General features: G+C 35.8%; 1 long non-coding RNA gene across 1 annotated transcript; it reads right to left on the bottom strand.

The window, feature by feature from the left end:
* Positions 1–17,248: 17,248 nt before the first annotated feature.
* Positions 17,249–40,539, bottom strand: LOC126956676 (uncharacterized). The gene is made up of 4 exons (XR_007726451.1): positions 40,128–40,539; positions 35,647–35,985; positions 33,869–34,022; positions 17,249–17,397 (listed from the first exon to the last, which is right to left on the bottom strand). It is a non-coding gene; the product is annotated as an uncharacterized LOC126956676 (long non-coding RNA).
* Between the last annotated feature and the right edge of the window lie 31,550 nt (positions 40,540–72,089).

The raw sequence follows: 72,089 nt of genomic DNA, 5'->3' as shown, positions 1-72,089 counted from the left end.
TTCATGTAGCGAGCACTAACATCCAAGTAGAATTATTAATATATGAAATAAGTGCCACAGGAAAAATGTATGCTTTCAGTTTTTTGAAAAGTCTTTAAAGAATAACAGTACTATTAATTTCCTATAAAAATGATATGTTAGGCTGGGCATGGTGGCTCACGCCTGTAATCCCAGCACTTTGGGAGGCCGAGTTGGGCGGATCATCTGAGATTGGCAGTCGAGACCACCCTGACCAACATGGAGAAACCCCATCTCTACTAAAAATGCAAAATTAACTGTGTGTAGTGGCGCAGGCCTATAATCCCAGCTACTCAGGAGGCTGAGGCAGGAGAATTGCTTGAACCTGGGAATCGGAGGTTGCAGTGATCCAAGATTGTGCCATTTCTCTCCAGTCTGGGTAACAAGAGCAAAACTCTGTCTCAAAAAAAAAAAAAAAAAAAAGTTATTGTAATTTGCATCAATTTACAGATTATATTATTCTAACTCCAACCAATGTCACGACCTCTCTATGTCTCCAAATATTGCCCATTCTTCTCTTTTCTCATGCATCCAGTTGCCTCTTTTTCAGGTCCCTGCTTCCCAAGAAATTGTTCTTGCATCCTAACACTTCCAAATGCACACAAGACAAAATGTTTTTTTCCTAGAAAAATAAAGTCCAGGCTCCTTAAATTTGCACTTGTAAATTGCCATATGTTTCCCTATACCTTTCCAACATTAAGTCTCATTATTTTTCTATACAAATTTTTACCGTAAATTGATGAATCTATTATTCAGCTACACAAATGTAAATTGCTCCCTTAAAATTTGATTGCCTAACAATTTTCATTAAAAAAAAAAACTTAAGTTCAGGGGTACATGTGGAGGTTTGTTATATAGGCAAGCTTGTTTCACAGCTGTTTGTCGTGCAGATTATTTCGTCACGCAGGTATGAACCCTGGTACCCATTACGTTATTTTTCCTGATCCTCTCCCTCCTCCCACCCTTCACCCTCCACCCTCTGATAGGCACAAGTGTGTGTTGTTCCCTTCTATGTGTCCATGTGTTCTCACCATTTAGCTCCCACTTATAAGTGAGAACCTGCGGTTTTTGATTTCTTTTATCTTTTGAAATGACGGTGGCATAAAATAACACAGGTAAGTACACACCACCAACTAATCAAACAAGAGCAACATCACGCTTCTTTTTTTTTTTTTTTTTTTTTTTTTTTTTTTGACAGAATTTTGCTTTGTCACCCAGGCTGGAGTGCAGTGGCAGGATCTCAGCTCACTGCAACCTCCACCCCACCGGGTTCAAGCCATTCTCGTGCCTCAGCCTCTCAAGTAGCTGGGACCACAGGCATGTGCCATCATGCTGGGCTCATTTTTGTATTTTGGTAGAGATGGGGTTTTGCCATGTTGGCCAGGCTGGTCTCCAACTCCTGTCCTCAAGTGATCTGCCTGCGTTGGCCTCCAGGATTATAGGCATGAACCACTGTGCCCGGCTGCCTGTCTTATTCGTGAAACATAATCTAGACACATACATGGACAGGGGTTGAAAATTGAAGCATACAGTTAATACCGGATATTGAGAAGCATAAAAGTGTACAGCACAAAGGTGTTTTCTTGCCATGTCAGTCAGCCAAATAAGGTCATTGTGTTTGCTGCCTCTTGATCCTCATGGAGACATTAATTCAGATCCAAACTGGCTCTTCCCTGGGATGAATAAATTTTGACACCTAAATATACTTAGTATTCCAAGATCAGAGAAAAACATCTTCCATTGAATCCACTGATTCACTGCAAGGACAAGTGACTAGAACTCTGGCTGTAAGACTGATCCCCCTTAACTAGAGGTCATGGAAGGGAATGGCTTGATTACACCTGTCTTACTTCAAATAAGTAAATGCAAACTTGCCAACATAGAACCTACCAAATATTACAAAGCATGAGAGCTAGGAAGCATAAATACAAAACACTTTTGAAAAAGACTGCTTTTGAAAATAGACTTTAGAAATCACTGAATTTTGAGATGTAAAACATTAGGAAAGTTGTCTTAATACAAAAATAGCCAAAAAATACAACTTTAGATGAAAATGCAGATTTTTAGGCTGAGAGAAAAACACAAAACATGAAATAGGGTCATATCACAAGCAAACAATAATAAAGTAGAGTTTTATGTTGTATTTGAATAATTAAAAAATAGAAATAATGAAGAAGATGGTATATAAGGAGCACAGAACATAGAAAATCAGAAGATAACTTTTGGGGAAGTTTGAGAACACATATAAGGGAAGAAATCATTGCAAATACAGATCTAATTATAACTTTCTTAGATCACATTTTACATAAAGATAGTCAGTATGAAAGTGCCCAAACCATGATTCTAATCAAAATAAGTAAAACTGAGCCCATCTTAAACATATTCTGGGGATTTTTCCATATCATATTTCAAAAACGTATTTAAAATTACTTGTGAACAACATTTTTATGAAAACAAGTCAAAATGCTCGGATATATACATTTTTTTTTGTCACAACACCAACATGTAAGAACTATGGCACGGTGGTCAAAAAATTGAGACAAAAATCTGTGGTATGAAAGCAAGCTCTGTAGAGCATGTGTAGAAGCAAACAAAACTTTCTTCTCTGCTTTAAAGAAGTCCATATAACATACCATTCACATATCCTACCCCTCAAAAAAATATTGAAGTCTACCGCTGGGCAAATGAAAGTAGAAAGTCGAGAATGAGGAAGTAGCCTTATAAGGGAGTCAAAACAAATATTGAAGCTAGTTAAACATCTTGCTTGATCTAAATAGTAATAACTGTGAATTGATGGTACCCAACTGACTGAAAATATTTTACACAATTCTCAAATTATTTTGTAAGAATAGTAATAGTAAAGATAAGAATATGTGACCAGAATCTCTCAAGTCACATAAATAATTGTTTTAAATGGTGGAAAATTTAAATATAAAACTCTGATAATTCTATCCCCTTATCAGGGGGTACACAACCAATACTTTTTTTGTCCTTGACATTGATAAATTCTAGCACCTAATAAACTTGTATATTTTATTACATCAGCATCTGAATATATCGTTTATTAAACTCTTCAATAACTCTTTAGAGGAGCCATCTGCTTTCTCCCTATCAGGAGCCAGGGAAAAAGCAGGTGGCTCCTCTAAGGAGTTACTGAAGAGTTTAATGAAAGGATATTCATAATGACTTGGGCAGAATTAATTGAACCATCAAAAGATGGTGTGGCACCAAGGATGAGTAGCAGCAGGAAACTGTTATCACCCCTAAGCCGGAAGGGGCCAGGAACAGAATTGGTTGGCCAATATCCTTGAGTCCTGTAGAAGAGGGTACCTGACAGCAGATACGAAGGAACTTCACCAAGAAGTTCCCCAGTTTCTCTCCTGCCTCCCATTGGCCAAACTAAAGTGGAACCAGGAGCAAGATGGTCCAGGGGATGCAATCTCAAAGTGCAGCCACTTGAGGCAGAGTTCAGGGTAAAGTAGGGTAGACAGGAGATCCATGGGGACATTGACACAAATAGAATACAACACAATGAGGACTTTAAAAGTCAGTTGAAAGTCTAATAATCCTCAGTATCAGTATAAAGATATTCAAAATATTTAAAAGATGCAAAAGGGAGTGGGCATTTTTTTCTAAATACATTTTATAGTGTGTATTTGAGGTTTATAACATGGGATACAAATAGATAGTAAAATGGCTACTACAGTGAACAAATGAACATATCCATAATTTCACCAAGTTTGGTGTGTATGACAAGAGCAGCTAAAATCTACATATTTCCTACTTTGTATTCTTTGAACTATATTTCCACATTTCCTGTCTCCCACCACTGTTTTATTCTCTGTGTATATTTGTCCTTTTAAAAAAAGATTCCATATGTAAGTGAAATCATGCAATAGTTTTCTGTGTTTGACACATTTCACTTAGCACAATGTTCTTCACATCTACCCATATTGTGGCAAGTGGCAGAATGTCCTTTTCTATGGCTGAATGAGAGGCTATTTCTGTTTAGGGGAACGAGTTTGGTTTGCTCTCAGTATTAAGATAAAATGATGCAAAATTGGTTTTTTGAGATACATTGTTTTTGCTGGTCATCCTAACATGTGCCGATTAGTCAATACGCATCACAAGTGACTCATGAAAGGGACGGGAACAAAGATCTGTACTACAAAATGTTCTATAACTGATATTGAGTTCATAAAAAAACTTAGAATTTAATTATTCTGTTAACATTTTGTGCCTAGACAAGGGATTTTGGACTCCCATTTGGAAACCAACTGGTGAAATCATAATGCAAACAGGTTTGGGATGTTGACGTGGTTTGGGTCTATGTCCCTGCCCAAATTTCACGTCAAATTGTAATCTCCAATGTTGGAGGTAGGGCCTGGTTGCAAGTGATCGGATCATGGGGATGATTTTCCCTTAGGTGCCGTTCTTGTGGTAGTGAGTTATCACGAGATCTGTTTGACTAAAAGTGTATAACCCCTTCACCCCCTCCTTTTCGTCCTGCTCCAGCCATGTAAGACCTGCTGGCTTCCCCTAAATTTTCCGCCATGATCGAAAGTTTCCTGAGGACTCCCCAGTCATGTTTCTTATATAGCCTGTGAAACCATGAGCCAATTAAACTTCTTTTCTTTATAAATTCTTTATAAATTTTTAAATACCCAGTCTCAGGCATTTATAGCAGTGCAAGAACAGACAAATATAGATAACTAGGCTTTGATTTACACTATCGTCTGCTCTGGGGCAACTTTGAGCTAGTGATTAGGAGAGGGCATTTACACTTTTAGGTAAGAACGTACTAGGGATGTTGCATGGGTATATTAGTAAACTGGAATAAAAGAAGGTGATAGTAAAGGATATAAACTCTATCACATTAAAAACAAAGAGGCAGCAGAATTTCCAGGTCATCTTGTCATGCTTAAAAACAAAGCAATATAACAGCTGGATAAATATGTATAATAACCAAGACTCCAAATTTTTATGTTTGTAAGAATTAATAGAAATGGTAGAGAAAAAAGCAAGATTCCTCTACCTTCCCCAAAAGAGAAAGGACATAAATTCAATTTGCAGGAGAAACACTACCAAATAATAAACTTAGAAAATTATTCAAATGTGGTAGTAATAGAAAATGAAAACCAAAACGGATGAGATTTTTCTCTAATATTTGAAGTCATTAAAAATAGATTTTTTCCTTCAATATTTCTAAAGGTGACAAGAGCTGCAAATACCTCAGTGCTAATGGAGTTATAAGTTTATCATTGCTCGAAAGCAATTTCTCAACAAATGCTTATGAAATTTAACTTCATTTGGTAAGTAATTTTAAATGGTAATTACTGTTTTAGCATACAGCCCTAAGAACAGTAATTACACCAAAGATTTGTGTGCTGAAATGTTCTCCTCTATAAGAGTTAAAAACTAAATACAATTCAGATTCCTAAAAATAGGGTAGATATAAATGATCTTTATATGAGGAAATATGCTGCATCCTTTAAAATGTTGGTTTTGTAAATTTCAGTATAATAGGAAATCATTTGTGACAGTGTTTATATAAATGTAAGACATAAACTTGTATAAACAATATATAATTATATATCCAAACTTGTATAAACAATATATAATTATATATCCGGAGACATATATATAAATGTACACATACACATATATATCTTCATATATGTATTTCGTACATCTTTTTATAATAAAGACTGGAAAGTATATAAAAATATTAATTCTATATTATGTATTTGTTTGGATGGAATAAAATATTGCAAGTACTCTTCTATCATTCTGCAAAATTCAGCCAATATGGCTAGCTAGATTTTTTTCTTCAATATTTTTTGAAAACACATGACTTAAATTCTGTGGTATGTTGAGCAGAATAAGGTGATCTCATATGTTTATTAGAACAGATGCAGTGTGCTCATCCACTTGGTTGCTATAGAAGTTTCCAAATCTGCTATTGTCAAGAATTTGCATGTGTCAGTTTTGTGACACTAAAAAAATAACCGTTAGATATTGTGAATTTAAATTTTTAGGAAGTGTACTGGTATTAATTAAAGACTGTATTTTTTCTTAGACTAAAAACATACATTTCTGAAGATGCAGGCTGCATGACTGAAAACATAACTCAGAAATGTGACATTTGGTTTTAAAAAAAGGAGAGAGAAAAAAAATCTGTGGAATTCAATCAAGTTTGCATATGCTGCTGTCTAGAAAGTGTGGATGCTCAATTGCCAAATATAGATTACGAGATATAAATGGGATTTTTTCCCTTCTGAAAACAATATACTTCTATACATGGTACTTAAGGGAAAAAGATATACAGATCTTCTGCAATTGTTAAGAGTAGGGATTGAATTTTTTTTTTCGGGGAAATATATTTTGATTTACTAAGTTGACTGACTTTCTAAAATATCCAGGAGTTAGGTTAATCTAGTATATTATCAAGTGTATTCCATTGGTTGCTATTAGATGCTCTGTTTAAAAAACAGAGTGGGCATTGTTATTTGTAAGTTTGGGAAATACAGGTCAAACAAATTTTTTTTTTATTGTGTAACTGTGAGACTTCTCAGTGTTTTAAATAAGTAATTGCTAATGTTTTTGAGTGCTTGCTGTGAGTTAGGACACTATGTTAAGTTTTGCACATGCTCTTTACAACAGTCTTATGAGGTTGGTGTTATTATTATCTTATTTTGTGGTAAAGATACTTAGAAAGGTTAAAACTATTTGCCTGCATTTACATAGACATTAACTTCTGAAGGAGGTAGGTGGTCCAAAGCAGACCAAAATCGAAGTCTGAACTCTGAACCACTTGGAAAATATGTCACCTCTTCTTATCAGCTGATACTCACTGATAGTCTCCAATAATACAAGATAGTAAACTGGGTTTCCCAAATTTCCTGGATTATATACCTCAGGGGTCCCCAACCCCCAAGTCATGGACTGGTATTGGTCTGTGGCCTGTTAGGAACCAGGCTACACTGTAGGAGGTGGGGGGCAGGTGAGCGAGCAAAGCTTCATCTGTATTCACGGCTGCTCCGTGTCACTTGCATGACCACCTGAGCTCCGCCTTCTGTTAGATCAGAGTTGGCGTTAGAGTCTCATAGGAGCACAAACCCTATTGTGAACTGTGCATGTGAGGGATCTAGGTTGTGGGTTCCTTATGAGAATCTAATGCCTGATGATCTGTCACTGTCTCCCATCGCCCCCAGACAAGATCATTTAGTTGCAGGAAAATAAGCTCAGGGCTTCCACTGATTCTAGATGACTGAGAGTTGTTATAATTATTTTATTATAAATTACAGTGTAATAGAAATAGAAATAAAGTGTACAACAAAGGCAATGCGCTTGAATCATCCTGAAACCATCCTCCCACTACTAGCCTTTGTAAAAATTGTCTCCCACATAACCAGTCCTTGTTCCCCAAAAGTTTCAGGACTGTTGATCTTCCTTATGTTTTCTTCCAAAGAATCTGAGTCTTTGTGTTTCACAACCCATTCATTTTGTTAGTAGTCCAAGTTTTATTATCTTACCTGCAACATCTAGCTACAAGATTAAACATACTTTCTTTGTTTTTTATAGTTTCTCTTCCAAAATCAGAGAGGGAAGGGGCATGAACGAAGGAAAATCTGAAGATAGGCCATGGGATCATTAGATATAGAAAGAAATATATATTGTATTGATAGCAAATTAATGATGAGTTTGGTTGGCTTTTTAAATCAAGGTGATTCCTTATTACTGGTATTCCTTATTACTGGTATTAAAATATCATTTAAAATATTCTAATAGTTCATTGCTGGGCTAAGCATTTGGGCCCCGAAGCAATTCACAGAAGAAAATAATTTTAAAAAGTTAAACAGAAGTAAAGCCTGAAGAGAACTCTGCTGCTTTTTATTTTCCTGAAAATAATAAAATAACAAGAGGTCCACAGAGTGCTTTCAGTAAACCCCAGCATGGGATACAAAGAAAATGAAGAAAATCTTTCTTGACCCTTTTAAAAGTTCCTACTGCTTCCTTGATCAAGGAGTTAGTATAACTCATTGGGAACAGTGGCCTGGTATAATTTAATACCAATTTTCAATAAATGAAATTTTTTTTCACCTGGACCTGAGAACAGCAAAGTAGATCCAGTTCAACATACATGACCACATAAAAAACATACTAAATTATTTATGTTGTTTTTAGTAGTGGTGTAGCAGAGAATATCTACTTTCAATGCAAACTTCTCCTATATTGAATTATGTATGGTGAATAGCTTAACAAATGTCTATTCAATCTTCAGGAAATTTTTTCCTTTGGTCTAAATTTTATAAGGAGCTAGATTAGGTCTACACTGCAGGCCTAACTCTTGCTTTATAATAAGCATTTGACTTTCATCTAATGGTATTTGTTTGTGTAAGGAGCTGTCATACTAAAACATCCACATTCATGATATATCGGACTTTAATTACAGGGATCATTTTTGGTAGGGTTTTAGGGGCCACCGAAGTGGTCACATGTCAGTATTTTCTCATGTTCTGGCACATATCTGTGATACCTTGGAGACAGGCCAGCCCTAGATAACTAGGTAACTATTAGACAAGTCTTAAAAAGGGAAAGGGAACATTCTTGGGGAAGTAATTCACATGAACATAAGAAAAACTCCTCAAGTTCAGTGAGAATTCCATAGAGAAAAGGGGAACAAAACAAGGGAGATAAAAATTCAGTTTTGGGTCATATTAGGCAAACTTTATAGATGCAAAGACGGTAGCCTGAGATTTTATTTTCTTTAGTATCGTGATGTATGTATGATGATATTATTCATCAAGCTGAGCCTAACCACCTGGAATTTAGAACAGTGTTATTGTATGTGTCCATGCCAGGCAGGGAGTTTGGTTACCTTGGAATCGTTTTGGTTACCCTTTAAAAATGCAAACTGTCTTCCCCCATCCCAAGAAATTTTGATTCAACAGGTTTGGGGACAGTTCAAGAAGCTGAATAATAATAATTATTAAAAATCTCTAGAAAGTCCTGGTACACAGGACCCATTGTGGAACCACCAAGTCAGATCACATAGAACATAAATAAATAAGACACAGTGAAAGATGACAGGCTGAATCACTGAATTAGTAGGTTGATGGATAAGCTTAAGTCTTGAAGTAAAAGTGGGTCAAAGGGGCAGGGTAATATTTCCCCCTGATACTAATCAGTACCTCATTTCACTTTGGTAGAATTTTAGCTAATTTTTACAACAAAAATAAGGATTATATTTCTCAGTCTTCCTGGCATTTAGGTGTGGCCATGTGACTGAATTATGGCTAGCGGAATGTCAGAGAAAATGTCATATCACTTTCTAGCAAACATTTTGTCCCACTCCATCATTCTTCCCTCTCCTCTGGGTGGTTGGACTATGAAGCTGCCAAATTTGAACACCAAGACAGAGGGATAACCTTGGGGATGGTGGCACGGTGACCTGAAAGGAGCCAGGATCCCCAGAGATTTTGTAGACGAGAGCTTTCACACCAGCACTGGCTTAGAAATCCTGGGTATTTAAAGGAATAAAATCCACACTTTGATCTTGACTTTCAAACCATTCCTGAGATCTAAGACTCCTAATTTAAAAATTATCTAACATTATGCATATGAGCCAATGTCAAGGTTACATTGAAGGAAAGGGTAGCCTGGGGTGCCAAGAGCAGGTACAGAATGAGCCAGAAACAGTTCCTTGTGTTGGTTCTATGTAGTTTTGAACATTAAAAAGCAATGCTAGTAATACACATGAAGTTCAGGAAATGTGTTGTTTAAAGACAGGACTGAAAGAGTAACATTTCTAAAGGTTTTGCAAAAATAGCAATAACATTACACCTTGCATTACTATGGCCTAAGACAACCTTGATTGACCCTAATCAATAAGACTAATGAATGTGTGTGTGTATTTAAATTAAAAAAATTAAAGAGTAGCCATATAATGAAAAGTAGAATCTTTATTTTTTACTTGTTTTTAGAGAGGCATATAGCAATAAATGTTATATGTATAACAAGGATTGTGCATTTAGAAGACATGAATAGCTTTACTCAAAATACACGAGAAATGAATGTTAATTTTGCTTGGATATTTTTGATATTATTCTAAAACCTTTATAAAAGAGTCAGTGTAGAAATGAATGCTGACTGAAGGTCAGTGTGTTTTATTAAAATTAAATCCCCGTAAGAATCTAGGATGACGTTTTGCTACTTTGAATTTCAGAGAAAGCATTTCAGGTTTTGGAAATAGATTCTGGCAGTTTATTCCTGTAGCTTAGAATTTAGTTTTCTTTAATCAGCTCGTGTTGGCAATCTGGATAATATTGCTTATCTTTAGTAGTGTTTTTGGTGCATTGACACTTTCTCATGGGCACATTTTTAGAATTAAGGAAAAGACCTTTTCTTTTCACAATACATGTTCATTTTAACAAAAAAATGCAGAGGATCACATAGAACATGAAATATACCATAACATATTTTCCTGAGACACCCTCTTTAAAAATCACTCTCTATTATTTGTTTAACTTCCGTCTATTTTGTTGCTTTTGTTTTTTAAATGCCTATGTTAAATTGCAGGACTGATAAGCCTCATTATAAAAAGGTCAAAATATATTAAATTTTATGTTGTAAAATATGAGATTTTTCTCTATGCCCCACCTCTAATAATACTTCTTTCTCTTCAGGTAAATAGAGTTCACAATGTAGAGTGCATTTTGGCACACTCAGCTAGACAGAGCTTGAGCACACACAGGCCCACAGTGATACTTGCATAACATGCTCAGACATGTTTTTTAAAACATAGAGATAAGTTTCTCTCTGTACATACATGCACACACACAAATAAGTATTTCTGTGGTACAATGTTTTTCACTTAATAACATACAAAATTTCAAATAAGCTACACCCAGGTAAAATTAGTTTGATTAATTAATTCCCAATTAATACTGGTCAGTTTCAGCAACAGAAATCTTCTGAATTCTAAGTGTAGGGTTCTTTTGGAGAATGTGTATATCTTTGAAGTGCAAATGTAAGAGAGATACAGAAAATCTAATGCTGTACTGGAAGGTCCTAAACAGTGTGTAGGGTAAGAAAAAGATATTACAAGGATCCTGATTGTAAAATAAGAGCTAAAATAATCTATTCATAGGTGATATCATCATCTATGTAGAAAATTCTGTGAAATGTATAAACATGCTACTAGAACTAAAAAGCAAGTTTAGCAAGATCATAGAACACAAGATTGACATATAAAAAATCTATATAATAGCAACAAATAATCAGAAATTGAAAATTAAAATACCATTTATAATAGCATCAATAATATTATATACATAGTGGCACATCTAACAAAAGATGTGTCAGACCTGTATACTCAAAACCATAAAACACTACCTACAGAAATAAAAGAAAATGCAAATAAATTGTTAGCTATATCATGTTCCTGGATCAAAAAACTCAATACTGTTAAGATAACAGTTCTTCCCAAAATAATCTATAAATTCAACACAATTCCAATCAAAATTCTCAATTTTTTGGTAGGAATTGATGAACTGATCTTAAAATTTATATGACAATGAGTAAATACTATTGGAAAAGAGGAGCAAATTTGGAAGGCTTTTACACGATCTAATTTTAAGATTTTAAAAAAATCTATGGTAATCAGCAGTGTAATATTAAAAGGCTAATCAATGTACAAGAATGGAGGATCCAGAAGTGACTTATACACATATGATCAATGAATTTTTGGCAAAGACAGAAGCAATTAAGTGGAGAAAGAATGGTCTTTTCAACAAATGGTGCTGGATCATACCCATACCTTGTCTTTTATGCCAAAATTAACTCAAAATGGATCAAAGACTTTAATGTAAATCTTCACACTACAAAAGTTACAGAAGAAAACATGGGAGCATATCCTAATGGCCTAGTTTTGTGAATAAAGATGTACTGGAAAACAGTTGTGACTCTGTTTACGTATTGCCTTTTGCAATGAAATGGTAGAGCTCAATAACAGAGATTGTGTGATCCTCAGAGCCTTTAGTTTTACTAAAAACTAAAATATTTACTAACAGGACCTTTTGTGAAGTTTGCAGACCCCCGCTTAGATTATAAGGAATAGAAAACCCAATGAAAGCTGGCTTCTTCTCTCATATAAATAGACATCCAAGAGGAAAATGGCTTTGGGATTGTCTTAATGCTGCAATGCTGAGTTCTGTGGGCCAACTTTATCTTCAGACAAATAAGATGGCTTCAAGATTTCAAGGCTTCACAGCGCAGATGGTAATATCCAGAGGGAGGATAAAGAAGCTGTTCCTTCCTGTGGTTTTGTCTTTGGTTTGTGGAACCCTTCCTCAGCTAACCTCATGCTCCCTGATCCAGTGACAGTCTTCTTCCCGAATTACTCTCCTTTTAATGAACTCTTTGGCATAAGGCTTACACCTGTGTTCCTGAATCAGCCACAAACAGGGAATGGAATTAACCCTCGGATTACTCAGGGCCATCTTGTGGGTGGGGATTGTTAGGAAGCAAGATGAAGTGATTTACTGATACCCTATGTGTTTTCTCCTGTGAGCCCAGACAGCACTGTTTGTTTAGGATTTACATAATTAAATTTCTTGATCTTTTCCCTTCTCTTTTCTCTCCCCTCCCATCCTCTCCTTTTTCATTGTCTTTTCATTTTTCTGAGATTCCATCGCTAAAAATGCTTGTAATGTTTCATCTTTATAAATATTCTTAGCTATTAATTGGAGATAAACACCTTCATAATAAAAATAAAACATATTTCTACCTAGAGTATTACAAAAATCGTTATTAGAATGTACTTTCAAATTTCAAATGCCTTTTATTATATATTTAAATACTATTTAAAATTTTTAAATCTAGAGGTGTAATGAGTTATATAGATAGATGTTCTAATATCACTCATTTTTTTCATTTCTGGAATATGCCCTTTGTGATTTTGGACTATATCTTTCAACATATTCAGGTTATATTTTATCTAGCAGTTTTTCATCTCTATTTTTAAGGTTTAAATCTATATTTGGGAGTTTCATTGGGTTTTGACATTCATCATATAAACTCTGATATCAAAGCTTCATAAAATGGTTTTGAAACATTTTTTTCTTATTCTATATTGAAATGCTATCAACAGAAGTGGAATATTCTGTTCCAAAATGGTTTGATATGACTGACTCTTAAAACCATCACTCCAGGAACATTTTAAAATTACCTTGATTTATTGGCAAGATAACATTTGTTTTTCTGCTCAATCAACTTTTTGTAATTTTTCTAGTAGAATATTCTAAAATTCTTATTTTGTAGAGCTTGATTTTTCTCATGTTAAGTATATGTTAGTATATGAACTCGATAACACATATGTAAATTATTGTATAAAAACTGTAAAACAACATAAAATAGTTTTTTTTCTTTTAGAGACTAGACAAATTACATACATTTTACAAATACCCAACCCAAAACTGTACACATGCACGCAATGAGCAAAATTAAAATTAGGTCTTAAAAGTTTCATAGTCAACATGAGAACCAAATGTTTTCTTCTGATAAAGGAAAATCATACCAATGTCAATTGCACAATAGAGGGACTAGTATGGAGATCAGATTTCATCTCTATATGCCGTTTTATAAATACCTGTTTTGGCTTGTATGATATTGTAGTCATATGAAGCTTCCTCCTCATTTTAGTCACCTTGATATAGAAATATATATAAACATTTAAATATCAAATCACCTCTTAGGCATGCGTGATCACATTCTAATACTATAGATAAGACCCACTGGCCATTGCTTTGCTTCCTAAAGAATTTTCTAGACTGGTAATTAGCTGCCTAATAGATGATTCCAGGAAAGAACAAAGCCAGTCTAATTATTCAAGAAGTTACTTTTGTACCAGAACTGTTGTAGGTGGACTGTAACTTTTTGTAGAAAGTTTAGGACTTCACTACCAGACATTCCTATTCAAAGATATTTGAAATCAGTTTTTCCCTAAATATCTTTTGATTGCAAAGCTATTTACTATTTAGAATCCTGAAATGTTGATATTTAAAATAAAAAGATAATTTAAATTTAGCAATACCTTCAAGAATAACATACGACCACATTGATTTTTTCTTGCAGACAAGCAGGTGCATTTTGTTAGTTCTTAAAATTAAGATTGCAGAGTTTTTCCCTGGAAACCAATATCTCTGCTATAAATGTGTATGACAATATTATAGTCATAAAATATAATTAAAATTGTGAAGTTTTTCTGGAATGGTGGCTTTTCCTCTGGATATTTAGTATTACTTGAAATAGCATAATCCCCTTTTAAACTATTAAAGTTTAGTTTAAACTCATTTAGCTGAATGAGATATTAGACTATTAAGTATCATTAAGAAAATAAATTAACACTAGCCAGAGACAAATGTTTATAGTTTCTGAGTAATACATAACTTTTAGTAAAAGTGAAAAAATTAATTTTCAAAGCACATTAGACTTCCAAAATTACAGTGACCATTTCAAAATTCAGTGTTATGGATAAGAACACTTGCTTTATGTTGGCCCAGGCAGTTCAGAGTCTCACCTTCCTATGTCTTTAATGCCTGAAGTTCCTTCGTACTTATTGTATAATGCTTATATTTATTTAACTATTTATTTTCTTAGTTAATTATTTTTTCCTGTCTTGGGGAAAACTTGGGAGTGACATATTGTGTTCATTTATGATTGCTTTCAAGTATGTGGCTTCAAAAATCTCTGTCCTCCTTTCCAAAAAGAAATGTATTTCACAGAATTCCTGGGAGTCTTCTCTTATCAAAATCAATGGTCAGATTTCAATATTTCAGCTAAATTGTGGGCAGGTACTTGTTCATTTGATTGGCTTCAAATGAAGTAATTATTGGATCTCATTATGGCCAATTACTTTTGTCCTTGGAGAGGTTTTAAAGGGGTCACAATTGAAGCAGACTCCAAGCTGCAGGTAAAGTCCTTCTTGTCTAGCCATACCATGCATATATCAAAAAGTAGTGGCTCTAGATATGCTTGGGCATATCACATACATGAGCACACACACAAGTAATTTCACTGCCTAAATCTCCTGTGGTGCTACTTGAACACTGTTCAGTGGATCTTTATATAAGCAATCATTAACTAGTAAAGTGATACTTTGGTTTTTAAACATGTTCTTATCCTGTAATGTCTGCCTCATTTCTTATGGCAATAAAGTCATGACTGGCTAGGAAAATGAAATAATTTCTGATTTAGACAATTATGCACAGTTGACCTTTGAACAATGTGAGGGTTAGGGTTGCTGACTCCCTGCACAGTTGAACATTTATAACTTTTGACTCCTTAAAAACTTAACTGCTAATATCCTATTGTTGACTGTAAGCCTTATTGGTAACATCAATAGTTGATTAACACATATTTTGTATGTTATATTATTATATGCTATATTCATATAATAAATATGCTAGAGAAAAGAAACTGTGATTAAGAGAAACATAAGGAAAAGAGAATATATTTACTACTTATTAAGTGGAAGTAGATCATCATAAAGGTCTTCCTCCTGGTTGTCTTCACACTGAGTAGGCTGAGGAGGAAGAGGAAGAGGATGTGTTGATTTTACTGTCTCAGTAGTGACAGAGATGGGAGAAAATCTGCATATAAGCGGAACCCTGCAGTTCAAACCCATGTTGTTCAGTAGTCAACAGTATATGTTCTTCATATATGGTTGTGCAGGTTGTTCACTGCATAAGTGCACTAGGGCAAGGTGGCCAGTGGGAGCTGAAATGAATCCTGGACTCTGCTCTTCAAGCCGTTTGACCTTATTAAAGCTATGTCCTCCGCAGGCAGGGCCACTTTTTTTCTAATTGCCCAGAGGTACAATTGGTTTACTGTAGCAATTGGGTTTGTGAAATTCATATAGTCACAGAAAAATGTGATACTAAAATGTCCTGAGGCTATGTCACTACCATATGTTAAAAATATGCTGAGATTTACCCCTGAAGAACAACCTTAAATTTTTACAATCATACATGTATTACTCTGTTTTTCATCTACACATGTTTTAAAATTTTAAGTAAAATATTCCATCTCTGTGCTTTAAGCTCCATTGCTTAGTTTGATTTCCATAAAAATGTCATAAGTATAAATATTAATAACTAATTGTAAATCAAATAAATGAAAATGATGAACAGTGTGAAATACCCATGAGCCACTCATAAGAAATTATTAGGTTGTAAAATGAAACTGCCATCTTTGTAGTTCATAGTAGTCAAATATTATTGATTTCTTATGGTTCAATCTAATAAATGCTTTGTTAATGAAGCTCTTCCCTCAACATAGTTCCCTGATCTGGCATCCCATCCTACATCTCATGTTCCGTATTCAATTAAAGGTGTAGTTCTAAACACACTTACTTTAAGGACCCCTTATCGGTTGGTATATTACTCTGTTTTTCATTTATTACTGCATTTATTTTTCCCTTATTCAATATTTGTTTGTTGAATATCTGCTCTTTAGCAGTCAAACACATACAAATGGTTTATAGGTTCATTGTTCTTAAGAAATGTTGGGGTTTCTTTTCTTAGAATGTCATCGTTGGCCCTAACACTTCTGTTCTAGCCTATGGAATTTTGAATGTAGGGGCTTGGTGCATGTGTGGAAAATACTTAGTTTGGAATATTAAAGTGAAGAGCTGTAAGAAAGAGGAGGTGTCTTAGGGCTGATATAACAAAGTACCCTAGACCGAGTGGCTTCAGTAACACATCAAAATCAAGTGGGGAGGCTTAAAATTAAATCTTCAAACATCTGACTTTTCTGGCTTTAGGCTCTAGCACTGGTATTTTTTATAAAGCTCCCAGGTTGTGCTAATGTACAGTGCAGGTGTACACAACTTCTTTGGAGCAAAGTCAACATAGGCTGGAGATCATCAGCTTTCACTCAGTAAAGATGGTAAATATTGAGGTCAGCTAGGAGGGCTTCCTTTTATCAGATGAAAATGGTTGATGAGACTCTGTTGTTGAAACAGTGGTAAAGGTTACTGTGCTGTGATTGGAACAAGGTTATTATGAAGAAAACCTGAGAAAGGTCCAAACATAAGAGAAGGCATATAGCAAAAGGTAAAATCAAATAAATTTAAACAATTATGGATATGCATCCTTAGAGGGATAGAAAGGAATCTGTTTGACTATCACTTATTTTTAATTTGAAAATTTATTTATAAGTTTTAAGAATAGTTATGTTTTTATGGAGCAAGTGATTTAATTATTAGTTTAGTGATTTAATACTTAGCCTGTTATCAGGATTTGTTGTTGCAGTTGCATTTGCTAGTTTTGGGCTTGTTGGTAGGTCATTCACCTCTTTGGATCTCATCTTCTTAATCTGTAATATGGGAGAACACTACTTGAGCTGTTTCTATCACAATAAAGAAACACTACTTTAAACTAAAAGACGTGTGCAAAAAAGAAGTAGATACTTGTTGACAATGCTAACTTTTTTTTTTTTTTGCAAGTAGGTGTGTAGAGAATGCTATTGTTTTCCAAAGTTCCTGGGATTTTTGAGATGCATATGGCATCCTATATTCCTGTTCTATTAATAGATGTGCCCTCTTAGTGACTGTTTGACCTAATCATATTTGTAACTTTTAAAATATTTCCCTTTCCCCTTCTAGTTTTGAAAATAGGCTCAACATCTATTGAAATTCATTAGCTATGCAAAAGAGACTTCATGTTATTATGACAAAATAATTTATTAGGAGTCACAAGATTTTGGTTAGTGTCTTAATTTTGCTGGGTTCTTGTAGGAGGACTGTGGTCAAATCATCAGCTTCTCTGGTGCTTATTTCTTCAATTTTCAAAGCAATGTGTCTGCATTAAGCAAACGAACACACTTCTTTAATTTCTGTGATTCTATGGCATATTGGTTTACAATTTTATTTGTATAATATAACCACAAATGTTATAAATTTCTTTTGTTCATAAACATTGAATCAAATCATTGAATATATACTTGTTTTCTATATAACAATATATGGTCATTTTCAATATATCACACGTTATGAGTTATATTCAGAAAACTGTATTAGATTTTATTCTTTCTCAAATTGTATGATATAATTGACCAAAGGATAGTATTTTTCATATTTGAAGCACACTGATATAAAATCCATATTCTGTTCTGAGATGCCTGCAAGGTTATGGGATTCTCATAAAATTTTACTTTTCTATATTTAAATAGTGAAGAATAAAATTTCAACAAACAAGTATTTATCTTAATGTAATGAAATGCTGACTAAGCATAATAAAATGTTATTTAATATCATTATAATATTTTGATACATATTGAAAAAGAATGTATATTTTGATTGCCAATCAAGTTTTAAAAGTTGTCTTTTATTAGAGACATCTTTTATTTGAGATGCACTTTTTCACTTTAACTGATTTTAACGTATTGTTTCCAAACAGTGTCTTTTAGGACATAGCTCTGATAGATAATTAAGACATCATTTTTGCTTTTAAGAAGTTAAGAAATCAGAGGATAAAGGCATCAACTCAGATAATTATGATACAAAGCCAAATTTGATGCATCCTTTAAGGACAGTGCAAAAAAATAAAAAAAGAAAAAGTCTAATTGGTTTCTAGAAGAGTTACGTATCCTTTCCACATTTCATCAGGACTCGATAAAGACACTTGTTTGCTGGCACATTTAAACCTCAAGATGATGGGAGGACTAACGAGAATGATGTCAATAAACCTTTTTGGGGCATGTGGCCTTATTCTCCCCCTCATTTCTTGGGTTGTTTATATTTGAGCCTGATGTTTTGTCCTATTAAAGTGAAAAAGTAAAACAGGCTCAGCCTGGAGCAGAAGGCCCAATAGGCTGCTAACTTTGCACTGGTTCTAAGTCAGGCTCTCTTTTTCTAGTAGAGAGGGTCCTGGTGGATACTTGGGTCCATATTCTTTCAATAGAAAAATGTATTAGTGCTTAGGCCAAAACACTGCTGGGCGACAATTTTCTGTGAGACTTCCTGTTACTGTTTGTCTCTATTACAGAGGCATGTGTGTCTTTGTTCCAGTATCTTCTTAGAGTCTCTTCAAAGATATTTGCATGATGAACAGCCTGGGAGATAGAGCTAGTGTCTCCCTCAGGAGCAATAAGCAGGTTTGTTTCCTGTCTGGTAATACATGCGTGTGTGCATGCGCATGCATGTCTTGGTTTTTCAAAATACCAGTTATTTTTGGAAGCTCATCTTTTGCCATGAGTTACAAAACAACCTTTACTACCTTCCACTCAGGATTCAAACTCAACAAACATAATGTTGAGCTTCTCTGTTTTCCCAGTAAGTGGTTTTTAACTGGCATTTTGGACAGTAAAAACTTGAAAAGAATGATCGAAACGTGAACAGAAAGAGGACCATCAAACAATGAAATATGTGGATAGAAATAGATAAAAATAGAAAATTAAAAAAAAATGGAATAATGGTGATATATCTGACAGAAAAGAAGGCAGCCACAGCCAGAATATTCAGAGAAGGCTACCATAGATGTAGGAGATGGTTTTGTTGGAAGAACCATAGAATGACTCCAGCATCAGAGTGAGAGAAATTGGGAGCAGATTTGGGATGTGGCAAGTAATCAGGATGCATAATTAAATATTCTAGGGAACGTGAGTGACAACTGGTCCCTTACCACATCCCCCAGGTGCAAGGAGTGATTATCTACCATAAGTGTTCATCTCTGCCATTATAGCCTGAGAACTTTTATAGAAAGAAATTGAACCAATTTTTAGAAGAACAGGGTCATTAATAGTCTGGCTGGCACTCCAATGTAAGACACTCATTGACTTGCTGCTTCTCCACAGCACACTCTACTGGTTTGACCCTTGTGACACTTCAACATAAATCCTGTCCTCAGCCACTCCTGTACACAAATATTTAATTCCATTCTCTCTTTCAGAAGAGAAGCAGTGTAGGAAAACACACCAACACAATAGCAACATGAATCAGCCTAAATCTCCATTTGTATAAGTGAGAAATCAGCCAGGATAGCCAGAGTTTTGAGAAAGACTAGCATTTTAGAAGTTTAGGCTCAAGATGAACCTAAAAACGATATTATTCAAATCAAATAGACATTTCATAGAACGTAACATTTATCTTCTCCTATTTAGTATACTACAAAGAACTCAGGATGATGAAGTAAAATGGTAGCTTTGAAAAAATACAAAGTGAGATCAAGATAGAGTTCTGATGTCAGAAATTTGATTGCAGAGGTAAAAATAACCAAGAATGCCTGGAAGGAAGATTTAAAAAATATTATTTCTTAGAACATTTACCAACAAGTCAAAGATGGAAAATGTGAGACTAGAGTATTAACATAGGTGATTTCAAATATCAAAAAATGTTAAGAATAAGGGAGGAGAATGTTTAAATGGAGTAAAGTTTGAGAGTTAAAATAAGACATGAGTTTTGATATTGATAGGGCACCAAAAACCGTAGCAAAATGGAATAAAAATACTGTCACCTAGGCATTTCTTTGTAAAATATCAGAACACAAAATTGTAAAATTTGAAAATGGTAAAATTTCACCGCACAAAAGAGGGTTCCATTAAGAAGCAATCAAAAAGATCATCCAGGAAGGATCAATAATCAGTTTTTTTCCACACTTGCTATTACCAATGCTGGATACTAGAAAGTTCAAGTTTTGGGAGTCAGGGGACGAACATACACAGGTTTCTATTTCTCCAGCCAACCATTTCGTTTAACAATAGGGTAAAATACTGTATTCTCAGAAATGCAAAATCTCTACAGGTCAACATTTTACAAACTCAGGAAACAAAGGGAATAATCACAGCTATTAGGAACAAGGGACTACAAATTCTTGAGGGAGCAAAATGTGAAATCTAAGAAAAGATGAACTAAAATATGCAATGAAAACAAATGGCTAGGATGACAGCTGTGCTGCAGTCCTAGAAAGCAATCTGTCCAAACTAGAGATAAAGTGTGAGAGCTCTGTAAAAGAAGCCATTAGAAGTCAAGGGCAACAGTATCATTAGGAAACTGAAAGATCTTAGGAATTTCATGAAAAAGGCATATAGCCTATTTTTTAATATACTAATATAATCAATTATAAAATTTAGGAAAAAATGATCAAATAAAGTGGGGTGTGATTTTAGCAATCAATGGAGTACAGCAACAGAATTTGACTTTTATGTGGATAAAAGTTGGAATTATAAATCTGTAATATGGCTTTTGTCATTTACTGAAAATCTGCATGCAAGAAGTAAGAGAAACTCTAGGCCTGAGGCCAGAGACCACAATTCAGTCCTTGACAGATCCATTTTACAGTTTGTTACACACAAGAGAACAAGTCAAGCTTCTCATTCTCCTCTCCCAAATGTATTCACCACACCTTCCAGAGGTACACACGTAGATAAACTTCAAAAGATTATTACATTTGAAAGGATGTTCAAATATGAATCTGAAAACAAGAAGAGTCACAGTAAATGAGGCAAAATGTATAGCTCAAACAAAACTCAATTATATATTTGCAAAGAAAGTCAGGTAATGGGAATGAAGAAGAGTTTAAGAGTTTCAAGATCTCTAAAGAGGTCATGATGGTTGTTCAAGAGAGCAGAATATTAAGGATACTCTGTAGGTTAGAACGTGTGACAAAATTATTTTGATTATATGGAGCTGCTTTATACTCCATCTTGAAGCTTGGAATATTCTTGAGCAATGCAATTTTACTGACATGTGTTGCCGGACCTTCTCCATGATCCAACTATAATATACTGTTCTGCTTTGACTAGTGTTTTCATAATTCAGTATGTTAAATGTTCATTACTAGTTTAAATTTATGGAAACTTTAAAGAGTTAAAATCTAATCACTGAATGTGTCATTCAAAAATATTCCCGGCTGGGCATGGTGGCTCACGCCTGTAATACTAGTACTTTGGGAAGCTGAGGCAGGAGGATCACAAGGTCAGGAGTTCGAGACCAGCCTGGCCAACATGCTGAAACACTGTCTCTACTAAAAATACAAAAATTAGTTGGGTGCAGTGGCAGGAGCCTGTAATCCCAGCTACATGGGAGGCTGAGGCAGGAGAATTGCTTGAACCCAGGAGGCAGAGGTTGCAGTGAGCCAAGATCTTGCCACTGCACTCCAGCCTGGGTGATGGAGCAAGACTCTGTCTTGGAAAAAACCCAAAAAATCTCAAATGTATTTCTTTAGCTTTGTCTTCTCAGCTTCATGTTTTTATGTGACTGGTGGGCATTTTGTTATATGTCATCCAGGACTTCATAGATACATTATCTAATTCTTTTTTCCCCTAATATCAACTCCTATTATTTATTGATCCATTTTGCTTAATGGTATAAATATTTTAGTGGTGCTCACCTTCAAGACATAGTGGCAACCTTAGTGCCTTTTCTCTATATTCATAATTGTTATGGATTATCAACTTCAGTTGACTCTTAGTTTTAATTCTCTCTCATTTCAATCCTTTCTCCCTGTTGGTTGTAATGCTCCTAATTCAGGCTCCTTTTGTCTCCATCTAGATGATTGTTGTAACCTCTTTAATGGACATTGAATGTCCATTCTTTCTTCCTCTTATCCCCTCCACACTAAATCAGATTCACATTTTTAAAATCCTGCCTATGTCTTTCTTCTGCTCAAAAATATTAAATTGCTGTCCTGCATTCAAATTCCTTAGCCTGGCCCTCAAAATTTGTCACCACCTGCTACAAAAGCAGTGTGCCAAGAGGAGGCTTGAGGATGGGTCTCATTCTCTTTAATTCGCCGCCTGATGCTTCAAACTGTCCAGCCAAACTATTATCAAAGTAAAGCAAGGTGTTTGCAAGGCAAACGCAGCCTCAGATGGAGGTTAGGGCTCCTGCCTTCCTTTCTCATAGAAAACTCTAGTACTGTATTTAATCTGACCCTAAACCAAGGTTTTAGCTATGTGTTTCTACATTCCCCCACTAACACTGTACTTACATGTCAAACTGGTTTGTCACTGTCTCCTGAACCATTTGAATTTGGTGTACTACCCAAAATATTATCTCAATCTTTCATTACTACAGGAATGAAAAATTCCTCACAACTCAACTCAAATTCCACCTTTTCCACAAAGCAATTCCCTGACCTCTCTTACCTGATGGGATTACCTCCTTCAAGAAACTATTTCTTTATAATATTTTGCTGATAATTATTTATTCTTGTATCCTGGTCTGTTATTGTTACCTTAAACTGTTAAAAAAAAGTTTGCTTAAGATTTTCACCTGTTACATTCTTATTTTTACAAGATTGTACAGTTTTGAGAGTAGGAACTGAGTTTTCATTCTCATTTTCCATGTCTTCACTATAGTTAAGTAAATGAATGGGGTCAGAGCCATTGTAAGCAATTGACTTCCATACATCGTTGATGATTTAAATCAGTGGTTCCGAAGTCGGGATGATTTTCCTCCCACAGGACATTTGGCAATATCTGGAGACCACAGCTGGCTAAGGTGGGGTGAGAGGATGTCTATTTGCATTTACTGGGTAGAAACTAAGGATGCTGTTAGCAGTGGTTTCTTAAGATGCTACCCTGAACCCAACTCTTCAGTAACATTTCTTAAGAAATGCTATTGTGTGTCAAGAAGCGGCCAAGGGACCAGATCTTCAAAGCCACCATTCTAGCTTTAACCAGAGAAGCTCTTTAAAAATCTGCATTAGATATTGAACTCCTTTATAGATCTTGATTTTAAAATGTCCACCATTAAGCAAGCTAACAAAAATCATGCCACTGCTGGGAACCAATAGGTTACTATATAAAAGAGGAAACGCAGAAGAGTATAATGGGCAAAGAATGTATAGAAAAAAAAAAACATGTTGTTTAGTCAGATTTCATAGCTATGTGGAATGAAGACTTCTTTGACTAAAGAGAAAAGGAATTTTATTGGGTAACTCCTGAGTCACTAAGAAATTGAAAGAACTGGTGAAGTACACAACTTCCAAACCAATGTTCTAAGCACACCAAAAAACATTCTGAAAGGGAAATAGCTGCTCAGTTCCCTAAACACTGGATGCTAGTTTACCCTGCTACCTCATCTGCTGTAGAAACTCAATGCCAGTGCACCTGCGTATGCATTCACACATCTTTTTTTTTTTTTTTTTTTTCTCTCCAGGAGACTGATGATCTCTCTGGGAGACAGAGAAGGGGAGAGAGGAGGAGGCAGAGAAGAGAGAGAGAGACAGAGAAGTAGAGAGAGAGAGACAGAGAAGTAGAGAGAGAGAGACAGAGAAGTAGAGAGAGAAGGAGAGAGAGAGACAATGAGAGAGAACACGTGTCAGAGGGAAATAGAGACAGAGTGCCTTCCACCTGTGTCTTTAGCGCCTTACCTGCTTGAAGGATCTAAAGTCACATGCCTGCATCCCAAGTGAAGGCTGGGAAAACAGGTATCTGGTATTTTTAGCACTTACAAGAGAAACATTTTCTGCCCTTTGCCCAGGCAGTAAAAGGCAGGGGGATTCTTCAAACTCAAAAAAGGGTAAATATATTGGGCAGCCTTTCAAAGTGACCACTAAGGAGTATTTTCAAATTCAAAGAAATCATTGTCCACTTTTAACATAAAATTGATTCAAATAAGGCATAGCTAATTTTAATATATTCTTTTAAATAAGAACAGCAATATTCGATTGATTATATGGTAATTCAAAACTAGCTTCTAAAAAAGGCGGTGAAAGTACAATGATAGCACACCTACTCCATTTATGAATTAATATAAATGAATTATTCAGGGTTTCCTCTTTATGTTTACTTTTTTCTTTCCCGTGGTAAATTAATCATATAGATTCAAATAGCACTAGTTTTCTTAAATGCATATTTTCAGATTTAAAAATGTGTTATTGAATTTGGCCTCTTTTAACAATGACCTATTCTTAAGGCTGTGAAAGGTAGAGACTATAAAATTGCTTACAATTTCCAGAGTTATTACGTCCAGCAATATTTCTATACCTATGCTTAGGTGTATCAAAGGAGAAAAAACAAATCACTTTCTTTGTTTTAAGGTTGTATGGTTGAATAGATCTTGAAGTCACTGAATTTAATAAAGTTTATGAGAATATAAAGGCTCAAGGATATATCTGTGGGGTGTTATGCTTTAAAAGATGTGATAATTTTTATAAACTAAAGGAAAGTACCCTGCATCTTAAGTGACTCTTGGAGAATATTTTTCCCCAGAGATTGTTAATTTTCTGAAATGGAGAAAATTTCTTTTAGACTTCACCATTACCAGTGGCAGCCTGAAGAGCAATTCACATTTAAATAGCTGTTTCATAGCATCTCATCCTTTGCCAGCTGCACGATCCTGCAAGACTAATGTGCACCCAGCAAAGAAATTGGTCTTATAACATCACAACGCTAATGTACTTTGAATACCATGCCTCTGATATTTTTATTGAGATGTCGTCAGTTCTTACATGAGCTAGCTAAAAATATAACAGGCAATGGTGGAGAATGAAAGCTGCTTCTGTTAAAATTTTGTACCAGTCTATGATTACTCTAAGATGTATTATTTTTTCAATTTTTTCATTATACCCACATTTTATCCTTCAGAATACAGTAAATACCAGTCAATGTTACACTGCATTAAATGCATACCGTATTATATTTTAGATGACTTTAACATCAGCATGTTAAAATCACAAGGATTTTGTTTCAAATTATAATTGCTCTGTTACTGCCTTAGACATTTTACAAGGAATAACTGCGTGTAGAACTTACAATATATCCTAAATGCAATATTTTGGAAAGCACAACTATAATTTATAAATGGAATCTTATTTATTGATTGAACCATACCAGATTGGCTTTCATAGGTAAAATGTCTAGATATTGAAAATTTCATGTAGTTGAACCTACAGAAATTGAGTTTGTTTCAATGTTACTTTCCCTTCAAGATCAATCTTTGCCCTTCCATTTTCCTGAAATTCAATAAAGTTTTGAAACCTTGGGAGAGTATAGTGAATACCTGAACTTGTGCCTTAACAAAGTTAGTGAGTTCCTTTATAAGTTGTCTTGATGATACTTATCACAAGTTATTAAAGTTTATTTTGTTGAAAATCCCTTTTGATTAAAAAAAATTATTCAGTGGTCTAAAAATTATTTTAGTGGTCTAACATTCAGTGAGACCTTTTTTAAGGCATAAATAACCTTACTTTCTGATTGAAGACCTTCATGCACTAATTCTTTTCTCCAAATGTTACTTCTGTCATCCTTGCAAATAGATTTTTTCTCCTGATCCTGTGCTAAATTTTTGCTAATTCCAAACTACTGGACATGCTTTTCTGTTTTGATATTTATACATTGCTTTATACATTTATGGCACTTCTGTTGAATTTCAGTAGTTTGTATCATTGCTTTCATTTCAGTGCCTGAATTCTTGAAGAAAAGTCTTGTTTCACTTATCTTTGCATATAATACATAGAAAATGTCTTTGCTCATAAGTCATTCAAATAATGTTTAAATTAAATTGAATTCTGAAAAATAAATTGTTTTAAAAAAGGCCTAAAAAACAGTAATCAAAAGAAAGTGATAGATTGGCCTTAAAATAATTAAATGGATATTGTATATTTTCATGTACATAAATAATATATATAATATATATAATACATAGTATATCTCTACAAATGCATATTTGTATGTATACATACACCTATAATACAGACATATACATATGTGTATATGTGGTGTGTGTATGCATATATATGTATTCGTGCAAAATATTTACATCATTGCTTTGTAATATTTTTGTTGAACTTGAATTGCTATTTTGTTACTACAAACACATAAGCTTCTGCATGTAGTCTTATTAACAATAATAGAAACATAGTCAGATTCTATAGCTTTCCAATTTCTTTCTGCACAATTTCAGCCTTTGCCTCCATTCTCCCCATTCATTCAAAACTTTTTCCCTTCCCTGATTCAGTAGGGAAAGTGGCAGATGCTGTTCATTGACTTTTTCTTCTCCTAACTCTGCTGCTTTGGGGACTTAGAGTACTTGTAGAGGTACCATTACTTTCAATGGCAAAAAACACAATTAGTTTTGCACCAACCTTACATATTGCTTGGGCAGTGCAGTGCACATCACGGGGTCTGTTTTTGTCTCCTTTAGTAAGCCGTTGAGCAGACATCTGTTAGCTTCTTACCATGCTTATTAGATTATGGAGATTCCAATGATTATTGTTCCAAATTAGCTGAAATTCTAAAAATTGGAATTCCCAAGTGTATTCTGTTACATAATTTCTCCAAATTTGTTGATAATTTAGCAGTTTTAAGTGGAGCTGCCTGTAAGTTCACTCAGTGAACACTAATCAAGTGCTTATGTGCAAGACACTGTAAGTAGTAAGCACTTTTTGGATGAATTTTATGAATGAGCTTGTCCATTCCTATAGCTTCACCTACCACAGTGATAGTGATGACTCTTACATTTGTGTATTTAAGTTGGATCTCTCTCCTGAACTTCAAATCCTCCTACCAAATGTTTTTGGACTGTTCCACTTGAGATTCTAGAAAGGAAGGAGAGAGTTCACAGTGAGTGTGTAACTCCTTTCCTTTCATCTCTGGGTGCAAGAAGTAGTAACGATATTGACTATTTGTCCTTCTAGAAATGTCCATTGTCAACATTGCTTATTGTTAAAACACTTGGGCAGGGCACAGTGGTTCACACCTGTAATCCCAGCACCTTGGGAGGCCGAGGCAGGTGGATCACCTGAGGTTGGGAGTTCGAGACCACTCTGACCAACATGGAGAAACCCCATCTCTACTAAAAATACAAAATTAGCCAGGCATGGTAGCATATGCCTGTAATCCCAGCTACTTGGGAGGCCAAGGCAGGAGAATCACTTAAACTCGGGAGGCGGAGGTTGTGGTGAGCCGAGACAGTGTAATTGCACTCCAGCCTGGGCAACAAGAGTGAAACTGTCAAACAAACAACAGCAAAACAAAACAGAAAAAAATAGAACTTGTGAGATATAACTAACTTGTCAATGGAAGTTACTTATGCAGTATTTTCACTCATGAATGACTAACCAAAGCAAAACAAAATGTTATAAAAGAAATTATATCCCCCCTAAAATTTATATGTTGAAGACATAACCCCTACTCTGAGTGTGTTTGGAGATAAGGCCTTTAAAGAGGAAATTAAGGTTAAATGAAGTTGTCTATGTTGAGGCCCTAATCAAATGTGACTGGTGTTTTTTATAAGAAGAAGAGGAAGAGACCCCAGGCTTGTGCACATACAGAAGAAAAGCCATGTGAAGACACATCAGGAAGGCAGCCATCTACAAGCTAAGCAGAGAGGCCTCAGGAGAAGCCAAAGCTTCAAATAGCTTGATCTTGAACTTCCAGACTCCACCAACGTGAGAAAATAAATTACTGTTGTTTAAGCCTCCAGTCTATGGCATTTTGTTATGGCAGTCCTAGAAAACTAATAACTAAGAAAACCTGAACCCAAGCAATGTTCTCTGGACGAGCTGGATCTCATAGACATACTGTCAGTGCCCTTCTGTTACTCCAATACCAATGCATGCCCATGAAAGACAACAGCATTAGGGACCTGCCTCTGACAGGGCCTGGGCTCCTTCAAAGATGAATATTGCATTTGTGCCTGGGTTTTGCTTATACCCATTGTGAATCATTAGTACAATTTAGTGTTTGATAGTGTCTATGAGTCCTAGGAATCTGCCTTAACAAGTTAACTCTTTGTTATATTTCAACATGTGTCCTACAAGCATTTAAAAGTTAACATATTTAAAACTGAAGCCATCATTTCAGACCTGCAAACATACATCTCAATAAATAGCTCTGTGTTACTTTCTGGGGCTGCTGTAGTGAAGTTGGCATCTGGGCTGTAACTGGGTAGCTTAAACAACAGAAATTTATGCTTACAGTCCTGGATCCTAGAAGTACTAAATTAAGCTGTAAACAGGGTATTAATCTCTGAAGACTCCAGTGTAAAATCAGTTCCATACCTCTCTCTCAGCTTCTAGTGCTGCTGGCAATCCTTGGTCTTCTTTGACTTGTAGATACATCACTACAATTTCTACCTACATTGTCGCATAGTGTTCTTTCTATCCTTATGTCTTTTCTTCTTTTCTCCTAAGAACACCAGTCATAAGGGATTAAGTACCCACTCTACTCCAATATAACCTCATGTTAACTTGACTATAGCTGCAAAAGCCCTACTTTGAAATAAGATAAACATTTCACAGGTTGCCTTACACTCACAGGTACCAGGGATTAGAATTTGAACCTATTTTTGGGGGAGGACACAGTTTAAGACATAATCCTCAAATCCTGTTACTTCTGTTTCTTAATTTTTCTTTAAAGTAGAAGGGGAACATAAAGAGCAAATTATTCAACAATTTACCCACTCATACAACAGTTATTTATTCTGCATCTAGTTTATGTTGGGCACTGTTTAAGATCCTGATGAGAAGTCTGTGATCAAGACAGATCAGGCCTTTGGTCTTTCCAAGCTAATATCCTAACTGTAACATCTACAATGAACATATAGAAGGAGGATTTTTGATAGGGGCAAGTGCTGTGAAAATATAGACCAGGTAATGGGATATAGAATTACTCTATAGGCAGGAGTAAGGCAAGGATGTTCTTGTTCAGATAAGGAAAGTGAGGAAGACTTCATTGACAAAGGAATATTGAAACTAATCTTAATGGAGAACATTCTGGTGAAGGGCCATTCTAGATAAAAGGAAGAGGAGATTAAAATCTTACAAATTAAATATGTGTCTGGTAAAGTATAAAATGAAATCTCCTGTGACTAAAGCTTAGTGGCCACAGCAGGAGTAGAGCCACATGGTGTCAGACAGAAGTGTTCACATCATGTAAGCCGTAACAAGACTAGATTTTACTCTAATTGCAATGGGACACTAGAAGGTGGTTTTAAGCTAAGACTAGTATTTATGTTTTAAAAAACTCCTGCCTGCCTGCTAGGTGAAGAATAAAATCTAGGAAAGCAAGAGTGGGAACAGAAATCAGTTTAGAGATTATTTAATCAGTCTAGTAACAGATGATGGTTCAGACTAGAGGGATAAGTTGTAGAAGTCGAGATAGTGAAAAGTGATTGGCTTTGCCAACATTTATCAATTATCTGCTGTGTGCCAGGAACATTACATTTGTGATAAGTTAAATAATGAACATCCAAAGATGTCCACACCCTAATACCTGGATGCCCACACTCTAATGCCTGGAGCCTTTGAATATGTCATGTAACATGGCAAATGGGACTTGGTAGATGTAATTAAATCATAGGCAGTAAAATAAGGAGGCAATCAGGGGTTATCTGGGCACAACCCAATCACATGAGTCCTTAAAAGTGGTAAACTTTCTCTGGAAATAATAAAAAAGTTGAGATGAGAAAAGTCATAGACAATCAAAATGACAGAGTGACTTGGCCTGCCATTGCTAGAGGAAGGGCTCACGGAAAGTGTGTGAAGGAATGCAGACAGATTCTAGGAGCAAAGCATGGCCCCCAAGTGACAGTTAGGAAATAGGGACTTCATTGCTACAACTGCAAGGAACTAAATTTTGTCAACAACCTGAGTGAGCTTGGAAGCAGATTCAGCCCCAGAACCTCTGGAAACAAATTTCATCACCTTGATTTTGGCCTTGTGAGATTAGCTGAGGATCCACCTTGTCTACAGTCTACCCAGGTGCCTGACATACCCGATGCCTGACTTTTTACAGTCTACCCAGATGCCTGTGAGATAATAAATGGGTGTTGTTTTATGCCACTATGTTATTGGTAAATTGCTACAGCAACGATAGAAAACTAAGGCCATATCTGTATTTCCCATTCCACATGCAATCCATTCAAGCAGCTGGTCCTTTCTGTTCCCACTGTGTCATAAATCTTGGGTAAGGCGTTACTTATTTTAGACTTTAATTATTACCACAAATGAACAGCGAAATGCCTAAATTCAATCTTACCTTATGTTCTATCAACCACATTCAGTTAGAATGATTATTATAAAATGCACGTCTGATCAGGACATTCCTTCTTTATTTGCGTGAATAAATCCTTTCTGCCAATGCAACCAATTCAGGCACTCTTCCCTTCAAAGCAGATTGAGTCTACCTTCTCAATGCTTCCATAGCTTCCTATTTAGCATGCTATCTCATCCCCTATTCCTCTATTGATCACTTTCCCTTTTAAAAATATTTTTACTGTGTTTTTAATTGCAAAAATAATCCATAAAACAAAATAATTCCAGTCATAAAAAGGTAAAAAATGTTTCTTACATCTTTTCTATCCTCATCTAACCTCATATCTAAAAGAAATAACTTTTAATAGTTACTCTTTTATATATTTTCTATGTACATGTAAATTACAGGGTGATAGCTACAATTTATTTTGTACACATAAATTTCAGGGGGATATATATATACATATACATGTGTATATACATACATGCTTGTATATTCATAAGAATGTAGAACATTAATTTTGCTTGTAATCTTATTTTTACTAATTTTTACATCAGTTATAGGCTCATTTTTAAATATCCATAAGTTATTTTATTGGTTAAATGTATTTTATTGAATTATCTCTTTTTAAGAATTTTAGGGCCGGGTGCTGTGGCTCACGCCTGTAATCCCAGCACTTTAGGAGGCCGAGGCGGGTGGGTCACGAGGTCAGGAGATAGAGACCATCCTGGCGAACACGGTGAAACCCTGTGTCTACTAAAAATACAAAAAAAATTAAGCGGGCGTGGTGGTGGGCGCCTGTAGTCCCAGCTTCTCGGGAGGCTGAGGCAGGAGAATGGCATGAACCCGGGAGGTGGAGGAGCTTGCAGTGAGCGGAGATCACGCCACTGCACTCCAGCCTCGGCGACAGAGTGAGACTCCGTCTCAAAAAAAAAAGAATTTTAGTATTCCAGATTTTTCTCTAATTAACATGCCTATACTTATATGTGTTTGAGCACTTATGAAAATATATTTGTAAAATAAATATGTAAAATAGTAATCAAAGGGTATGTCATATTAAATTGCCAAATTGCCTTCCAAAAATAGTGTGCCAGTTAACGTTCTCATCAACTTTGTGTGAGAACTCCTGTTTCTTCACAACCTCAGTAATATGTGAACTTGGGGTTTATTTGTTATGCAGCAATATAAAGCTGGAAGAACAACAGAGATTATCTATCTATGAGGTGCCATGGTAGGAGTTGCAAACAGATGAAGCAGTGGCAATGGAGAGAGAAACATTCCATAATGATAAAAGAAGAAAGTTTTATAGACTTCACAGGATGCATCTGTCTTCAAATTCAGAGAATGATGAATGGTAAATAACAAGAGTTTGAGGCACATCAATTGGAAATTTATTACCTTGTAGATAGATGATAAAAAGCTGTAGTGTAGAAGGATAGAAAATTATCCATCTGCCTACTGAAAGAATCAGTTTTATGTAAGATTTGTTTTGAAAAGCTTATAGAATAGGGTGCTTTCAATGTTACTTTCATCCTGTACTTCAGCCAGTCAAAATATTAGTCAATGCTGAGAGATTACAGACGTTTTAAGATTCAGAACATTTTTACCATGTGCTCTTAGGAAATTCCTTATGAAAGTGATCCAGCAATATGGAGTGAAAGTCAGAGGTGGTGGTGGCCCCAATCCAGGAAAACAGAGAACAAGGGTCCAAGAATGGAGTTGGGCCATTGGTTTGCAGAGGCTTAAGTCCAGTTCAGAATTGTAAGGCAGACTCAGGAATAAAAGTCAGATGTTACAATAGACAATAATAAGAAATTTATTATATTGTTAAGACCAACTGCATGAACAAACTACCTGTAACTGGGTACTCCAGATTTAAAAAAAGAGAGACAAACAACAACAACAACAACAACAACAAATGTATTTCCCCCAATACAAAACAATTTACTCAAGATCAGATGCTGGTGAGCTTTACATCAGTCTCATCAGATTCTCAGCAAGAGACAAAGAAGAGCTGGAAGATATTTGTTATAAAATTTAAAAAATTTACCTTCAATAAAGGATAGTGATTTCAGCAAAAAAGAAAAAGCAAAAGCAACTCCTAACTGTGGAGAAAGGTGTAATTCAGGTAAGAAGCAAACTAATATGTTAGCCTGATTGTAAATAATTGGTGGAGCATACAAAAATGTTTTTGAAGATTTTTAGTTTAAAGTTGCACAAGACTAAAATGTTGGAACTGATAATTAATACAATTACATACTATAAAATTAATTAGTTTAACAATTATAATTAGATACAATTAAAATAATTTATATTGTTCTATTGGTTTTAAACTTGTATACACAACCTAAGAAAACGGTGTGAGGAAACTATGTGACGGAGAAGAATACCAGCAATGGTAACATAAAAGCAAACTTATTTTCAATAGGATTTGGGAATGACAAGCAAGCAGGGAGAAAGAAGGGTTACAGAACTGATTTGCTCATCTATCCCATCATCAAGGGTAGAGTCAAAAACTATTGTCTCCAATTAATGCAATCAAAAGTAGATGCCTATACATATTATTTAAAATTATGGTGGCAGCTGGTAGAGAAACAATGGTATAATTGGCAGGTAGAGTATTTTGGGAGTGGCAGAAGTGAAATAAATCCTTGTCTTTAACAGCAGGAAGTTAATAGGTTTTACGGGTTGAACATTTCCTAATCTGAAAATCTGGTCATAAATGCTCCATAATCTGTAACTTTTTGAGCGCCAACATGATACCACAAGTGAAAAATTCCACACTGGAGCCTGTGTGAGGTGTGGCAGTCAAAGTGCACACATACAACACAATTTATTCAGTGTCACCAAAGGAAAAATCAGTTACCTTCAGGTGATGCCTATAAGATGTATGAGACATATAGATGAATTTCTTATTCAGACTTGAGTCCCGTCTCCCAGAAATCTCATAATATATATGCAGATATTCCAAAATCCCAAACACTTCTGGTCCCAAGCATTCCAGATATGGGATACTAAACCTGTATATATGGAATCATAAATCAGAATGAGCTAGAGAAACATGGTAGTAGAAAGTTAAAATCCTTAAAATACAAATTGTGCTGGTAATAATGAAGAGGAAAACATATTAGCCATAAATTCTTCCTCAGGCTAGTAAAAAATATGCAAATGCATATCTATGTGCATACATCTATAGAAGCATGTATAGAATAGACTTCATCAGTATCATGCTTACTCTAATATAATGAATAAAAAGTCTCATAGGATTAAATTGTCCATCACAGAATATTTTTGTATTTATGTCTTTAAGAACTACCTGTTTATCTTTTACTAATTAAAAACTCATGTAGAATTTCAAAAATCTGAGTTGTTCAATAGCACAATTTTTGGTCAAAGTTTAAAAATACAGTAAGGCTGTTGAAATAATATTTAAAATACAAACTCATCTAGAACATTATACTATTTTTTAAAATCAACTGAAAATGGTAACACTTATTTCACAGAATTAAAAGGATGGGTGACAAAATATTACAAGCTGAACATTTGTATATACATAGAGTGATTTTTTGAAGACGGAACCAAAGTTGAGTGAGAAACTGAAAAGGGAAAAAAACATATTTTTTTGTATAGCCATTAAAATAAATGAAAAATCAAAACTATCTAAAAAACATCAATGTGGGCAGGCTGCTCCCTTCAGAGCATCAGGGCACTCCTATCTCCTCTGTTTCCCTCTGTCCTGGCCCCTCCTATCTGCACTAAACGGACCTCTCTCTCTGATTATGCCAGCAGCTGTGGTAGCAGAAAATTTCACAAGTAATGTCCTCACATTAAAGAAGACTGCTACTTTGGTTTTCTGCCACGTATGCCTTCAGCTAGAAGATGGCCTTAGGGGAACACATGTGGTTAGGTGGGGGAGAAAGGAGACACCATTCAGCTGGCCAGAGCATTTGAGCAAACGCGGACAGTCAATACAGCAGCAGATGCCACTGCCAGCTTGCCTTGACACATAATTCCCTGCCCTGGAACAATTTCGTTGACTTTTACAGTGGAGGGGTCTTTTATGGTTTCTCCAGTGTCTTTGACTTTTGTTACAGGCCAGAGGCAAGATCTAATAAATCGAAAGAGGCAGAAGTGTTGAATTTCACAAAAGATGTCCCTATGTTTTGCAAATTGCAAAATGGAAGAGTGGGTTATTTTAATGAGCTTCACAGTCCCTTGCCTCTCACCATCCATTTTTGTTTAAACATTTAAGGGCATTACAGAGACAACATGATAAATGTCCAAAGATAGGGAGAAGAAAAAATACAAAGAAAAAGATCTGAAGAAGATCTTGAATATAAAGTTAAAGAAGGAATACAGAGATGGAGATTCCCTTTTGCTACTAATCTTTGATACTAACTTATGATTCAATTGCCAATTGAAAACATCCCTATGTAAGTAAATTTTATGTACTTGTTAAATTAAGAATAGGAGTTGGCTGCTTGGCTTTCAAGGCTTTCAGATGTATTTCAATTGTATGTATTAGTTAAAATTTTTATACTTTTTTCTGACACATTTTATGAACTCATCAACTTGAAAAATATGGATTATCGTTGCCAGTACTGTATTGACCATTATTTTATTATATGTTTTTTCCTGTCTCACCCACTAAAATGTCGGCTTCATCAGCCATAAAACCTTTTCTCCTCTTCTTCAGTATTGTATCAGCAGTGCCCAGTGGATTAGTGAAAATCTGGTAAATAAATACTTGCTGAAAGAATGATAATCTCTTATATAATGCAGTTCAGATTTCCTTAGAATTAATTGAGGCGACTCTCCACTGGATACATTTCATGAGGTATGGCTTTCAGATTATAATACAGTAACTCAGGTACTATTTAATCAGCATACTTGAGAATCTTCTTTATTTTTACAGACCAGTGGTTTTCAAGTATTTCTTTTTGGCAGTTATTCTTTCAACTAAATTTCATTACAAATTCCAACCTAATAAGGAGAAAAAAACACAGAATTATTGTTTGTAAAGTGAGCTTTGTTGATTGGGCTCATTTATTCTTCACCTATTCCTACATAGCAATGCTTGAAAGATCTTTAGAGAAATGAAGGCATTCAAAACATGAAGTTTAAAACCCACGTTTGAGGGATTAACTTTTTCTTCATGAAGCTCGTGCTTTCTGTCTTTAAATTATTAATATATTGACAAATAACATGAAATATGAATTAACTGATATATAGTACATATAAAATAATTTTAAAACATCAGGTTAACATTAAACATCCTAAGAATTCTCCAGTTATTTTACATGCCCTCCATATTTTATTATTTAAAAATAAATGCCTAAAATAGTCTTTTATAAAATGTATATTTGACATTCCATTTCCTGTAGCAATGAGCTAGTTTCGTAGGATCAATTATCTTGCTTTATAAATGCTCAAAATATTTTCTTTAATTTTTTAATGGCATAGAAGTGCTTAAAAATAGTGCAGAATAATTGTGCCAGGTTTTGTAGAAAATTATGAACTCAGGTAACAAAAAATGTGAGAGCATCGCAGCTGATTTTGTCTTGAGATCATTTTCTAATACCTCACAATGGAGTTTCAGTTAGGAAAGTAGAAACTATTCAGGGCCCAGAACTATCAAGGTAAGGAGACTTATAAGAGATCCTTCCCACATTTACTTGAAAATCAGAGGCTATTCAGACTAAGCATGAACCAGAAGTGAACCTTCCCCTCCTCTGTTTCTGCAAACTCATGGCCTGGAGAGAAGGGTCATAAAATAATTCACATACATTAAAAAATATACCATGTTTACAGAATAGAAAGTGGGACATTTGCATTATCTCAATTTTCTCCAAATATGTGTATGGATTTAAAATCAGAATTTCAAATGTGTGTGTGTGTGTGATCTTGTGTAACCTAACAGTCTATAATCTATATGGAAATGTGAAGCACCAAATATTGTCACAACAGTCTTGGAGAAGTAAAAGTTGCAAGAACATAATATAAAAAATATATATTTTTTATAAATATATCAAAACATAATATAAAAAATAGTAATAAAGCTAGTTTAGAATTGTTTCATGGGCAAACACACCAATCGATGAGAATCAAATACAGAAACAATATCTTCAATAATTGGCATTTGATTTCTGGCAAATGTATTACTATAGAGTAATATGGAAAACACAATTGTTGCTTTTTATTAAATCATGCTGGGAATATTGGGTATCCAATTAAAATAAAATTTTACATTAAAGACTTAAATGTAATAAAGAAGTTGAAATAATCCGGGAGAAGTTATTTGATCCCTTAAGACAGGGAAGCATCTTAAACCAGCTACAAAATAGTTCTAACCATAAGGAAAAATATTGATAAAATTTACCACTTTAAAATTAGCAATTGCTGTTCATTAAAAGACCTAAGAGTGAAAGGACAGGCGGTGAGATAAGAGCACTATAGATTAAAAAAGCAACCTCTGGTCAGACACAGTGGCTTGCACCTGTAATCCCTGCACTTTTGGAGGCCAAGGCAGGTGGATCACGAGGTCAGAAGTTCAAGACCAGCCTGACCAATATGGTGAAACACTGTCTCTGCTAAAAATACAAAAATTAGCCGGGCTTAGTGGTGTGTGTCTGTTATCCTAACTACTGAGGAGGTTGAGGCAGGAGAATGACTTGAACCCAGGAGGCGGAGGTTGCAGTGAGCTGAGATCATGCCACTGCACTTCAGCCTGGGCGATAGAGTGAGGGGGAAAAAAAAGGCAACCTCCTTGGGTACTACAGTCTCATAAGAGCAGCTCCATGAGTGAAGCACAAGATGAGATTCAGCTCTCACTCACCAGCTTGGCTGGGTGCCCTTGTTTTTGGCATGACACATACCACTGTATGTGATGACCCTTCATATTGCGAGAGAGGGTAGCTGCAATACGTATAACCAATAAAGAACTGGTATCTAGAATATGGAAATAACTCCAAATGTCATTAAGGGAAACAAAAAATTCAATAGAAAAAAATGAGCAAAAATCTTGAATAGGCAAATAAATGAGCAAAGGTTATATATCTCCATAACCGTATTACTAATTTAGATCAATTAAAATCATAACCACAGTACGATGGTTAATACTGTCAACTTGATTGGATTCAAAGATGCAAAGTGTTGATTCTGGGTGTGTCCATGAGGGTGTCGCCACAGCAGTTTAACATTTGAGTCAGTGGGCTGGGAAAGGCAGACCCACCCTTATCCCGGGTTGGCACCACCTAATCAGCTGCCAGCATGGCTAGAATATAAAGCTGGTAGAAAGATGTGTAAACATGAGACCGGCGTAGCCTCGCAGCCTACATCTTTCTCCTGTGCTGGATGCTTCCTGCCCTCGTACATCAGACTCCAAGTTCTTCAGTTTTGGTACTTGGACTGGCTGTCCTTCTCCTCAGTTTGCAGATGGCCTTCTGTGGGACCTTGCGATCGTGTGAGTTAATACTCCTTAACAAACTCCCCTTTATTTATGTATCTATCCTATTGGTTCTGTCCCTCTAGAGAACCCTAACACACACAGTGAAATATATTGTGCAATGTAAAGTGTCTGAAAGGTTATGGAACAATGGAGACTTATATACTGCTGAGAGGAGTGAAAACTGGTATAAGAGTGTTGATAAATAATTTTAAGTTATGCATACCTCACTGATGGTGTAGTTTTAATTTAGGTATGGAGTAAGTAGTTATATATTTCTGCACATATGAAGACATGTACAAGAATGTTCATGGTAGTATTATTCATAATAGCTGTACTCTGGAACAAACCAAATGTTCAACAGTAGAATGGATAAGAAAATAATGGTACATTTCATTCAGAATTATAGTACATTAATGCAAATGAACATATGGCAGCATGTATAACATAGATAAACTTTAAAAGTCAACCAGTGAAAACACACACATACAGTCACATGTCATTTAAAGACAGGGATATGTTCTGAGAAATACGTCTTTAGGTAAATTCATCACTGTTTCAACATCAGAGTATACTTACACAAACCTAGATGGCATAGCCAATTATACACCTAAGCTATAGGTGTATAATAGGTATAGCCTATTGCTCCTAGGCTACAAATCTGTACAGCAAATTACTGTACCAAATGCTGCAGGCAATTGTAATAAAATGTTATTGGTATATATAAACATAGAAAATTCATAGTAAAAATACATACAGTATGATAATCTTATGGGACTACCATCGTGTATGTGATTCATTGTTGAATGAACATTGTTATGTGGTACATGACTGTATTTTATGATTTCAATTACATGAAGTCATCCAAGAGTTAAAACTAAAATATATTGTTTAGGAATACATGCTAAGGTGTTAAACTAAAGAATATCCAAGAAATAATTGAAATAAAACTCAGGAAAGCAATTATATCTGGGTGAGGGAGATATGATGGAGAAATTTCCAAAATGCAGGCAACATTCTATTTTCTTTATTTCTCTAGTATTCACTTTATATCTCTTGTCCATTATTTTTGTCTTGTATGTGCTATGTATTTCCTTTGTTTGTATGTTCTTAGTGAATACTTAAAAACTTATAAATACAATTAATTTTAATTGTATAACACATAACTTACTAATTTATTGAGAGAGGGTGTATTAGTTTTCCAGAGCTGTCATAAGAAAATATTACAAACTGGGTGGCTTAAAACATTAGAAATTTATTCTCCCACATTTCTGGAGACTGGAAATCTAAAATCAAATGTCAAGTGACCCATGCTTTTCCGGAGGGCTCTTAGAGAAGATGCTTTCCTTGCCCCTCCCTCACTTCTGTTGATGGTTGGCACTCCTCGGCCTTCCTTGGTTTACTGCGGCATCACTGATCTCTGCGTCTGTCTTTGCAGGGCCGTCTCCCACTTATGTCTGTGTTTCTGTGTCCCAATTTTCCTCCTATGAGGACAGCAGTCATATTGGATTTAAGACCCCTTTTAATTCAGTATAACCTCAGATTAATTTATTATATCTATATAATCCCTATTTCCAAGGAAATTCATATTCTGAGTTTCTGGGAAACATAAATTTAGGGGAGACAATATTCGACCTAGTACAGGGGTATAATGTTTAATACACTCATGGGGTGTACTTACCGCTTCAAAACAGCAATATGAAGTTTCCATTGCCTAGCCACCTCTAAGCCATGGAAACACAGAACCTAACGTAAGGGTTGAGATCTCTCCAATCTAAGGGAAAATTCACATTGCTACAGCTAGAGAAAGTCAACATTATCTGTGTGTTTGAGGATGGAGTTTATGGAAATTGTGTCAGATTCTCTATGGAAACTAAGGCAACAGTGACAGGAATTTTTTCACTGAGAATTAGAATCAGAATTATGTTTACCTTTGCATTCCTTGAATCTAGAACAGAGGAGTCCCTTGTTCTGTTAACCAACGATCCTTTCAGAAGAAACACCCTGCTCAAATTTAGATAAACAGTTTTGGGACTGAAAATCTCAAAATGCTTCATGTATCGGTAATAAATTTACAATGTGAAATTTTTGTTGCTATAGCTATCATTTTCCTTATTCATATTAGAGACAGGATTAGACTTCAGAATAATGTGCTTTATTATTAATGTTCATTAAATAATAATTATGAATACATGATTCACATTTATGGATAGTAAATGACATCTTTGAACTTAAATATATTTAAAATAATTGCTTTCTCATGAATAAGTTAAATCATTTTCTTTGAAATTTTTAAAATTACTGTATTCATCCTTACACTACCAGTTTTCCATTTATATCTGAAATGCTACTTCCAAAGTACTTTTAAAATATTAAAATAGAAGATTTCTATTGGAAAATTTGAATAATTGTCTTCAAAACTAAATTGTGCATATGCTGTATCTTCTCAGTATCTCAGCCAGCAATGAAAAACAAAGTACTTTGGGAGCAGAGTGGAAAAGAGGAAAGAGAAATTTGGATTCATTTAAAAGTTAAAAAAAAAAAAAAAAGCCTACTGGCAGACTCAAAGGCCTGGATTATATTCAAAATATCACAGATCGCTAAAACTGAAAATTGTCTTATAAATCATTATTCAGTCTAATCTCTGAGTAGATGGAGAGATGTAATAGGTGAGGAGCCTGAAATCCAGAGAAAATTGGCAACATGCTCCAGGCTTCCCAGTTAGTCAGGTATATCTCTGTTTATTCTACTGCCAGTACCAAAACAAATAGGTTTGGAAGTACACGTTTTCCTAAATACCCCATGTCCTTTTGTGTATGGGTGTAAAGTCTAAGAAGATCTGCAGTATTAATACAAATTGGTGACATTACTGGAAGCTTCAGGTGCTGTCCAGAGGGAGAAAAACAAATGACTACAAACAAGAAAAACAGATTTACGCTAAGGTTTGGTTTTCACCCTTTTCGGTGCCATCCTGTATCTATTTAGCCCAGTCTAAATAGCACACTAAGGAAGACCTGATCGATTGAGGACTTACAATGTGTTTTTGTTCCCATAAATAATTGTGAGTAAATGTGGTCAATTATCCTTAGTGATATATATCCAAAGTGAAATACTGAAAATTTACTTTGACTAATTTCATTTATTCTCAGCGCAGTTGTCTGCATCAGGAGTCATTCATGAACATTTGTCTCCAAGTCCTTTTTTTTATTTTTTATTTTATTTTACCTTTCATTCCAAAGACCACACAGGACTTTTTGATCTCAATTCTTCCTCACTGGCATACACTTTTTGGCCTGAATCTAATTTTAGAGAAACATGTCACTCATTTGATCTATCAGGATATATTTGTCTTCCATATGGGTTGAGGGAAAGCGTCAATCGTAGATAATAGGAAAATTTAAACTAAAATTCTCTAAAAACAATGTCCCTGATTTAGTACTCTACGTCATTAGTGACTAAAAGTAGAAAATCTGTTCAACACGGTTTGTCTTAAATTGGTGCCAACCGTATTGACACACTGAATATATTTCTGTTCATGTACATCATGGGCCATCTATTTTTAGCGTTGAGTGCAAATAAAGTGCTCTCGTCCAATTCCAGGTGCAATCCTTGAGCTTTCTCCAGATGTAGGACTGGAGAGTCACTGGAGACACTTTCAAACCCCCAATCTCTCTTTTTTTTTAACTTGTAAAGATTTAAAGGGTACAAGTCTATTTTGTTACATGGATATATTGTATAGTGGCGAAGTTAGGGCTTTTAGTGTATCCATCATCAAAAAAATGTATATTGTACCCATTCAGTAATTTCTCATCACCCCCTCCCACCCACTCCCACCCACCAATTCTTCTGAATCTCCATTGTCTATCATTCCACACCATGTGTTCATGTGTACATATTATTTAACTCCCACTTCTAATTGAGAGCACATGGTATTTGTCTGTTTCTGAGTTGTTTCATTTAAGATAATTACCTCCAGTTTCATCCATGTTGCGCAAAAAACATGATTGCATTCTTTTTGGCTGCATAATATTCCATGATGTATATATGCCACATTTTCTTTATCCAGTCATCCAATGATGGACATTTAAGCTGATTCCATATCTTTGCTATTGTGCATAGTGCTGTGATACAAATGGCAAACAAGCATATGAAAAAGGGCTCAACATCACCAAAAAAATGAAAATCGAAACCACAGTGAGATGTCATCTTACACCAGTCAGAATGGCAATTACTGAAAAGACAAAAAATAACAGATGTTGAAAAGGGTGCAGAAAAAAAAGAATGCTTATAAAATGTTGGTAGGAATGTAAATTAATACAACCTCTATGGAGAACAGTATGAAGATTTCTCAAAGAACTAAAAATAGAACTACCATTCAGTCCAGCAATCCCACTACTGAGTAAACAAAGTAAAATCAGTCATTATATTAAAATGATATAATGCCTTGATATGGTTTGGGTGTTTGTCCCCTCCAAATCTCATGTTGAAATGTGGTCCCAATATTGGAGGTGGGGCCTGGTGGGCGGTGATTGCATTATGGGGGTGGATCCCTCATGAATGACTCAGCACCATCCCCTTGGTGATGAGTTCTCACTCAGTTCATCCTGAATCTAGTATTGTTTGTTTGTTTGTTTGTTTTGTTTTGTTTTTTGTATTTTGTTTTTGAGACGGAGTCTCTCTCTGCTGCCTAGGCTGGAGTGCAGTGGTGAGATCTTGGCTCACTGCAACCTCTGCCTTCTTGGCTCAAGGAATTCTCCTACTTCAGCCTCCCAAGTGGGATTACAGACATGCGCTATCACATCTGGCTATTTTTTTTTGTATTTTTAGTAGAGACGGGGTTTCACCATGTTGGCCAGGCTGGTCTTGAACTCATGACCTCAAGTGAACTGCCCGTCTCGGCCTCTCAAAGTGCTGGGATTACAGGAGTTAGTCAGCATGCCTGGCCCTAAATCTAGTTGTTTAAAATAGTCTAGGACCTCCCTCTTCTCTCTTTCTTGCTCCCGCTTTCCTCATATGGCATGCAGGCTCCTGTTCACCTTCAACTGGGATTGTAAGCTTCCTGAAGCCCTTGCCAGAAGCAGATGCCGGCACTATGCTTTGTGTACAGCCTGCAGAACTGTGAGCCAATTAAACCTCTTTTCTTTATAAATTACCCAGTCACAGGTTTCATGTATGTATATAGCAAGGCAAGAGCAGACTAACACAGCCCTGCTTCTTTAAATGCCCAGTTCTCTAGCTCCTTAGCATCTGGACAGGAGAGGAGCCCAGTCTAATTGGGTCTTACTTCCATGCACTGCTTGCTAAGGGATATTATTTGCTGAGTAGAGGTAGTTCTCAACAGACCTCCGTTTGAAGCTTTGGATGAATTCCATTTTCCAAACACTACCATGGTTGCTAGGAAAAATCTTGCCACATTTGCAGCCCTTTTCATACGTGTTAATTTTTCAAATTCATGTCCCAATGAAGAAAGTGCTTCTTGCTAAATGGATGAATTCCCTCAAGGTCAATGCTTAGTCAATATTTCAGCCAACCACACTTGAAGAGTACAAGATCAAGGTAGCATGAGCGGGACATCTGTCTACTGATGGGCTTGTGGTGGCAGGGATTCTGGCTGCAGTGAAGAAAGCCTGCTGTGTAGCTGCTAACTCTTTCAGTTGCTGCAGTCCATCAAGCAAGAACAATCCCTGTGTAATTTGTAGTGTGGGAGAATTAACACCCTAGGTGGTTTAGTTACCAAGTGTGACAGCTTTATCAGCTTTTTCAAGATTCACATATAATCAGTTTCAAGGTTAATAAAAGACAAGTTCTAGCATCAAGCACATCATAGACCTAGATCAACGTCTCCCATTATCCCTTCTAACTCAATGCCGGGATCCATCCCCAAGTGCCATAATTTTGGGCTCTCTGGTAGATGTTCTTTAAGTCCTCCCTGCTCTTGTGTCATAGACCTGGATGGGAACTATGACATCCCATCACATTAGAGTTCCATAACAGTGAATCTCTGAGAAAAAGTGTTGGAAGATTTTTAATACCTACTGTACCCACTAACCTGGATATAAAATTAGTCTATACTCTCCCCCAAACACTTCATGACAATGGTTATGCTGAACTTCTCCTGGCCTGAACAAAAGGTCACTTTACACATTTTATCTGCATAGTGGATGAAGTTCTCAAGAACAGCTCAAGAGACTTTATCCGTAGAGAGGACAGTGCATAGCTTTCGGCTGAAAAAAATAGATTAATTTTTACTTGAACACTCTACTACTATATTCATTTTATTGATCCTTATGAATATGAAAGCCAGAAATTTTTATAATTTGAATTTAAAAGACAAAGAATATTAGAATAAGATAATATCTATAAAAATGTGAAAGGTTATCTTTGTGTCTTTGAACAAGGAAAACGGCAAACTGTCTTGGAATGTTTTCATGGCTACTTAAAAATATTATTATACTTTATATTTTTATAGCAGTTTCAGGTTTATAGAAAAATTGGGCAGACAGTACAGAGAGTTCCCATATGTCTTCTTTTGACCACACAAAGATTCCTTGTTGCTAACATCTTGCATTGGTGTGGTACCTTTGTACAATCGATAAACCAATATTGACTCACTATTATTAACTAAAGTCTGTAGTTTCCATTAGGGCTCACTTTTTGTGTTGTACATTCTGTGGTTTTTAACAAATGTATAATGATATGTGTCTATTATTACAGTGTCATACAGAATAGTTTCACTGCCTTAGGAATCTTCTGTGCTCCACCTATTCATACGTCCCTCTCCCGAGCCCCTGGCAACCACTAATTGTTTTACTATCTCCATAGTTTTACCTTTTTTAGAGTGTCATATACTTGGCATCGCACAGGATGTAGCCTTTATAGACTGACTGCTTTTATTTTGCAATATGCATTTAAGTTTCCTGCATGTCTTTTTGTGGCTTGATAGCTCATTTCTTTTTATAGCTGAATGTTACATTGTCAGGATGTACCACAGTTTGTTTCTCCATTCACCTATTGAAGGACATCTTGGTTGCTTTCAGGTTTTGGCAATTATGATTTGATATAAACATTCATGGGCAGGTTTTTATGTGGACGTATGTTTTCAACTCAGTTGGAAAAATACCTAGGAGTGTGATTGCTGGATCGTATGGTAAGAGCATTTAGTTTTGTAAGAAACTGCCAAACTGTCTTCCAAAGTGGCTGTACTAGTTTGCATTCCTCCCAGCAATGAATGAGAGTTCCTGTTACTTTCACAGATTGTTTCTACATTTGAAATTCAAATTCAATAAACAAATGTTTAAGAAATAGAAGTTAACTGTCTACATAGCTTTAGATGCAAAAGAAATTTTTCGAGGATGGATATCCTAAGTTAGGTTTGACTTAACAGTCACAATTTACCTTCTGTTTCAGTATGGAGGGCAAAGTTGGGCCTTTCTGCTTCAAGAATTAAGATGCCTCCAAGTAAATGTCTCCTGAAGTCCACATTGAAATCCTGGCCTCCTCAAGAGCAACTCACGCTTTCTTAAATTTGTTCTTTCTTGATATATTTTCCTGCCTTGGTCTCATTGCGAATTTGGCTAAAATCATTTTGACTACGTCAGTGAGGTAGCTTTCCAAGTTATTTTTATTATGATTACTGTATTCTAAAAATAATTTTTAAATAAACATTTTATTCAAGTTATTCAATTTTAATCTAACTTCATACCATGTTTTATAGTTTTCTTTAAAAAATCTATCTATTCAAATAAATTGACCTATTTTTAATGAACCATACAATTTTTCTAACTTAGTAATGTTGTGTCAGGAATATATTTATAATTCACCATCATGCACTATGTAAGTTGGGATTATTTTTCCAACAGGATAAGATTTAAATATGAGCCTGTGACTTTTAGTTAATGTTAAACTTGCAGCACAGGTTTTTTTCTTGGAAGTATTTTTAAAAACACAAATTAAGGGAAGAAAATGACACAAATATCATAGCAATTAAAATGACAATATATCATGAGTTCCCCTATATTAAAATTGTATCTGCCTTCCACTTGCCATTCATCATATACTTTGGAATATTTCTGATATATTACTGCATGGATGCTCATAGACATATTGTCTCAGTTTTAGAAACAAATGACAGCTTCATTTTCCAGATCATTTTTAAGGAAAAACCTTACTTACCTTTTCTTGTTTTCATGAGAAAACTTTTCTTTTCCAGGAAGGAACAGTATTGGAGTAACACTTTGCCATTTTACATTTTTCATGTACTCCTCCTTGGAAGAGAAATAACGAATTTGACTGTCATGATGGCAGGAGTCTGACCTTTATTGGTCCAGTTCTTCTTAGGCAAAGTGTGATGTTTGCTGTGCTTTTAGGGCCTGTGGCTTTCCTCCTTTGGCTCTTCTTGGTTCTAGAATGGGTCTGTTTTGCTTGTGCCATCAGGTAACTGGGGGTAAAGCATTTCTTCCCTAAAACTGAATTAAATCCAAATGAAGGATGAAGCAACAGCAAGCCCATCTGATCCAAGCTGCATCTCCAAATCACGAGCTGCTCAACAAAGCTGTTATTTGGATCCCCACCTCATACCTCTGTTTCTTAATTGGTTCTCAATGCAGAGAAAGAAGGGCTGTGATTCAATCACAGAAGTTTCCCTCCCAATTTGAAGTAACTGTCAGGAATTACACATTAACTAACACATGATTTAGACAGAATTTCTTTAAAGAAAGAGGTTTCTATATTTATTGATTCCTTTGTATATGCTAAGAACTGTATATCAGTTATTTAATCTGATTTAATCTCCCTAAATCTTGGTTAGAACAAGTGTCACAGATGAGTGCTATGTTTAGCAATAGGATTATTTCAGCATTCTTTCTCATAAATGTGTGGTTTATTCCAAAAGATCAAGGAAGCCACTTTTTTTTTTTTTTTTTTTTTTTCATCCAAAACAACATATCATTTTCATTGACTCTGATCTATGTTTTTCAGTCTGGCATATTGATAGTAGTAATCCTTGGATTTCTAGGTGGAAAACTCAGGACAGGATGCTTCAACTTTATTCAATACTATGACCTTTATTCTCACAGAAGCATAATCCTGGATGGACAAACTGTAACCTTATACACTTAGTATGAATTATCTGGTAGACTGAAAAAAATTGTTGTATCAAAACTAGAAATTAGAGAGCTATCTGTCTAACTGTCTTATCTACAGGTTTGTCATGTTGGAGGGATACCACAGTTGAGAGGTTGCTTCACATTTTATGCACTTTCTAGTTGCTTAGAACAGTTTGATATGATCACTTGAAACATGTTCAAATCCGAAACCTGCTTGAGGGTTCACCAAGCACAACCCCCCGACCCTTGTGCTGATACTCGTCTTGTGATATCAAAAGTTGAATCTTTTGACACTTGAAAAATGTTTACCTATTGCCCATCTATTTGCCTCAAAGTTTATCGAATTTTTCAGTAATTACCTCTAAATATAAACTTTTTTTCTCCCAGAAGAAGTACAAAATTATTCAAAATGTAATCTTATTTTGTATAATGAAATATTCCCGGAAATAGAAATTGAGGTGGTCTGCTCAGACCACCTCCACTTTAGGACTCACACAGTTAACCTTCAGGGTGCTGCTGGGAATATGAGTTTGGAGTGGTTCATAATGCTGTTCCTCACTAGGAATTACTTTCAGCTGTAAGGTGAGATTATATCACTTCCGGGTCAACCTAGGTGATCTGTTAGGATTGTTGTATCTTAACAATTTCCTTTTGCTTACTCTGAGTCCCTTGTTTCCTTAAATGACGCTTCTAAGAGCACTCTTGACTACCCCCTGCATGAAATTCTTCTTAGTTTCTGTTTCTGGGGAACTCGACCAAAAGTAGTACAAAATGGACCTAGAGAATAGATCTTTAGAGCTATATTAGCCCTTGGATGACACTAAGGACTCATCTTTGATAGTCAGTGGGACTTGGATAGTGCCTGACATATTCTAACAGTAAAATTGTTAAACTGTTCTTTGGTGGTAAATTTTCATGGGATGCAAGTGAAAAGAAATTCATTTGTTGGCACAATATCTCTGGTATTCGGTAAATATAAGAGAAATTGAACTTAGAGTCAATGGAGTTGGATAACTCTTGCTGACTACGACTGATTCGTTGAAGAGAGAAAATGACAGGGTGTGGGTGATAAATCAACATTTCAAGAGCAACTGAAAGCAGAGAGTCTTTTGGGTAGTATTTAAGGAAACCTTAATTTCTTGCAGCTGGAGGGCATACAAAATGGAGAACTTGTCTCAAGATTTAATAATAAAATAGCAGAGCTTCAGGGCAGGTTGAGCTCTCAGCTCTGGCATTTTTCTTACACCAAATCTGGGAGTCTAACAGGGAGGCAGTGGGACCATGGAGCTTGAGAAGGAGACATTTGGGTAGATGCAGCTGAGAGCCTTGTTCTCCTAGATTCCATTGAACCAACTAGGCTTGCAGAAGTGATACATACACCCCGGTAAATGACGGTGCTTCTTTTCTTGCACAGCTGGGACTAGGGGGAAGTAAGTAAGGTGATCAGTGAACAACATTAAGGAGGCACTCTCTCTCAAGGTTGTGCAAGTACAGGGGCCATTAGGGTGCCAAGCTTCTCTAGGTACCTCGCTGTTCTCACCCTAGTCCTGACCTTGACGTCTTACTTGAAGATCATGGAAAGTACTCAGATTTGGCAGGTACCTTTCAAGGTTATGCTCACACCGCTCTGGATCTACCTTATCTCCCTTGCAGGCAACCAGATCAATAATAGGGATCAAATCTCAGGAATGTGTAGATGAGGAGATGGGAGATATTCTAAGAGAAAAGGAATATTATACATTGAAGAAGGTTCAGAATATGTCTATTAAGTGCTAGCAAAAGCTGGGAGAGCATATATGGGAAGAAATTCGGAGGTGTTGATGAAGTGAAGCAGAATATTAATATAAATAAGGGAGAGTGCATAAAAAGAGGCATACTTCTGTGATGCAAGATTTAATACTCTGACAAGGACCCCTGATGATGTTACTAATATGCTGCTGGAATGACCCTTCAAAGTGTGGCAAAAGCAATGGCTCATGCTATGTAAAATAGAAAAGCCAGGTGGAAAGGACATGCTTAAAACTGGGCATTCCAGGGTGATATCCCATGCAAGGCTAGAACACTCATGAGCTGAGCTGATTGTTTTATGAGAGGATCCAGAAGACAATTCATTTATCCATAATTTATACAATGAAAATCAGAAGTCCTGAGCCCACGTACAGCTTTAAATAAGTTCTCAGACTCAGAATCCACTTACTAAAGGAAAGGCTGAACCTCTATGAGAAAAGACCTTGCAGCATCATAGTAAATTCACTATTAATTCTTCCATGTTCCCAAGGGATCTATTGTCTTTTAGTCATATAATTATGTATGGTAGAAAGGGAATATACAAACCTTTCAATGATTGCTGAACTCTGATTCCAAATTAATATGCACTATGAGCTATTTTACTCTCCTGGCTTATGTTGTAATGTGGTTTAAAATGACCTGGGCCTTCTGGGTATTCTGCAGAAAACACATTATTTCACTCAATTACTGCTATCATGCAAGTTAACAACAGTTGAGCAATACATGATGAGTATATAAAAAACCTTGGAAAACATATCTGTAGAGGTGAGAGATAAGCCCTACCGAGGTTCAGGGCCTGCCACACAAGTTAAGTACTTTTGGATTCATCGGGATGAGGTCTGCTGGGACAACCTCTCAAAAAAAAAAAAAAAAACAAAAAAAAAACCACACAAAAACCAAAACACCTTATTGCATTGCGCTCCTCCCACCACCATGAAGCCTGATGCTTGGTAAGCACACCCTAGTTCAGAAGGTGGCATATAGTGCAGAACTCCAACCCATCTACTTGGTGACATGGAGTTCTGCCAGTTTGAATTGGACCCAGATAGGGAAACGATTCTGCAGCAAGTCCAAGCTGTGGAACAATAAGAACTGTTGCTTGGGTTATAAAATCAGGTGGACACTCTGGTACTGGACCTGCCCATGGTGAAGAAAGATGCTGTGTTGATTTTAGAGCCAGTGCCAATAGGAGAATTACAACATAGAACTTAGAGTTATAAGACAAAGCCATGTCATCAAAAAGTCTATAGCTTTTGAAAACCAGTTGTTGGTATGCTTCTGGGTCCTAGTAGAGATGGGATATTTGATTATGGTTTATCAAGTGACTTTGTGACCGAAGATGGATTCTGTAAGACCCACAAGGTTCTCAACATAGGTAGCCTTAGTAGTAAATCATCACAAATGGAAGAAGCATATCAAGAATCAGACATGAGCACATCCAGAAGGTGTAAGTAAGTTACCAAACAGTGACCCAGACCTCCATCTGGTAATCAGCCCTGTATTGGACTCTCACTTAGCTCTATCTTATGGTTGCATGAGGTTTACCTCATGAGTGATATATGAATAGAGGAGAAGGCTGAGTTTGGTTTGTTAATGGTGGGCTCAGTATGTTAATGTGATCCGAAAGTAGACAGCTAATACTATAACCCTAGTAACGGGTGGGCCTATAAGACAAAGCTCTGGGAAGTATATCTTCTCCTTAACTTTATGGGGAAAGAAAAATGGCCAAAATATAGATACCCATTGGCTTATGGACAGTACAAAATGTCTTTCCTGGTTGATCAAAAGACTGAAAGAGGAAAAAGTGGAGGATCAGGAACAAGGAGTTCTAAGCAGGAGGGATGAGACGAGCCCATTGGAATGAGCAAAGTGTGAAAATCTTGGTAGTGTTTGTTAGTGTCAAATGTCTTATCTGACTGATCAGAAGACTGAAAGAAGAAAAATCAGAAGACTAAAAACAAGAAATGCTGAGCAAGAGGCATGAGATGAAGCTATTGGAATGAGCATAAAATGTGAAAATCTTTGTATGGTTTGTCAGCATCCACCCAAAGCAACCTCCAAAAAAGAGGAGGTCTTAAGCAACCAAGTAGACAGAGTAATGGGCTATTGACATCAACCAGCCTCTGTCATTACCTATCCCATTTTTGATACAATGAATATACAAAAGACCAATACACCAATGTCAGGGATAGAAATAGACCCATCCATTAAACAGACCCATTAGCATGAACTCCCATTCATAAGCTCCTCACGCTCCCATCAGCATGAGGTTAATTAGCTATTGCCACTGCTCTTTGACCAATCTGCTATCCAAAGAGACTAACACCGAGTCTCTGATTGTAGCACTATTTCTTGAGATGACTAACAAGACAGTTAGAAAATTGGTTAATTTGAGCTTTTCTTAGGGGATAGTGATTTTTGGTTCCTAGACATGAGATTCTACATATAATTTCCCAGGAGTAAGAAACCCATTTTATTGCAAAGGAGATGAGGCAGGGGTACATGATTGTGGAATCCAGTTTTCTTATCATACTTAATACCACCCAGAATATGTTAGCTGGACAGGGCAATAACACCACATATAATTTATTTGAGATGATGCTGTGAGACTGAAAGGTGACATCATCCTCTGGGACATTCTGTGTGTGGTGAATTTGTGTCCTTTGTATGGTACTGTGTCTTCACTATGTAGAAGGCATGGCATGGATCCCAGAAATAAGAGTGGATGAAGAAGTATCACAGCTCACCATCTCTCCTGCTTGGAGATTTTGTTCTTGCAGTCCCCAGAATTTTAGGTTCTATGGTTTAGAGATTCTAGTTCCCAAAGGAGGAATGCTTCTGTCAAGGAGACTGAGAGTAGCATTGAATTATAAGCTATGGTTGTCACCAAGTCACTTTGGGCTCCTTGTCTCAAAAGACTACAGGCAAAAAAAAAAAAAAAAAAAAAAAAAAAAAAGGTACTCCATAGTGGCAGAGTTAAAAGACCCTGCTCATATAGAGGAAGGGAAGCTGATGTTATATAATAGGGGTCAAAAACGTAGTTTTCATGTTCTGATTCCATGTTAGGATGTCTCCTGCTTCTCCAATATCTAGTTTTAATGGTAGTTGGACAAGTACAGCAGCTGCTTCCTTAGAAAGGGTTAGTAAATCAGGAGCTTAGAAACCTCATTAATGAGAGATGTTTAACACCTAATGACTGTTGTGGATGATTACATAAGTTTATTATGCCAATTTATATTTATTACATTGATGGACTAAAGCAGAAGGTGGGAAACTCTTTCTATGAAAGAGCAGATAGTAAATATTGTCAACTTTGTGGGTCATATTCCTCAACTCTGTCATGGAGTGCAAAAGCAACAGTGCAGAAAGTGCAGATAAATGGGCGTAGAAGGACTTGTCCCAAGGGCTGCAACATTTGGGCTCTATATATAGATTTACTGTGATACTTTAGAGTTAACCACACAGACAATACTATGGAATTCTCAAGAATAAATCCAATGAATCCCTTTTTTAAATTTACATTGTCTTCCAAACTGTTGTTGCCAAAAGGAGTTCTTTATATCTAAATTAAAATTGGTAACTGCGTTCATTTAACGAGCATTTATTAAATACTAAGTATTTGTTATATTCTGTGATAGTGCAAATTCCATAAATGCTTCTCAAGGATGATTCTAGATAACCCTCATGGAACTTACACTACAGTGAGGAAGACAGCCATACATTTGTTAATTGCATGAATTAAATGTTCAGTTACAAATTGTGATATAATCTCTGAAGAAAAGTGTTAGTTTTCTATGGGACCATCTAGCAAGTGAAAACCTGATTTAGACTTTGTATTTGGAAAGATTCTCTTTAATAAAATTCATCTAGAATACAATGATGAGGCAATGAGGCCAAAGGGAGGGGCATACTACATGTAGAAAGAGGAGGATAGGTAAAGGCTCTATAAATAAAGGGAGAATGATAGTTTTGAGACAATAATGGGTGGCTTGTCTGGATCAAGTAAAAAGAACTGGAGATGTAATGGGGAGCATTGAATTTCATAAGATGAAACTTAAAATTTAAGTAAATAGGACAAACTCTAAGGTATTAAGGAAGTAAAATTAAGAAAACATGTTGTCTTAAATCAAAATTCTAAAGGAATTGTGATTAGAATAAGGGTTCTGAAGAGAAGCCTGGGCTGGGTATATAAATTTGAAAGTCTTTGTTGCAGAGTGAGCACTTGAAGCCATAGGGTGAATGAATGAGAAATGAACAGGACCTTCATTCCAGCCCTGTAGAAATCTAATATTTAATGTCTTTAATTAAATATTAAATATTAGCAGAGGATAAAAATTAGCTTGAAAAAGAGACTCGGAAGCTGAAACCAGAGATGTAGGTGGATAACTTGGAGGTTGGGGTCAGGAAGCGAAGGGAAGAAAGAGTTTTATAAAGAAGGAAGTAATTTAATTAAGAAAGTCACATTCTTAATGTTTTTGAGAGAGTTCAAGTAAGATGGGAATAAAAAGTGTCCATTGTGTGTAGTGATTTTAGTAGTGACTACATCAATTATTTTAGTGGCAAAATGGAAGAGATGAGGAGTTGAATTGTACAAATTGATGTAAATGTGACATGAAATAGAGAGAATGAGAATAGTCCACTCTTAAGATATTCAGCTGTAAAAGACAGGAAAGAAATGAACCTGCATGTGGAAGGGCTATGTCAAATAGAAATAGCACCATTTATTTGTTTTGTTACTTTGCCGATTTTGTTTTGTTTTATAAATGAACTGGTTTTACAATTGCAAAACTTGACTAGGCACGGTGGCTCATGCCTGTAATCCTCGCACTTTGGGAGGCCGAGGCAGGTGGATCACCTGAGGTCAGGAGTTTGAGACCAGCCTGGCCAACATGGTGAAAAACAGTCTTTACTAATAATACAAACATTAGCGGGGCATGGCGGTGGGCACCTGTAATCCCAGCGACGTGGGAGGCTGAGGCAGGAGAATCCCTTGAACCTGGGAGGCAGAGGTTGCAGTGAGCCAAGATGGCGCCATTGCACTCCAGCCTAGGATACAAAAGTGAAACTCCATCTCAAAAAAAAAAAAAAAAAAAAAAAAAGATTGCAAAACTCCTCCTCATGGGAACTTCCATTTTCAGCTTGGGAAGTAGAAAGTTGAAAAGACCGTTACTCCCACCTTCATAAAACAACAATGGGAACAATTTAGACAGTTGGTAGAACCACAAGTTTGTTTTTAATTTTTCAAACATTGATTAATTATTAATTGACAAAATGTATATATTGATGGAGTACAATTTAATGTTTTGACATATGTATTCATTGTGGAATGATTAAATTGAGTTAATCACAACTTTTCTTGAATGCATGAGAGAACTGAGGTTGCAAAATCTAAGCAAAGGCCTTGCAGGATGATGAATTTGAGCATTGGCTTACATGGGGCAGATACTGCCAGACACTCGTAAGAATTTAAAAAGCTTAATGAATCACAGAGTTGAGTATGATATAGTAAAAGAATACAGAATCCCATGTGGCCCCAGTATTATATCCTACTTATAGGATTTTCTTCATGGACCTCATTCATCCAGTGCTCACAAATAAGTTTACGGGCAGGGTAAGAGTCCTGCAAAAGAATCACTGCCCTTGAAGAAAAGAACTGTAGGGAATTCCAGTAAATGTGTAAAAGACATTAAGCCCTGCTTCAATCCTTCTCCCCCCATTTCCGACAAAATAGAGACTTAAAACAATTTGTGAAGAAAAACAGAACATGGTGCTTTGAAAGCACAAGTGAAACTTAACTGCATTTCAGAAAATAGAACAGAAAAACAAAACAATCTTACCACTGGCGAGCGACAGTTGAAGAGGCTGGGACCAGAGCTACATCCAGGTATAAGGTAGAATAACCTACTCATGTAACCCAGGGCTCAGTGCCTAAGATTAAGCAAAACAACAGTGAACATGTTTTTCCTTCTCCCCTAGCCTAACCAAGAGGTTGACAAACATCAAGCAATAAATAGCACCAAGATATATGTAATTGGAAATCAAGAAAGAGAAAGGAATGAGGAAGACGTATTTGAAGAAATAACCACTTTTCCAAAATTATATACCAAAAAAATCCTGAGAATACATATATAAATACTGAAGCAAAAAAGTGACTTTAGCAAGATGGCCAGTTACAAGATTAATATTCAAAGCCAATTATACTTCTATATGCTAAAAATAGTCACTGAATTAAAATGAAAACAGGACAATTATCAATACCACTAATGAAATACACTTCTTACAAAATATATATAAGATTTGTATACATGCTAACCAAAAAATACCGATGAGATAAATCAAAGAAGGTGTAATAAATGGAGAGGGATCTTTTTACATATTGAAAGACTCAATATTGTTAAAATACCAAGTTTTCCAAAATGGAGATGATCTACAGATCCAACACAACTGCAACTGAAGCCACAAAGAATTTCTCGTATAATGTGATAGAAGGATTCTACAATGTATATGGAAAAATAAAAAAGGAAAACAATTTATAACCGATGTTGAATACAAGGAAGGCACACTTGATATTTACAAGTGAACATTTTTTGAGAATACAGGAAGAGCAATTGCATCGTGCTCCATAATTTAATAAACAACATTCACATATTTTACCTTTTTAAAGACAGTTTGTAAAGTATGTTTTACATATGATGTCTGAGTCCATTTGCGCTGCTATAACAAAATATCTTAAACTGAGTAATTTACAAACAACAGAAATTCATTGCTCATTATTCTAGACCTGGAAAGTTCAATAGCAAGGAGTCAGCAGATCTGATGTCTTGTGAGGAGTCATTCTCTGCCTCAAAGATGGAAACTTCTATGTGTCATCACATAATGGAAGGGGCAAATAGTCTCTCTCAAGCCTCCTTTCTAACGGCACTAGTCTCATTCATGAGGGTGGAACCTCATGTATTAGGTTCCAACATACAAATTTTAGGAGAATACCAACATTCAGATCATAGCAGATGAATATAGTGAAGCCAAGAGAGCTATATTGGTAGGAGGCAAACAAGTGAGCAGTAGTACTGATAGTTAATAAGAAATTCTGATATCAAAATGTTTCACTCTACCCCTTCAGAGCTCTCCACTCTATCAAAGTGACCCTCTGAGTTTGCAGTATTATTTATAAAACTGTATATGTAACTGTGCAATGAGACTAAGAATATGGATTAAAAATATATCAGATATTTATAAAATTTTATAAAACAATTTTTTTCAAACTGTTGATTTGGTTATATCATTTAAAAATATATTGTTACTTGTTTCTCAGTATTAATTTATTGTCTTTTCCAGTTGATGCTTGTTTATATGATAAAACATTTTAAACAATATATTGAGTAAAACTGTTTAAAATCTCAGAGCTGGAGGCAGACTATCAGAACTGATTTCCAGGAAGAGATAAGAATGTATCATTATAGTCTGTAGTGACAATTTAGGAGGGGAGAGTTCACTGAGATGAGAGAAGAGTCCCCCCCAGAAATTCCAGGGATTGAAATGAAGTATTTTGTTTTCAGGTTTTTCAATCTATAATGTGGAAATTCAGACTCTAGCTCAAGGAAGAAAATAGTACTGTAGTTTATATACACAAAAAAACATTAGGAACACTACATTTCAAAACAAACTGATGCTTTAAAAATTACTTGGGGTGAAAAAAGACTATGAGGAAACAACACATCTTACAAATTTCAAAAGTGGACAACCACACCAGTGCTATGACATGATGGATGACAGAGACGAAGTCCTCTCTAACTGCTGTTGCTCTTCCTCTTCTATTTGTAGGAAAGGTATTTTCATATTATAAAAGGAAGCATGAACACTGCTGGAAATCAATGCCTGCAAGCCTTGCTGAGATTATGTGAGAAAGGAGTTTGTTCTGAGAACCAAGATTTAACTATTTCCTTAGTGAGAGGAACTGAAAATGTGAATACTAACCATTATAAGCGCTCTTCAAAGATCTTTGTAAATTAGAGGACACTTGCAAATGGAAAAATATACACGAGATTTCTGCCTGAGATTATTTCTTCTTTAGAAATAGACTAGAGAGGGCAAATATCATTTCTCTAAGCGCTCTCTTGAGAAAATAAGCAAAATCTTATGCTCATCCACAATTATTACCTGAAAAATGTGCTGCGTTCAAGGTTACAAGAGTCAACTTTACCAAAAAAGAGAGGAAGATTCGCTTCTGTTCCAGCACCTTCAGGAGGTGGGTCACTGAAACATGAATGTCTACTTCTGATAACACAATTCGAAAGCCTGAGCCCTTGCTACACATTAGGGTGTTTGAGTGTACATGTCTGTTATTCAGATGATGATTTAAGGCAACATGACCCTGACTTTCTTTGAAAGAGTAAAAAAGGCAAAGTCTGAGAGACGTCATTACGTGTCACCTAATATCAAGTACACACAATGTGGCTAACCATCTTGCTTCAGAATCTCAGGAAAAAAATGATTGGAGGGTGGCTTTTGGTTCCACTGCTTGCTTTTTCTTTTACCCCAATAAAGAACTTTGCTTAAGAGGTTAAGACTTCAAATCTGATATGTTTATAAGTCTTATTACGAGTAGAGAGTTCAGAAAAATGAGACTTCTCATTGCTACTGGAATTGGGTTCACAGCTGATTTCCTTGGCTTGTCTATTAGTCCACAATCTCCATCAAAAGGGCTTGCATCGCCTACTAAGCTTTTATATTATCTGGATTCGAGTCTGAATTAACTCTCTTATTCCTCTGAATCAGAGTATTCTAGAATGACAACTAATTCTAATATTAAAAATGAACAAGAAGGCGTATTGCAGTAATATTAGATAAACTCGTTTTTTACATGTTGGAATAAATGTACTGCAGGAAATATTTACTTCAATGAACAGTAGGCAAGCACCTACCTTGTGCAAGACTCTCTTATAAGTATGGGGATGCAGCATTGAACAAAACACAAAAAGCCTTATAGAGCTTGAATTATAAGCATTCGTGAAGAAATGTTTTATGGGAATAAAATGAGAAGGTGTTAGTTGCTGGGAACCCAACTTTTATTTTATTAGGCCAAAGACCTAATGGGATGTCATAGGTTAGGTACAAGCGAGTGATTTGACAAGGTTTCTTATACTCATGTATAATTCAGATAAAGAATAAAATGCTGTGCCGTTGCAAGAATACTCAACACCTGGAGAATAATTTCTGGATGGCAACAGTAGAGAGATCTGTTGTGCCATTTGGAAGACCTTGTTTCAGTCAACATTGTACACTACTTACAATTTATTGTACTATATGATGGAAAAGATCATGAAAGTACAGTGGAGTAAAAACATAAAGGTAGATTAAAATGAATATACAGAAATTACATAGAGAAAAAAAATCTAAAATATGCTCCACGAATGTGAGAACTTTTTTAGAAGGGCTTCAACATCCCCATGTCCCTGTCCTGATAGCTCCCTTTCAGGTGTCCTATATTCTTACAACTCTCATTTTCTTACTGTTTACTGAATGTGAGCAAAGCACAAAGAAACTGAGAAGCTATGTTTGGATTCTGGAACATCTAGGTTGCAATTCTGACCCTTGTCATATATCTGAAGCATAGTGGATCCGATGAATGATAGGGTATTATCATTTTACAGCTATTATTATTAACCGTCGTGCTTTTTTCTTCCCTTCACCTCTACGATCTGAAATGATCTACTTTTATATCTCTTGTACCTTTCAGTGGCAGAAAAATTCTATGCTTTCCATAAAAGTTTGCTGACTGAATAAATGTATGAAAGTGAGTTGCTCCTAATTATGGATGGTATAAAGCTTAGACAAGAGTAGAGTTTGGATAAAAAAATATAATAAAATGCTACTTGTTACGAAGGTTCTCATGGGGTAAAATATTACAAGAATAAGTTGAAGAATAACTATGAGCATTCAAAAATAAATAGAGCCAATACAGGAGAGAGGGCTTGAGAACAACTTGCACAAATGAAATACATTGCTACTAGGGTTATGCTGAGTCCTTTTAGTCACATGTAGTTGTGTTAAGAGATATAATGGGGAAATGGGTTAAGTTCTTAAAAACATAAAATATGAAACTTTATTCTTGGGCTAAATTCAGGGCTTTGAGAAATATTGTTTTCCAATGACTACATCAAAGTCAGGCATGAATTATTAGACACAGATGTGAATCAAGAAAAGAACCAGCTCCTCTTGGATCTGCCGGGCCCCGTCAAGCCTTTGGCAGTGTGACATTTTTCTTTTGTTGGAATTGTATAAAGGAACCCTGGAAGGCAAATAATCCTAATATTTGTAGATAATTTCTACAAATGGATTTTCTGTCCCTGATTAACAAAATAGGCTATACATGGAGGCAGCATTTGGCAAGTTTTTGAGACTAAAGGTTATATCCAAATGTTTTTCTGTGTATTTCATTGCATCTCTTATGGATGTATTTGCTAAAAAAAAAAAAAAAAAAAAAAAAAAAAAAAGTCAGTATTCACAGATCTGATCTCAAATTCCGACTGTAACACATTCTATGTGTGCTTCTGTGCAACTTAAACTCCACGGGCATCAATCCTCTTATATATAAAATAGGGGTAACGAAAACTAGGATTATTGCAAAGATTAACTGAGATAGTGGATCATTATGAAGATTGAGTCAGATAATGGAGCCAAAACACTTAGCTCTGTATCTGGCACAAAGGAAGTTCAAAGTGTTATCTTTGTGCTAGTAGGGTCATCCTGCCATATACGAGGGAAGCGATACATTCATAAATGCAAATTATTTGACAGGTGTCTTACACTAGGAATGCTACTTACGAAAGAAAACAGACGTTTCAAAAGAACACAAACACACAGACAACAAGCATACAAAAAGTGCTCGGCCGAGCATGGTGGCTCACGCCTGAAATCCCAGCACTTTGGGAGGCCGAGGCAGGCGGATCATGAGGCCAGGAGTTCAAGATCAGCCTGACCAACATGGTGAAACTCCGTCTCTACTAAAAATACAAAAATCAACCGGGCATGGTGGCACGCGCCTGTAATCCCAGGTACTCAGGAGGCTGAGCCAGGAGAATCACTTGAACCCAGGAAGTGGAGGTTGCAGTGAGCCGAGATCATGCCACTGCACTCCAGCCTGCCTGACAGCAAGACTCCGTCTCGCAAAATGTTATAGCAACTCTGGAAGGTGGTAGGTGGTTTCTTACAAAACTAAATATAATCTGACCATATGATCCAGCAATCACTCACACACCTTGATATTCACCCAAATGAGTTAAAAACTTACATTCACACCAAAACTGCACACAAATGTTTGTAGCAGCTTTATTCACAATTACCAAAACATGCAAGTAACCAAGATGTTCTTCAAAACATGAAGAGATAAACTGTGGTACATTCTTACAATGGAACATTTTTCAGCTATAACAATAAATGAGCTATCAAGAAACAAAAAGACATGAGGAACTTTCAATGCATATTGATATGTGAACAAAGCCTATCGGAAAAGACTACATGCTGTATAATTTCAACCATATGCTATTCTGGAATAGGCAAAACTATAGAGACAATAAAAAAGATCACTGGTTGTCAGGAAGTTGGTAGGACAAAGGGAAAGATGAATAGATGGAACAGAGTACAGTAAAACTGTTCTCTATTATGCTATGGTAGACATATGTAATTACACATTTGTTAAAACCCATAGAATGTATAACACGAAGAGTGAACCCTAATATGAACTACAGACATGAGTTAATGATAAGGACTGAATATTGTCTTATAACTTACAACAAATATGTCATACTAATGCAAAATATTAATAATAGAGGAAACTGTGTGCTGGGGGTATACAGGAACATTCTGTACTCTGTAGTCAGTTTTTCTGTAAATGTAAAACTGCTTTAAAGGAAGTATATTAATTTACAAAAGTGAATAACACAGACGAGCTCCTACCATTATATTGACTGTATTACGGTGAAGGGAGGTATACAATGAAAAAAAAAGATGAATACAGGTAGTGATAAGTGCTGTGAAAATTAAAGTATCTGTCTTGATAGATAATGGTTTGAGTTTGGCTGGATGCTCCTCAATTTCATGGTTAAAGAAGGCTTCTCTGGTGTTCTAAAATTGAACCAAGATTGACTGTTTCTCAGAAAAGGAGCTTGCATCCACACCTTTCCCTCAAAACTAAATATCCAACGTGAGTCTGAGCAACTCTGACTTGAAGAGAACATTTTCTAACTGGTTGCACAGTTCTTTTGTTAAACTACTCACTTCCAGTTCCTGAAAGGTGAAGAACAAGCTTTTAAAAATATTAATTGAATTATATCACTTCCCTGCTTTAAAACTTTTAGCAGCTTTATTTAGATGTATTTGAAATACAAACAACAACAACAACAACAACAAAAAACAAAAACCCTGCATATACTTAACGTATGAAAGTTGATGGGTTTGAACATATATATTCGCCTGTGAAGCCATCACTCATAATCAAGACAATAAACATATCCATCACCTCTAAATGTTTCCTTGTGTCCCCTACCTATTTTTTAAACCTTTAATGACTTCTCGTTTCATTTAGAATGCAATATAGTATTCTAACAGATCTTCAGGGTTCTTTGCAATCTGGCCCTTTCTTCCTTCCCCACTTAATCTCAGGCTCAAATTCCTTCTGCTCTATTAAAATGCCATCCTCACTTTCACACCTGGACCCTTTTCCCTTCAAACACATTAAACTCTTCAAGACTTCAGGGCCTTGCCATTCTATCTGTCAAAAGCATCTCTCCAGTGTTCTTTTAAATCACTGAGTTTATTTGGCATTAGGACAGATTTTTGTAAAATAGCATGATAAAGTTTGTTCTCTTCCATCTGTAGTCAGATGTCCCCATGGCTCTCTCCTTCTCTTAGTTCAGATCTTTAATCAAAAGTCCCTTTCACTGAGGCTTTCCTTGACCAATCTCTGACATGCTTCTTCCTTGCTTTTATCCCCTTTAGGACTTGCGATCATTTTACTTCCTATATTGGTAATTGCTTGTACTCCTAAGCAAAATAGAATTTTCTTACTATATTATAAGGATATAGTATAGTCTTACTATGTTATAAGTATATAATATAGTTTTACTATGTTATAAGGATATATATAGTTTTACTATATGATAAGTATAGCAAGTCTTACTATAAGTTCTTAATATTTTTAAGTAAGTATATTATTACTATATTACAGTCATTACTATATTATAGGGATATAATATAGTCCTTACTAAATTATGGGGATATAATATAGTCCTTACTATATTATAGGGATATAATATAGTTCTTACTATATCACAAATATATAGTATAGTCTAAAAGTATAGTAAGTCTTACTATAAGTTTTTACTACAAGTAAATATATTATTACTATATTGTAGTTCTTTGTAAACTGTAAGCATAAAACACAAATCTTGTTCCTTTTGCTCACTGCTCTGTCTAGACACTGCCTAGGCAATGCTTGGCCCATAGTGACATTTGATAAATACCTGATGATTGAGAGAAGAAGAACATAAGGTAATATTTGTAAAACACATTTTTTTTGTTAAAGCTATATGTGGTTTTAACGAATGCAAACATCACCTTGTTTTAATTCTCTCTGGGTATATTATATAGTCACAGCATAGTTATAAGTTTGCATTATCTTTTCCTAGATTTATAAATATTTTCTAAATAGAGAGGTTTTCTTTTCCCTGAAATCTGTGTGGGACTCAATCGGAAGTTTCCTGGGCATTTGTCACTCTGTTCACTATTGAATGTAAGTAAAATCTTAGCATTTAATGTAATAAATGATATAAAGAGGCTGAACATATATCTTAATTCCAAAACTAGACTTCTAGAAATAGGTTGTGTTCCTTAAAACTAAATAAAATTTCTATTTAGTTCTGGATACGATGATAGTTAAAAATAATACACTGACTTAGAATGAAGTCATTCAAGAAAGTTTTGTGAATATAGAACATTTTCTGCATTGATGATTATGAGGAAGCTATGGTAACTGTGATTAAAACAAAACATTTGTTCCTGCAGTGATCAGCACCTTACTGGGTTATCCTTTGGAGTTCTTTGGCTCAACTTACATGAAACCTACTCTAGTAAATTTAAAGGAAAAGGTGAATACATTGGAAGGCTGGAAAGGAACTGGTAGAATTTTTTAAAACCCTGAAAGCCAGACCTCGGGAAGGATGGGTCCTGAGGAAGCAGCAGGGATTTTCACAGTAGGAACTGGGCTCCAAGCAACGTCTAACTGTGTCACTTTGATGGAGAAGCAGACTGGATCAAGGCTCACCTCTACACCCTGGGGGCAGTGCATCTGATCAGCCCTGCCGGATGATGTCCTGGGATGAAGAAGCAGCTAGTACAACGAAGGAAAACAGAGGAATATACTATCACTGGACATGGATAGTGTGGCAAGCCAGCCAAAACAAGATTCCACTCTACCCTTTAATTCAATAGGTTGAGGTAGGTACCTAATGGCACAGAATCACTGAAGGGCGGGATAAAATATCAATTCATGTAATTGTTATTATACCTAAAAAGCAGATTTTTTAAAAAGTTGTTTTTGTTTCCATTTGGCTTGGTTTATATTTAGATGTCTGATAATTCTCAGAGATCAGATAGAAATGTCTGCGTATCATCACAGCCTGAGATCATGTCTTGCAGCCAACTCAGACACAATTTGCGAATACAACCTTGCAACATTCCTGAGCTTTTCTTTGTTAGGCTAATATTACAAAAATTTCCAAGAGAAAAAAAGGTCTCTACTTGTTTTATCCTGAGATGTAGGTGTATAAAAGAAGTAAAATACAAAGGCCTGTTTTTGTGAATATATAGGTGAGAAAACCATTAACATTCAAATGAAAATAAGTCTTCATGATGGTCATGTCAGATTTGGAAAACTTTGGCAATTTGAGTGACATTTCCGATGTTAATTTTCACATTTTGAATAAAAGCAGTAATTACCCTACCTGCATGTGTCATGTACAAGGTATTGCCCTCATGTTTCTGTATTTTTTTGTTGCATGTATGGCCACAGGAAGAGAGAGTTTTTCTCATAGCAATAAAAAATCAAGTGAAACCGTTTCTGTATTTATGGTGTTTCCTCCCACTGTCTACAGTTTATTTATGTGAATGTCTATGAAATGGTTTCCTTGGTAACTAAAAGGAGCCTGGGTCTGAGGGACTGTATCACAGGATCACAGTTTTAGGCATCCATTGCTTACAAAACCTATTCAATAACAAAATGTAAAAAATCAATATCAATTATTTATTGAATTGATGTCTTTCTAGGGTTTTTCCATTTGGACATTTTAGGATCTTGCTCTACCCTAGATTTCCATGTAAACAGTTACAATTCAGGAGAAATTTACATGTATTATACATACTGGTTTAGAAAGTTACACTAGTGAGGCCCTACCCCTTTCCAAATCCATTTGCTATTAATTGCCAAATGCTTTTGCTCTCATCTGAGTAACAACTAGCACTCAAATGTTTAATGACTCAAAATCACAGAAAAAACAAGACTTGATGTGCCTCCATATGTCACACCACCACAGCAGGGGTTGAAATAAATGCCAGAGGTAATGAAAAAATGACTAGTTTTCATAGAATCATGCATGTTGTAAACAGCAGCTGGTTATCATTGTTTATTATGAAACAGTAGCAAAATGTCTTCTTTCTGATTTCTAGCTTCTCTACGTTGCCCTCTTTCGTATTGAAATTTTAGACACCTCTTGCTGAGTTCATTTGTATTCAGCTGTCATTTCTTTCACTCAGGCATTCTCTTGACTATCCAAGACTTTTGTCACACTATGTCATCTGAAGTATTTGGTATTAATGAAATTTTACATGCAATGCTATCACTTCAGAAATAAAGCTCATGCCACACTTGTGAGATTATAAAAACGTAGACTCGTACTGAAGCTAACTCAAGATGAACAGAGGTTAGTGGGTGGAAACTGGTAATTTCATAATTGTATTTAACCTCTGTGGTGCCTTAGCAATCATTTTAATAATGACATTATTTTTCCTATTCAATCACATAACACTTCTGTGCTATTCAGGAAACTACTTTGTTATGTAGTGGGCAGTAAATTCTGTCAAGTTTCATATCCTCCTGTTTTTTCTGAACAGATTTCCTAAAATATTAGAATGAATTTGACTATTTCTCTGGCCAGAAACACAGGAATGAGAGCTTGTCTGGTGTTTCTATTATATCATCAATTTCTCCGTCCACTCTCATCCCTTTCCACGCCACAGAATCATTATTGGCACGCCTGTCAAAATTACTAAATCACTCTTTCCTATTCTCTTCCTTTACCACAAAATGCAATGTTGAAATTATAAACACTGCTTCCCTTCTGTAGCATGCATTGCTCACATTATCTGTACTACTTTTAGAGATTAATCATCAGAAATTAAAAGATGGAATAAAGCCTCTTTCAAATAAACATTCTTCCTCACTCTGGGTCTCTCACTTTATTTCTAATCTGATAGGTCGAAATTATGCTTTATACTGACAAGAATGTTCTCTCACCTTGCAGATACTTCCCCAGACTTGAAATCTTGTTCAAGAAGGTAGCGTTTGATTTATTTTCCAAATAATGTCTTTTAGATTAGCGTATATAAAAGAAGATTCCTTTTCCTTGATTCTGAGGATCCAAATGTTGAGGCAGATTTTATCTCTACTTTGAGTTAGCCGAGGCTTATTGGTTACAATTTTTTTCCCACTCTTTTCACTGACATTCCAAATAACTATTTAAAATATGTGTATATTTTGAGATATATTCTGAGATGTCTGAAAATTGTCTGCCTTTAGTTAGATGAGGCTCCAGATGATCATTATGTGAATTCACCTAGAATTATGCTATATCTTAATTCTGCCAGTGCTCACGTTGGTAATGGGGTTTTCAATTATTACGTAACCAAAAGATGTTCAGGTCAAGGTTTTCTTAGAGTTTCTATCAGGGAGCATAGTTGAGGCATTGAAGTTTAAGGTACAGAGTTGATGAATATGCCAAAAATAAGATGAATCCTAACTGAGCAATTTGTTTTCTATTGAGGTCAATAAACTGATCATTGCAACAAGATCACTGCATAAATTTCTAGCAACATATGCCAGTTCATTTGCCTTTTCCCCTCTAAGGAGATGGCATCTAAACTGAGACCTGAGGGAAGAGTGAGAATTAGATTTTAGCAGAGATCCTGACTTGAGAAGGAATTGATTGTTGATATGGAGCTGATATAAGGTCAATGCACCAGGAGTGAAATGAGCCAAGCTAATAATTTTACCAGATAGACTGGTATATAATTGTATATAATCTGGCCCCATTTAAGCAGGGCCTGGTAGAACATGAGGCAGCTTGCATTTTATCCTATGAGGACTAATAAGTTAAAAGATGCTTTTTAATATTAGAGCAATGAGATCTGATATATACTGAAAACAGCATTCCGATATTGGGAAGAAAATAGATTAGAAGAGGTGTGAGAATAAAACAATGCACACAAATAATGTTATTGCCGGGCTGGGAAGAGATGAAATTTTGAGCTGGGAAAGTGACAGTGAATCTAGGGAAATGCAGGGAGATTCAGGAAATATCATTCAGAAAGATTCAATCAGGCTTGCTGATAGATGAAATGTTGGAGTAAGGGAAGGAGAAGAACAAGAAGGCTCCAAGGCTTCTGACTTGAGAATCTCTGGATAGTCACATAGTACAACTCAGGTGAGGAAAATGGGATATTCTCAGGATTTTGTGGGGAAATTAAAAGTCTGTTTTGAACATAATAAAATTGAAATATCTATAAGACAGTTTGGTAGAGATGGCAAAAGGGCTGTTGGGCATATTAATCCAAATATTATTGAAATGGCTAGGTCGGGTATTACAATTAGGAGTCAAAAACATAAATGGAACACCAGAACTTATTTCTCTTATCTACCTGTAACTTTGTACCTATTGATCAATCTCTCCCAATCTTCTGTAAGCCGTACTCTCCCCAACCTCTAGTAACCAGCATTCTTCTCTCTACTCCTATGAGGTCAATGGTCAACATTTTTAGATTCTACATTTACCTGAAATCATGTAGTACTTGTTCTTCTGTGCCTGCAGTACTTGTTCTTCTGTGCCTGGCTTATTTAACTTAACATAATGTCTTCTAGCTTCATCCATGTGGTTGAAAGTGACACAGTTTCACTGTTTTATGGCTAAATGGCATTGTATTGTGTACACATATTACATTTTAAAAATTCATCTGTTGCAGAGTTGTTGGCCTATAGCCAACAATAACATATTGTAAACTTCAAAATATCTACAAGGGATAGTTTTTGAATGTTTTCACTACAAAGAAATTATAAGTGTTTAAGGTGATGGATATACTAATTACCCTGATATAATTATACAATGTATATATGTATAAAAAGTCACACTGTACCCCATAAATATTGACCAAACTTCAGAGAAGGGACACGTGCTATTGTAATTGGGGGCATTGGGACTAGATAAGGTTGTTAACTGAATGTGTCTGTAGGGGATGGTGGTGGTAGATGCATCATTTTAAAGGAGAATAGGAAAATGATAATAGTTTAAAAAGCTAACAAACCATTTCCAAGAAATGTTGAAGCCCTTGTGATGTTTTTCATCAAGGATTTCAAGTGAAACTGCTCAGTCAGTTGTATGATTTCCTTTAGAAATGTGTAGATGCTTTCATGTAGCAACGAAAAAGGAGGATATTTGGTCTCATCTAGGATTGTTTTTTACTTGGGTATAAAGGAGGAAAAGGGAGGTAAGGGATTTAAGGATTCTTCAAGGGCTCAATTGTAATATTTGAGCATGAAATATAACCTGGGCAAGGAGAAACATGAAGATAGGATGAGGCTATTGACATTTTTTAAAAAGTGGTATGATCAATGGATTGGGTGTCTTGGTAAAGTGAAAGCATTGCTAATATGTAGATACATATAAATGTGAATCAGAAAGACCAGAGGTGACAGCAGAGGAATGAAATATTCCAAGTTAAGGCATATAAATCTCTATGGTATAAATATGGGAACAGAATTTGAGGCTGAATGAAAGTAAAAGTCATTTGACATCCAGAGGTACAGGACTGAGAAGAGGTACATGATAAAGAGTCACCCAGGAAGTATTAGGAGTCACAAGTTAGTCTTTAATGTAAGAAAAGTGACAAAGATGTTGGTAAACAGAAGGATTAGAGAAGAGTAGTATTCTTGAAAGCATATGACTCTTTCAAGACTTTTTTTTTCTTTAGAGGAAGAAGAGGAAGAAAATATTGTTTAGATGAGGGAACTAAGAGCAAGAACACTCTACAAACTTTTTGTCCTCGTGGTACAAAGGGACATGAAAAAAAAAACAAAAACAAAAATCCAAGCTTCATAGAGTGATACCAGTTTTTGGTTAACATATGAAGATGGAAGAACTATCTTAGGGCTTAAAATATAACACCCTTCCTAATATCGTTAATATCTACATATATTTTCTTATTTAATTCTTATAATCACTCCATAAGGCAGATGCTAAATTGTCTCAATTTTATAAATGAGGAACTCATAGCATGGAAATATTGAATAATTTTCCCATGGTTACATATCTAGTAAATATTGATGCCAGGATTCAAAATCAGGGCCTCTGACTTCAGACCTAGCTACAATTTCACCTGGTTCTAAAAAGTGGAAGATTTGCTTTGATCTGGGGGTAACTACGAAATAGGATAACATTAGTAGTGATGTTACAAAAATAGGATAACATTAGTAGAGATGGTAGACGAATGGAGAGACTTGTACTTCAGGCAGTAACTAAAATGAGTAGGATTGTGAGTGCTGAGAGTTTTATACCCAGTCAGAGCAGAAATGATATAATCATTTCTAGCACTAGCTCAAAACTCATTCATGACAAGGATGCTTCTGGAATAAATTAGTTAGTTGCATATATTGGCAACTTAATCATGGAAACACGGGCAAGATTTGTAGATGGCAGTAAACATTTCTAATCCTCACCGATATCTGGTTCACTTTCTTTTCCTGGCCAAAGGAGGAAAACTTCAGTCTCCTTGAAGTTAGGCAGGGCCACAGGACTAATTCTTTCCAGAAAAAGTGAGAAGAAGAGATGTATGTGTCTCTTTCAAGATAAGGCAGTTGAAAGTTCCAAAGCAATTTTCTATGTTTTCTTCTTCCAGTGCCATGACAAAAATGGAGGTCTGATGGTCAGATGGCCAAGCAACGAGGTAGAAGTAGGTGAGTCGTGTGGAGGTTGCTGCTGTGGAATGCCGCAGGGAGGACAGCTCTCCTGGAGAATCACCCTCTCTGGCAGAGGAATATGGTGTTAGGCCACTGATACAGACTTACTCCTCCTGAGAAATACAGAGAGGGAGAGAAGTTGGACCAGATGAAGAGAACAATATTGACAAAGAAAAGTTAGAAATGACGAGAAGACCCCATCTAAATATCAGTGGGATTATCAGTGGAGATTTTTTTTTTTTTTAGACAGGGTCTTACTCTGTCACTCAGTCTGGAGTACAGTAGTGCAATCTCAGCTCACCGCAGCCTTGACCTCCCAGGCTCAGTCAATCCTCCCCTTCCTCAGCCTCCAGAGTAGCTGGGACCACAGGTGTGTACCCCCATGCCTAACTATTTTCTTAAATTATCTGTAGAGACAGGGTCTCCCATGTTTCCCAGGCTGGTCTCAAACTCCTGGGCTCAAACAACACTCCCTTCTCAGCCTCCCAGAGTGCTGGGATTACAGGTGTGAGCCACGACACCTGGCCAAGAGATTTTCCCAAGTCAACATTTCTAACAATTTCTTCTCAGATCATGTGCTATACTAATGTACATTGTAAGTCTGCTAGCACGGGTGGGTGATTTTTTATGTACAGCCTTTTTATTTTTATTTTCTTAATGGACTACCTAATATCCCTAGAAATTACAATTTGGAAAACGCTTTTCTAAATTTTATTTTAGGGTGTTCAACCGGTTGATATGCTATAACCACAGTTCTTAATCATCTAATCTTAATTCATGTAGATAAATTTACCCAGAAAGAGATGATGAACACTGTGAAGAAAATATATTAGAATAGCTCACCTTTATATATATAATTTATCTCAGGAGATCCAACCTACTTGAGGGAGCATTTCAATTCATCCCTCAATCCATGCACTGCCTGAGTTACTAGCTCATGGAAGTAGAGGATGCTAAAAAACTTGCTTCTCAAGTAGTTCCAGGGAAATAATTGCAGTCTAGAGGTATGATCTTTGACTAAGAGATATGTAATCTAGAGGTATGATCTTTAAACTCAGTGTAGTATAAATCATCCAGTACTATACTGGAAACTATTTCTTGTTTTCAAGCATGTAATAATTTGTATCTTTTAACTATGTTGACGGATTGCACTGATGTTCACTTACATAGTGCTAAAGAAATAAAAATACACAAAAGTGCTTATACAGGCAGGCATCTAGTATTTTTTTCTTATGATAAGTTTATATCATATTTAGGAAAAGAGAAACACATGGAACATTAAAGTACATTAGACATGAATTGCCATAAGGACTGTTGGTGCAGATTGAGGACGTCGCCAAGAAAGAGGAATGGGGATGGGGGTTTCTTTCTTCTTTTACTGCAGACCCATCTTGGCTTGGCCATTTACTAAGAGAGGAAAACTTGCTAATGTTCTTCGTTAGAGATGGAGAAATGGATTTGGCAGAGATTACTAGTAGAAGTAATCAAAATCTGAGCTCCAAAGTACATAAACTCTATTCTCCTACTTGTATTTTTGGCTGCAAATACCATCTCACATTTTCTGCTCCCATGTCTTAAAGATACCTAGGAAATGTCTCTTGTTCTATTTTCCACCTCTTTGGGGTGATTAAAAAAAAGTCAGGATTCTCTAAAGCTGGTTCACTCTTTTTTGTGTTCTCTGTGTGTGTGTGTCTTTTTCTTTCTCTCCCTTTCGCCGTCTCTTTCTTTCCCTCTGCGTACCTCAGAAAATCCTGAGTAAGGTAGTCTCAATTTAGGGGAAGAGGAGGCCCTGTTTATTCTTGAACTTAAGGAGTATTCTCTTACAAAGTTTCTTTGAGGCCCTGAAATGAGATATAATGCAGTATTTTGATCTTTTATACAATTTTTCTTGAGTATAATAAATATCTCAATCTTCTTTCTCTCTCAACTAAAGGAGAAAGAGAAAGAGAGAAGTTTTGGGCAGTGTAGAATTTGGACATTCCTGGAATTGTGAGCACAGTTCTCTCTCTGAGACCTTAACTTCCAGGAGGTGCAAGCAGTGAATAGTTGAGAGTTCATTGGTTATTCCAATCAGTTCATGAACATTTTCTCCAAAAAATGTCTACAGTCCTATTTTTAAACATCCATCACATTATATCATGCTCCTGCTTAGAAGTTTCTATTTGTTTTCCTTTAGAATGAAGTCCAAAGCCCATTCCAGTGCCTACCAGGCTCTGTTTGAGCTCATTCCATCCCCACTTCATAGCATCTCTCATGTTTTCCTCTAAGCTTCCAACACACCCAGGCTTCCCAAATACTCACCAATTATTTCCCATCAGTTCATGACTGATTGGAATCCCAGGGAAGCCTTCATGGTGCACAGGAGATGAGAGTTGAGTTTGGGAGTAGTACAGGCGGTTAGGAGATGAAATAGTATTTTAAGATGCAGAGCCAGAATAAGCCTTTACCAGAAGATAAAGGAGGCAGAGAAGCA

Source organism: Macaca thibetana, chromosome 6 (assembly GCF_024542745.1).
Source record: "Macaca thibetana thibetana isolate TM-01 chromosome 6, ASM2454274v1, whole genome shotgun sequence".
Classification (NCBI taxonomy): domain Eukaryota; kingdom Metazoa; phylum Chordata; class Mammalia; order Primates; family Cercopithecidae; genus Macaca; species Macaca thibetana.
The sequence above is the reverse complement of the archived record's forward strand: the minus strand, read 5'-3'. Positions and strand labels throughout refer to the sequence as shown.